The 71,609-nt window shown below is 25.3% G+C and overlaps 7 protein-coding genes across 14 annotated transcripts; 2 read left to right on the forward strand and 5 right to left on the reverse strand.

Moving 5' to 3' along the window:
• The first annotated feature begins 1,055 nt into the window (after positions 1-1,055).
• LOC113552777 (potential E3 ubiquitin-protein ligase ariadne-2) lies at positions 1,056-3,301 on the forward strand. Of its 2 annotated transcripts, none has more exons than XM_026955700.1 (2): positions 1,056-1,331; positions 1,733-3,301. In XM_026955700.1, the coding sequence occupies exon 2, from the start codon at positions 1,780-1,782 to the stop codon at positions 3,196-3,198; it is 1,419 nt and encodes a 472-aa protein (XP_026811501.1). In that variant the 5' UTR covers positions 1,056-1,331; positions 1,733-1,779; the 3' UTR covers positions 3,199-3,301. The 2 variants fall into 2 exon arrangements, with proteins under 2 accessions (XP_026811501.1, XP_026811502.1); XM_026955701.1 differs by having other exon boundaries at positions 1,056-1,212.
• Positions 3,302-3,521: 220 nt separating this feature from the next.
• On the reverse strand, positions 3,522-5,696 carry LOC113554414 (fibronectin type 3 and ankyrin repeat domains protein 1-like). Its single transcript, XM_026958243.1, is given in 7 exon segments — positions 3,522-3,686; positions 3,796-3,926; positions 4,014-4,096; positions 4,098-4,324; positions 4,568-4,704; positions 4,770-4,900; positions 5,635-5,696. Coding segments are annotated over 7 exon segments (867 nt in total). The 5' UTR covers positions 5,647-5,696; the 3' UTR covers positions 3,522-3,540.
• A 1,057-nt stretch (positions 5,697-6,753) lies between these two features.
• Positions 6,754-12,746, reverse strand: LOC113553274 (probable anion transporter 4, chloroplastic). The gene is made up of 9 exons (XM_026956517.1): positions 12,575-12,746; positions 12,325-12,516; positions 12,066-12,225; positions 11,882-11,994; positions 10,130-10,270; positions 9,289-9,484; positions 8,362-8,506; positions 8,173-8,287; positions 6,754-6,996 (listed from the first exon to the last, which is right to left on the reverse strand). Exons 2-9 carry the CDS (start codon positions 12,505-12,507, stop codon positions 6,841-6,843), a joined length of 1,209 nt encoding a protein of 402 aa, XP_026812318.1. The 5' UTR covers positions 12,508-12,516; positions 12,575-12,746; the 3' UTR covers positions 6,754-6,840.
• Positions 12,747-14,600: 1,854 nt separating this feature from the next.
• Positions 14,601-19,700, reverse strand: LOC113553200 (transmembrane protein 181). 4 transcript variants are annotated; one of them, XM_026956399.1, is made up of 13 exons: positions 19,543-19,700; positions 18,868-19,035; positions 18,390-18,493; positions 17,552-17,713; positions 16,382-16,481; positions 16,161-16,314; positions 15,975-16,055; positions 15,795-15,894; positions 15,584-15,711; positions 15,371-15,520; positions 15,207-15,309; positions 14,916-15,140; positions 14,601-14,842 (listed from the first exon to the last, which is right to left on the reverse strand). In XM_026956399.1, exons 2-13 carry the CDS (start codon positions 19,017-19,019, stop codon positions 14,718-14,720), a joined length of 1,584 nt encoding a protein of 527 aa, XP_026812200.1. In that variant the 5' UTR covers positions 19,020-19,035; positions 19,543-19,700; the 3' UTR covers positions 14,601-14,717. The 4 variants fall into 4 exon arrangements, with proteins under 4 accessions (XP_026812200.1, XP_026812201.1, XP_026812204.1 ...); XM_026956400.1 differs by lacking the exon at positions 19,543-19,700 and adding an exon at positions 19,386-19,530; XM_026956403.1 differs by lacking the exon at positions 19,543-19,700 and adding an exon at positions 19,382-19,526.
• A 990-nt stretch (positions 19,701-20,690) lies between these two features.
• On the reverse strand, positions 20,691-24,182 carry LOC113552456. The gene is made up of 3 exons (XM_026955335.1): positions 24,005-24,182; positions 22,857-23,087; positions 20,691-20,831 (listed from the first exon to the last, which is right to left on the reverse strand). The coding sequence occupies exons 1-3, from the start codon at positions 24,149-24,151 to the stop codon at positions 20,691-20,693; spliced, it is 519 nt and encodes a 172-aa protein (XP_026811136.1). The 5' UTR covers positions 24,152-24,182.
• Positions 24,183-29,726: 5,544 nt separating this feature from the next.
• On the forward strand, positions 29,727-45,117 carry LOC113553457 (PDZ domain-containing protein GIPC1). Its single transcript, XM_026956790.1, has 7 exons — positions 29,727-30,343; positions 43,580-43,676; positions 43,818-43,951; positions 44,283-44,421; positions 44,515-44,621; positions 44,696-44,774; positions 44,859-45,117. The coding sequence occupies exons 1-7, from the start codon at positions 30,128-30,130 to the stop codon at positions 45,017-45,019; spliced, it is 933 nt and encodes a 310-aa protein (XP_026812591.1). The 5' UTR covers positions 29,727-30,127; the 3' UTR covers positions 45,020-45,117.
• Positions 45,118-47,719: 2,602 nt separating this feature from the next.
• On the reverse strand, positions 47,720-59,551 carry LOC113555275 (ABC transporter G family member 23-like). Of its 4 annotated transcripts, none has more exons than XM_026959694.1 (15): positions 59,491-59,551; positions 54,126-54,300; positions 52,925-53,057; positions 52,520-52,674; positions 52,250-52,357; positions 52,059-52,152; positions 50,809-50,961; positions 50,216-50,343; positions 49,721-49,937; positions 49,440-49,617; positions 49,231-49,346; positions 49,092-49,162; positions 48,778-48,866; positions 48,497-48,673; positions 47,987-48,306 (listed from the first exon to the last, which is right to left on the reverse strand). In XM_026959694.1, exons 2-15 carry the CDS (start codon positions 54,266-54,268, stop codon positions 47,987-47,989), a joined length of 2,082 nt encoding a protein of 693 aa, XP_026815495.1. In that variant the 5' UTR covers positions 54,269-54,300; positions 59,491-59,551. The 4 variants fall into 4 exon arrangements, with proteins under 4 accessions (XP_026815496.1, XP_026815495.1, XP_026815493.1 ...); XM_026959692.1 differs by lacking the exon at positions 59,491-59,551 and adding an exon at positions 58,112-58,254; XM_026959693.1 differs by lacking the exon at positions 59,491-59,551 and adding an exon at positions 58,108-58,179.
• Positions 59,552-71,609: the final 12,058 nt, after the last annotated feature.

The raw sequence follows: 71,609 nt of genomic DNA on the forward strand, positions 1-71,609 counted from the left end.
GAAAATACCTAATATTATAATTTTTATTTTATTGTTTTACTTTGTTGATCTCCGATAAATTCTCAAGAGGATATCAGAGGATGTCAGTACACTGCAGTGTAAACATGTTTATTGTCTCTCTGGCCCATGTGCAACAGACAAAATGCATTTATGCAGAATCAATTTTTTTTTCTAGTACCTACCTAATCTTAGAGTAAAATCACCCATTGATTCATTACAAAAACGATAGAAAATAATATTTTGGAGGGTATAAAATATCGATTTGTCTAAATATTAAACATTACAACAATTAAATTGTTTTAACAATTTAAACATTATTGAAAATTTACATTTTTTTTTTTTTTTTTGAAAGTAATATAAAAATATAAAATCAAATAACAATAAAATATATAACCGATATCATTCCCTCATAAATATTATACTCTACAATTTTTGTAATAAGTGATTTAACTCTATTTGACTAAGACTACTCAAATCATAATTGTAACTTGTAAGCGAAAATGTTTATCTATGTTGCGGGTGGGTCTATAAGGGACCTTACACATGTGTAACATATCAAATTTTGCGTTCAGTAAATATTTCACGCTTTTATTTTTAAAATTGAAATAAATTTATCAATAATGTACATACAATTAGTATACAATTTTAAGGTAAGATTATTATCTAGAGCATTGTGGAGTGTTTTATTGATACTGAAGCAAGTTATGTTAATTTGAAAATCTACAAAAAGATTACAATTTTAAAATGGCTTAATTGTATAGATAGGTATACTCGTGACAAAATAGATTATTTTGATGACTATTTTGACTATTTTGTCATGAGTACACTCCAGTCACCTACAAGGTTTAAGGATAATAGGATAAATATATTTATATAATATATTAAACCTTAATCATGTTTCAGATATTATCATGGAGAATAAAAAAAAAGTTGACTCAATGCTCTTATCATATTCAGCGCTGATGAATGACCTATATATATATATATAGGTTATTTTTTGTTATGTTTTATTTTATTAAACCCTGAAGTTCATCTTATCACTTATTGTGTTTAGTAATTGTACACACTACGATGTACAAGTATACAATAGAATTGGATGTTGAAAGTTAAAACTCAATAGTCTCCCAAACTTTGTTTTTATTTTGTTACAATTTATATTAATAATTCATTATTATGAAACGTTGTGTATTTGAGAACATCATCAGGTTTCAGGTACAAATTAAAATTATGCATTTACAATTCTGATTATTGTTCTACTTTTAATCTTGGCCATTCTATGCATCATTGTTCAAACGTCATATAATTACTTAATTATATATGCCAAAATCATTGTAAGTATTATAAATTATAATTTGTTACCATGATATTGTACTATTCAGTAGTCAATAGAAAATAATGATAATTTATATTATATACGATTATATATTACAAAATTGTATAGATATATACATTTTTTTTTAAGAGAATTAAAAAAATATAGCCATTGCATTCAATTGCATTTTAAAAGGATTTCTCAATTTAAATGTTTCAGATAAATTATTTAGAGTAGGATCACTATTATACATTTGAAGAATTATTTTAAACCATTAATATTTTATCTCAACAATAACATTAATTAAAATGAAAATTATCATATTTAATTAATGTTAATTAGGTATTTAATAGCTGATCAAATTAATATTTAATAGTTTCCTATTATTATATCATGGATTTGATTTTCATTGTTTTATAGGTATTAAGTGGTATAAATATTTGGTACAACCATTTTTAGAGGAAACCATGTCTGAATATGATGATGAGGATATGGAATACTCAGATCAGGATGACTATGAAGATTATTACAATGCCGATCGTGATGTAATGAGTCCACCACACAATCCTGATGCTGAATATTTTCCTGTTCAATGCCTTTCAGTTGACGAGGTTGAAAAGTTTTTGAACGAACTTGTTGAACAATTATGTACTAGTATACATGTAACACCATCAATGTCAAAAGTTTTACTTTATGAAAACAAATGGGCTGTTCAAGAAGTATTATGGAAGTATAATGAAGATGCCGATAAGCTTTTTGTCGCATCTAGAATGAAAACATTACAGCCAGTATCAGTTAAAACAAAAAGAGATAAATTTATATGCCCAGTTTGTGTGGGGCCAGTAGCTGAAGAATTAGGAATTACTAGTTTAGCTTGTGGACATTGTTATTGTGATAACTGTTGGCGTTGTCATTTTGAAAATAAAATAAAACAAGGCGTAAGTACAGAACTTTCTTGTATGGCATTAAACTGTGAATTACTAGTACCAGAAGAAATAGTTTTATCAACAGTTAATAAACCAATTTTAAGGAAAAAATACCAACATTTTGCATTCCGTGAGTATATTAAATCTCATCCATTGTTACGCTTTTGTCCAGGAGCTAACTGCACTGCAGTCATCAAATCTAAAGAGTCTTTAGCTAAAAAAGCTATATGTACTCAGTGTGAAACTTCTTTTTGTTTCAAATGCGGAAATGACTATCATGCCCCAACAGATTGTGCCACCATTAAAAAATGGATTACTAAATGTGCCGATGATAGTGAAACATCAAATTACATTGCAGCTAACACTAAAGACTGTCCTAAATGTAATATTTTTATTGAAAAAAATGGTGGCTGCAATCATATGCAGTGTTTAAGTTGTAAATTTGATTTTTGCTGGATGTGTATGGGAGATTGGAAAGCACACGGCACTGAATATTATGATTGTTCTAAGTATAGAGAAAATCCTCAGAATGGTTCAGAATCTGCTAGAGCTCGTGAAGCATTGAAAAAATATCTCCATTACTATGAGCGTTGGGAAAACCATTCTAAAAGTTTGCAATTGGAAAAACAAACGCTTGATAAAATCAAAGAAAGAATAAATAGTAAAGTTATGACAAGTAAAGGTACATGGATTGACTGGCAGTATTTATTAGATTCTGCTGCTCTACTAGCCAAATGTCGGTATACTCTTCAGTATACTTATCCATACGCATATTACATGGATAATGGACCAAAAAAAGAATTATTTGAATATCAACAAGCTAAATTGGAAGCTGAAATTGAAAATTTATCATGGAAGATAGAAAGAGCAGAAACTACTGACAGAGGTGATTTAGAAAATCAGATGGATATTGCTGAGAAAAGAAGAGCTACTATGCTTCAAGATTTTTTCCACATTTAATTAAATTTTATATTTCTTTATTCAATTGTAAAATTATGCTGAATATATTTTTTTCTTATATATATATATAAATAATTACATTTTCTTTCATTATTTTAAGCGACTTCTGTAATATGTATATTAAGATACTTTTAATTAAACAATAACTTGGAAGTATTAAAATAATGTGTAAAATAAATTAATTTTTAAAATTTGGTAATTTAATTTATTATATTATACACTATTATTGTATGTTTACTAATAAGTTTTTCTTTAAATTATTTACATTGGATGTTAAAAATTATTAAGTAAAAGTAACATATTTTTTCATTCTTACAATAAAACGTGAGAAAACCTCATAATTTAATCTGGTAATATTTCTAAGGCTTTCCAATTATTTGATAAATGAGCCAACTGCCAAATATCTTGATTATTTTTATCTTTAATACTTAAATCTGAACCATATGAAATTAGGGTTTTGATCACATCCAAATTGGCAAACATCAATACTAAAAAACAAAAATACATTTATTTATACTAAATGTAACAAGTAATATGGACAATCGGCTTAAAATAACTTCGACTTTCAATTATTATTTTTATACTTAGTATACTTGCCTGCTCTCATTAATGGAGTCCAACCTTTAGAGTCTACTGAATTTACATCACCCCAATTTCCTTCCAGAAGCATCTTAACTGCATCATTATGAGATCCATCTACTGCATAATGAAGTGCTGTTTTTAAATTTCTAATTATAAGTAAATATAATATAAAAGATAATTTAACAAAAAAAAAAAAGAAAGAAAGTATTTTCATTAATATATGTCATACACACATATCTCTTAAACTAGAGTCGGCATCATTGCGAGCTAATATTCTTATTATATCGCTATGACCATGGTAAGCAGCGGTCATCAACTGGCGTAATTTTAGTGTACAAATTTGGTAAATTCACATCTGCTCCATGTTGTAACAGAGTAAGTACCATATCGTTATGGCCAGCTGCACATGCTTTGGACAAACCACATTCACCCAACTCGTTGTATATGTTTATATCATGAGCTCTTGTATCTAAGAACTCCTGAAAGAGCAATGGTAAATTTTGATAGGCACTATGATGAAATGCAGTGATACTTGGACAATCATCTAAATAACATGATTATAATACATGGAATTTATATTTATAGCACATATTTAATTTTTGGAAAGATTTAGTACTGGCCTTATGTAATAATACTTACATCTTGAATTTGAAATAAGTTATGAATTTGAATATTTGATTTAATTATAATTTATAGATAACTACTATTGTCTTTGCGAGAAGAAAGCCTACATCAACATCAGTGTCTTTAAATATAATTATAAAACCAAAATTAAATTATACTCTACTTTTTGTAGTACAACTGACTGTAGCTATCTCAAATATTGAATTCTCTGAACTTGGATTTTGTGACTCCATCTGCAGCTTAAATTTGTAATGATGGCCACCAGATAAATTTTTAACACAGAAATAATTATGAAATCCTCTAAATAACATTTATATCAATACCAATTAGATACTAGGTTTTTATAGTTAAATAATAATTTGTACCTATATATAACCATAGAATTTTGATTGTTATCATTCATAAGCAATTTGAACAGGGGCTTTAGAACATCTTCTGGCTTGTTCCATTCTAAATCAACAGATCGACGATCAACATTCAACAACTTCAAATTTAACTAGAAAATATTTTATCATATTATGGACATCGGCAGATGAAATTAATAAATTAATTTATCAATTAAATTGCATCTAATCAACACGAGCAAAAATATATCTACTTTTTTGATTAAACTCAAAAGTGATGTACCTAGTAGCGGATGAAAACAGACAAACCTTGTCAAAATTTTTAAAAACAGATATTAATTGAACACTCAATTTAAAGGGGAAATCATGTATATATATTATATAGGTTTCAAAAATATAGATACATAATTTTAATATCAATCGTAGGAATCAATCACATTTTTAGTCTGATATTGATTTTATAGAATTAATAATTTATAATATTCCTGAATTGTAGCCACTAGTTTGTTCAAAAATACACTTATGTATCATGGTATCATAATATTAATACTACCTGTATACCTATGAAAATTATATAAAAAAAAAAATTTTATTTTAAGTGACTCATAGAAGGTAAGTTAAATAAATAAGTAATAACTGTTAAATATGTAGTACTTACTACGTTAAAAATATAGTATGTTTCGAAAAATATTCTTGTTAGAATTTTAATACATGTAAATGTAAATTAAATTTAACAAGTAATTAATCACTCATAAATTTTTTAACAGTAGTAAAATATGGTTAAGAATATTTGTTTACAGGTCAAAGTGTACCGATTTATCTATTTATCCATGTATAGACATTAGTGTAAACATGTTTTTGGGAGCTTCCTTCATATTATATTTACCTTAAAGACCATATTAATTCTTTAAAAAATAAACTGAAAAATTAAAATTTTTAATGATAAACATTCATTTTTTAGTAAAATTAGTCAAACACTTACACAAATCTACAATAAAGAAACAATGATTTATAGATAGGTACTACTATACTATGTATGCTATTTGTTTGTTCCCTTAGTAACCACTATAATTTTAATAATAACTTAGGAAATCTTAAATATTTATGGTTTTGAGGATGTATTAATTTGTTTTTTATTAAAAATATGTTAAGGAAATTCAATACCAACTTTTTCTTCTTTTTATTTCTTCTTCTTTGACTTACAATGGTTTTTACAACGCAAAATTGACAATTTAATAACAACACAACCGAATGGGGTGGTTTGTTTGGCAATTTTTGCTTTTTTTTCTGATTTTCAATATTTTACTAATAAGTTGAATACATTAAAGGTTTATAGCCATGTTATGCATTTGAATCCAAAGATTTTTAAAGAAAAAACAGCAGATAATATAATAATACAAAAAAACATAGAATATCAATGTATATAAAACACTTAATATTTAATAATATTCACAGACATTTTGATGATAGAGAGCCCTATCATTTACTTCCATATTGGTATACTACCAAAAACAAAGTTATATTTATTGATGGGACTATTATGTCACCATTTTAGTTTCTATGTAATTTATCAGGGATGTCAAACCTTTTTGGGTCAATTGTCAAATTTTTCTAATTAAGGTTTTAAAAATGTTTCACGTACCCAAAGGAAATTATATTTTTTAAGGATAAGAATAAAGTGACAGATTTATTATATTATTAAGTAGGTATACATTTTTTTTGTAATTATAATTTTTAAAATGTTAATAATTTGTTTCTTTGAATTTCTTATTATCAAAATTATATAAATAGAATAATTTTTAATAATTTCAATCTTTATGCGTGTCATTGAAATTTAACCAATATGCCACCCTTGACATGCATGCCGTAGGTTTACCACTACTATCATGTATCATGAAAAACAGGTTTAGTAATAATTAATATTTGTAATGTAATCACAACATTATATTAATAAAAATAAACATTTATAATCTTAAATAATATTAATAATAATATGTAAACAATAAATATAGTTTATTTGATTGGTAACTCTAAAACGAATTAACAAAAATAATTACTCTGTATAAATTTTTTTTTTTTACAAATTTGTTAATTACAATACTTGAGATGTTGAACTTTGACTACAATAAATAATTGAGCCAGTAAAATTTAAAGCAGCCGCCAAAATGAAAACTGGAAACCAACGGCCGTGAGATGCAGTCACAAGTTCTGCTGTCAGAGGACCAGAGAGTATTCCTGGTATGGTAGCCTAAGATATTTTCAAAATAATCAAGTTAAATAAATTGATTTTGAAATACATCTAAATGCAAAGATTTGATTTGTTTTATTTTACATTAATTTAAAAACAACTATATTCAAAAGTTAATGATAAATATTAAAAAATTAACTAATAAATATGAGTCTCTTTTAAGAGGGTGTTAAATCATAAAATTAATAATTTATTAAGTAGCGCCGATCACTATGTATAAGTATTGTGAGATACAATATATATTTTAAGTGGGTGGTATTATGGGGACGATATAAATTTCAGAAATCTGTAGGATAATAGGTATACAAGTTATAGATATTTGAATATAAGTACATGAAATATGTTCTGTATTTTAGTGTAACAAATTCACTGTTTATTGGTTCCTTCTATTAGATTCTAAATGGAGTAATTTTTATTTTACAATGATGTAAAATGCTTTTTTTATTTTTGTGCCTGCCATTATGTTTTAGAGTAGTAATAATACTTTGATTTTTAACTTCAGCCCCTCTTTGAAAAGGAAAATGAATCTAGTTGGCATTAAAAGGGGTCAAAAGATGATTGTTTACCAAAGTGGCACGCCAAATAAAAAAGGTTGGGCATTACTGTTATAAGTTGAACTTATCATAGTAAAAAAAAAAATAAAAAAACGTTTTTGTTTAAAAGCATTTAAAGTTCGAATGTTTACAAAATATGTCAAAATCGCAAAAATTTGCAAGAAATGTTGAAGTTGAAAATTTAATAAAATTTTTGTGATTTACATCTAAGGTTAAAAAAACCCAATACAAGGTTTCTATAACATTTTTTTCAAATAACTGTAAAAAATACTCCAGCGTCAATATAGAAAAAATTTATGAACATATGAAATTTAATTGTATACAAAATCGTTTAAAATAACGATATATTACAATTTAAATATAGATAATAATATAATTTATCCTACTAATTACCCTAGACTAACAAATCATCTCCATTCAGAATCGTTTTTCATATACAATGATCCTGTCATTGCATTCAAATTTTACACATCCGTTATAGTGACCTACTCTCCATCTTTACTATACCACAGAGCGATACCCACTTGCCCATCCTATTTCGGATTTTATTATTATGTAACATCATTTAAGGCTAACATTGGCACCACTGTATTTATAAATACAATTTATTAATTATATTTACCAGTGTATTGGATACTGAGAACGTAATGCCAGCATGATTTGGAGCTACTTCAGAATGATTACTTAAATGCCCAGCTGAATTACAGGCACATAGTCCCATCGATATAGAAATAAATCTATCACATAAAATAATAAAATTTTTAAGCAATCATTTAATATAAAATATGTATAAATAATAAGTATGCCTTACATTATGGCTGCTGCTAAGCTATTTACTGTACAAAATAGAATTAGAAATATTGCTGGTCCCACTAAACCTATAGTAGTCATAAGTCGTCGAACAGTTAATACTGACCATCTACGATCAATTAGTTTATCTGCATAATTTCCTGCAACTAAATTTAAGATAATATTTACAAATTTAATTAAGAAATTATAATATTATACATGAAACTTAAAATTATCTAGAATTCAAGATTTAAAAATAGGACAAATTTAGGTTCTTGAATTTTTTGGTGTATCGAATCTGTTTAATTACTAATTCGTAATAATGTAAATTGTTGAACGCTAGTCAATTTCACTTTTTCTAGAACAATTGGATTAAACCAGTAATGAGATAATCGTGGTTTATAGTATAAAACCAAAATTGAATAACTATATAACAACAAATGTGAAACAAAATTATTAGGAATAATACAATTTTTCAGATATGCATCTCAATAATGTAATAAATAAAAAAAAAAGATTATCTATTGAATATTTTAAAATTATTAATTTTAACAATTGAGTATTTACAAGAATCACACATTTTTTTTTTTTGGCATATCGATTCTTTAAGATATTGTTAAATGGACTAAACGATTCAACATCATAAAAATGTAATGTACATTATGTTCATAATCTATAAGCATATATTATGAAAAATATTTTCTTGTAAAAATTTGAATAATTATTAACTATTAACAATAGTGTTTGATAGGTGTCAAAATATGTATAAATCAAATTATATGTGTAAATTTGTGACTTTATGAAGTTCATACTATGAACTAATGTGGGTTATTATTCAAAACTCACAAGTACTCAAAAGAAGTATTTATTAACTAACATTGAAATCTTTAAAATTATAGTTTATTTTATTTCCATTGATCTTGTATGTTTTTAAACAATTAAAACTTACCAATACCAAACACTGAGTTGAATATATATGGAACAGCTGTTAAGCTAATACTATGTGAATTAGCACCAAGATAACGCAAATAAGTAGGTAGCCAATGCATTATAATGTAGTTGGACCAATTCATTGTAAAGTGAGCTATATATATTGCCCATAAGGGCCAATATATAAAGAATTTCCTCCAGTGTATACTAGAATACTATATAAAAAATAATAGGTTTTATTATTTTAATGCAATAGTAAAATGAAGGGTAAAATGTATTATAAAATATAAATATTAATTGCATTATGATATAAAATAATGTTAAATAGTATTGTTAAGGAGATTGGGTACACATATTTGTTGTCTCGCTTTCACATTTGCAACACGGAAAAAAATTAAAAACTACCCATTTTGCATCCATAAATACTATCTATGTGTAGAAGCGATAAATATTATAAAAGCAGATTTGAATTTAGTGTTGAAAGTTTGTGTGATCAATAACTAATTACTTATGTTTAAATTTTTAAATCAAATTTATGGAAATTAATATAAAAAAATCTGTTTGATATCATGTATACTTTGTATGCATTAAATTAAAATCTGTTTTTATAAAATGTATGTCTTCACTATATCAATAGTAGGTATTGAAGGAAACAAAATTAGTTGTTTTTAATAAGTTTCAACTGTGAAAGACAGACAAGATATATTGATATCTATAGTGCAACCAAGTAAAGGCGATGACCAGGGACATAGGACAACTAGTTTATTATACCAAATAGGTCATCGTTTTAACTTTATTGCACTATAATATGGGTATATTTATGAGCATATTATAAGATAATGTGTAGGTATATATCATACTTGAGGAATAATAATTAATGGAAGCTCATCATTTTTTCCACAATCTTTTTCGGAATATAATGAAATCCATATAAGTGACCAAACCATACCAATTGAACCAAATAAATAAAAACTAGTTTGCCACATTAAATGTGGGCATATCTAGATAAAAAAAGTTATTTTTATTAATAAATATAAGTAACAGTTAATATTATTATAGATTCTTATATATAGCAACTGGTGAGTATAGAATGAAAAAAGGTAATATGAATACTTCCCATACCTTTTGAATAAAATAATATTATTTACAAAACATTTATTTTTTATAGTACCCAGGTTAGGTTAATACATTTTTTACTGCTGAGCAGATAAAATACTTTGTTATTATTTATTATAAAATAACAATAGCAAATAATAGTTTTTGATGACTAAGGAGCGGTTGTTTATGCTTTGAATTTATTAAAAATATGCATCAATAACATTTTTTATTTATTAAAAATTAAAAATAATAAATTATTAATCATTTCAAAAATATAATAAAATCTATTATTATTAAAATTAAAAAAGATGTTTGCAAACTGCTGTTGAATTCTTTTGTTAATCTGAAAATAATATACATAGGTATATATTAGAAACTAAGTACCAATGCGAGCGAAAATCGACTTTTCCCAGTTGCCGTGAATATTACATATAGGCCTACAGCCACGGCACATTTTGATCAATTAATATTAGTTGTGCCTATACCATTAATATAATACAAAAATCTCAAATATACACTAAAAGCATGATGAACATAGAAATATGATCAAACAAGTGAAAATCGAACAATAAAAAATTGTTAAATTTGAATTCTTTGAGTGATGAAACAAATTTCTATCTTATTCCGCATTAATTCAGATGTTATTAAAAAAATATGATAAATGCATAAACATCCGTTCATTATTGATAACACACATGAAATTATATTATTTTAAACATAATTAGTAAAAATTTATGATAAAAAGTTATTTCAGAAAGTTACTTCATAAAGATTATTTCAGATAAAAATTGTCATTAATTTATCTTTTTTATTAATTAATCCGCGGTAACAAAGGCCATTGGATGGTTTTATTCATTTGTAGGGGGGACGAACAGTAGTTGAAACACGTTTATTTTTTTGTATGTGTGGCAAGGATTTGTCACTAAAATCCCGGGTGGTCACCCATCCAGGACCTAGCAACGATACGTACACTCAGAGCGTTTCCGCAGTGGAGTGTACAATCGCACCACACCAAGCCAAAATTTAATTTAATTTAATTTATTAAACCAAGTTATCAAACATATAAACATAATATTTATTATTAAAATGAATAAATTTAAATTATTAGCTAATATTATTTGCTTATTTTTTCATTATATTTCATTGTAGGTACCTACTATTTTAATTACATGTTTAATAAATATTGTATTTAATCTATAGTTAATTATAAAAAATCTACCAAATATATTAGAAAAAAATGATTTGTTAAATATTATTTTTTTATCTATAGCTTTGAGAAGATAATGTACACATCACTAAGATAAGGTAAATATTGTCTTTTTTAATGAATATTGTACAATTTTGGTTTTTTAATTCAGAGATAATGTGCTAAAAATGAATAGTTTATACATTATCCTAATTATTTGAATATAACCAATGATATACAATATTTGAATATTCATAAATAATTTTACTTATATTCAATACATTAATTTAAATAAGTAAATATATTTAACATTAAGCAATAGACTTACCACAGTTGCAACTGTCTGGCCAATAGAACCTGCGGCTACTAAGTAACCAAATGCACTTGAACGATCAGTGATTGCTATATTATTAGCAAAAATATGAAATATTGTTGGTAATCCTAAATTTGATTAAAAATAAATTCAAGAATTTGTATTAGTATACAAATAAGCATATTTAAAATTGATTTACCTAATCCTTCACCAAATCCTGATATTACTCTGCATAAAATCAAAGCAAACGTGTTATGAGATACCCACGGTGTTGCAACAGTTGATATCGACCATAAAAAAACTGATAATAATAAAATTAATTTACCACCAAATTTCTTAGCAGCACAAGCTCCAATAACCTAAATAAATAAGTAATAAAAAAAAAGGATATTGCTTGTAATAAATACTTATAATTTATCATTGATTTTTTAAGGTTTATAATATGTATAATTAGTTACTTGACTACTTAAATAGCCGAAAGCAAACGCTGATAATATCCATCCTTGCCAATGCATTGTCCATTTGAAATAATTAGTCATTGGTATTATTGCTATTGGCATAATAACACGATCAGCCGCATTTATGAAATTTGCAATAGAACATAGTACCACAATATGAGTGTGACTCATTTTAGTAGACATGGCTTATGTCTAAAAACAGTATTAATTAATCGATAGAATGAATTTTATTAATATATTTGGATCGTACATTTTTTTCAATAAAACGATGAAAGCATTTTAGCTTTTTAAAAGCCACGTCTTCATATTTTTTAAACATAGTGAAGAGTTATTATTTTTACTGACATTTAAATTTAAAAATCATAGTTCTAAACTAATTGCCACGTAATATTAATATAATTTTTATACTTTTAATTAAGACAAAATAAAAAATGTTAATGATTTAAATAAAAAAAATTGTTTTAAACAGACTTTTAATAATAATAATATTATATTATATTATGAATTATAATACAGAATATTACACGATTATACTTGGACGATAAAAAATAAATACAAAATATATACAAAAGAAAATAATTAAATGATAAGCATTATCGTTATCTACTATCTATTCAAATATTTATATTTTGGTTAATCTCTTTTCTATTGGTTACGTGGTCATAAACATATGTAATTCTATTATGATAAGTCTATGCGAGTGTCAAAAATTATAATCCTGAAATCCAAAGTTGATAGAAAAAAGAAATTCACCATTTCGATTTGTACTGTGATATTATTTTAAATAGTGACCATAGTCTGACTAGTCGTGATCCATAATCCATTGGCTTTATGAAATCTTTTCTCTATTACACAAATAAACAGGGCACAAACTAACTATAAAACTATAAAAGATTTCTCGTCCGTGAACGAAAATGTTGTAGTATTTGAATAGGAAATCCTCTCCAGATAATTTTAAAAGAAGTAACCAAAAATTAATATTCTTATTCATCTTGAAATGTCTACTTGCCAGTCTGAGAATGCAGATGTTAGTAGTGACGATGAACAAGAAATAATGAGAAGAAATTGGAAAAAAAATATCTCTGCAATTGAAAAGGTACTTAAATAATAAATAATAATGTTTTTAAATTAAAATAGTCACTAACAAACCTAATTTTATAGACAGCATTTAGGGAGGGAGCTACTTCTACACAAACTGAATCTGATGTGATGTTTCAAATGGGATTTGATAATGGGTACAAAGATGGATTTAAAGATGGTTATAAAAATGGGTCCTATAAGAGTACTTTAATGTAAGTATGACTTTTCTTATTAGAAATATAAAATTTACCTGATTTCCTAGCTATTTTGCTTGTAATCATAATAGATTTAGTATTTATGCTACTTATAATATTTATTTCAAGGCTGTTAAATAAATTCAATTTTTCGGAAGACTGTGAAGAAAAATGAAATATACTACACCAATAATATGAATTTGATATTCATATTTGATGTACCTCAAATACTTCGTAAGAAAAAAACTGGAAAATATTATTTGATTTTATGATTTTGAGTTATAAGTTACTGAGATGACATACTATAGTCATTGAAAGAAATTGTCAATCAAAATACCCTTATTAATTTTTAAGTAAATAAAATAACTTGTATTTTATTTTTTTTTTGTTTTATTTAAATTAGTAAAAAATGTATGTACATATATTTATTTATTAATGCTTTTATAAAGACGTTCAAATATTAAATTAAGAATTATATATTTTTATTTATAACAATTTAAGTACAAAATCAATGAATAAAATATGTTGTACATAGTATTTAAGAACAAACTGAAATATTTTACAATCCAAGTATTTAAATTAAATTTATATTAAAAAATTTAATCTATAAATGATTTTATATAATATATATTATGTATCATTGTATCAAAGATAGTATGATGATATTGAGAACATTAAAATAATTAATAATAATACATTTTATCCAATAGTAATAATAGTATGTTACATTCAAGGTTGAATAATCCAACTATATTATTTTACTTACATTCAAATAAATGTATTTGGGAAAATCATGAGTAAAATGTTTTCGCAACAACTGGTCTAATATGGTATTTAGTATCCTTATTTTTTAATCAGTCATTAATAGGTAATTGATAATTTTAAAAATATTGTTTAATTAATATGGAATAAAATAAATATGTATGTTAAATATTTATTTATTTTGGTTTACCTCTTAATTTGGGGTTAATTAGTATAAATAAATTACAGCATAGTTTTCTAAACAAATATTTTAAATTATAATTATTTTGAAAAATTGCTTTTTTAATTAAATTGAACATGAAAAAGTTTATTTAAGACCAAATAGATTTTATGTACAAACAAACTATATGAAAACAATTAATCACTGTCATCATTTGGGGGGTTTAGTGGCTTGTGGCTCTCTTCATCTGAACCATATGGTATATCTTCTTCAGAATCATTAACCATTGAAAATGCAGGATTATCTTTTGTTATTGAAGATTCTAAAAATTATCAAATAGAAACCAATTAGTTTTAGCATATATTTTATTGAAATAATAAAATATAACAACTTACCAAATCCTGGTTTTTTTGTCGGGGAGTAAACAGCGGCCAAAGTAAACACATAGAAATTACATATACCATAAAAGGTCATAAATAATGCTGACGTCATATACTCCGTGTTTAAGTCAGCAGCAAATGAATCTTCAATCAATCCAAGTCCATATTGCATATGTGTTATGGTTGAACATATTACAAGTGATATGACCATTGAAATAGTTACAAATTTCAGTCTAGCATCTACAAAAATAATAATGTTAAATTATCTTGACTATACATTAATTTCTAAATTGTTTGAATACTAACCAAAATATGGCATTGAACGCAAATCACTGTATGCTCTCAAAATCAGGCATACTAAATATACTATGTATATGATTACAAAAATGCCTACACAGGTCTTGATATTCTATAACAAATAAAATAAATTAGTACATTACCAACTTCAATAATTATGTTTAATCCCTTACAGTGTACGCGCTAGAATCAATCTCATAACTAAATGCTGGATCATCAAATTCATTCATTCGACGATATTTGGCCATTATAACACCACATATCCAAAATGGGCCTACTAAAATTGCTTTTGGTAGATAAAATGTAATCGGTTTTCTTTCATTCTATTAAATTAATTCAACAATTATTATATATTTACTAATTTGTAAAAATATAAAATTCCATACTTGGCGTAGTCCATGATAAATGCAAAGCCAAAAAAATAAAATTGCACAGATAAATGTTATTTGGAAGACACCATCTAACATTCCAATTAATTGATTGCTTGTGAGAAGCGTCAAAGGAAAAATTGGATCTAAAAACATACATTATTACTGTAAATTCTACATTTAGATGTATTCATAAAATTGCATTTTAATTGTTTTTAATTGTATTTACCATTAAATAATATTAACAGTGGCAATAAAACAACAGTCCATTTTTGTTCGTATGACCAATCTACTACTGGAAATTTCCTTAATGAATTTGCAAAGCAACACTATAAGCAAGTTACATATTTTGTTAGAAAATTTTCTATAGAATATATTCATTAAGTAATTATTAAAACACTATACTTACAAGCACTCCAAAAGCGCTGAGTAAATAAATTAGTCTGAACCATATTTCCATTTGGGTGTAGCCCGGGTTATACGATTTGTACTGCACAACAATTTATCATAATTTAATATTATTTATCACCAATTTAAATTTTATCTATGCAAGAATATTATAATTTGAAAGCTTATACAAATATACACTACTTACATAAAACATGACTTCTTTTACTTGGTACTTTTGATGAAAAGTCTCTAGATTATAAAAATCTACCTCAAACATATAATGAGTATAGTGTATATAACCAATATGAGCAATAGGCACTTGGCTACATATCTGTTGTTTACAAAGTAAGTGTCTTGTCCTGTAAAATATTTAGTATTATATTTTACTGATATATGTAGAAATATTATTTTAATAATTTCTGTCACCTGTTGTTTTTAAATACTTTTACTATATCAGTGGTTTTATGCTGTGGAGTGATCCCCTTGATTGTCATGCTGATTTTGAAACTTTTATCATAAGTCTCATCTGTTAAAATTAAAACATAAATTGGAATAATTAAATTAATTTTTTTATCTTGTAATGTATAAAATACATTGAACATATTGGAATCAAAAAAGGTTTTAAGTTATAGAAGTAGATTTAATTTTTTTGTATTACCTTAAATTTATAGTTAAATATATTAATAATTTTGACATAAAAGATAAAACAGAAATTATTATATTATCTATAAAAACAAAAATAAAAAAAACAGAGTAATAAATGGATGTTTATTGTGAAATTTACCATAAACCTATAAAACCTAACTGTTACCCATTGTATAGGTAGGTATTAGGTACATTATAATATATTAATATTTTTCATATTTTAATATTACATAGTTGTTTATTCATATTATATATTTTATGTTATGTTGATTAATTTTATACTGTAACTTTGTTTTTATTATGTTCTAGTACATTAAAATAATATTAGTTATTTAATTATATTTGTTTATTATTTTTATAATTTACAATCTATAATTTTTTTTAAATCTCTAACTCCCTTACTCTCTAGCACCAACACATGGCTTAAAGGAAATACATAGGTATCTAATTGAAAATAATATCTTTAAAAACTATTAGGTATGTACATATTGTTTTGTCAATCAATAATAAAAAAATGTAAGTACCTAACATATGTATAAAATTTGATATTTAAAATACACAGATACATTTAAAAAATGAGCAGACCTAGATATTATAGAGAATTACCATTAGCTACCAACAATTAAACTAGGTAGGTACCTAGGTATATATTGTACGAAGTTATCAATGTAAATCTAGTTAGAATTTGTTGACCTTAAATATTAAGTGGACTTGAAAGGTTATTATTGCCCTTCAGACATACGAGTATATCAGTATACGACCAAATAAATAATTTATGCACACTGTATGCCGGGAAAAAATAAAATAACCCTTGTATAATTATACGATACATTTTTACAACTTGTAGATACAGTATGTCAACACTCGGTAGGATGTTACGCTGTTTGCCCAAGTTTTTCTAAATATTGTTTAATATTTCTTAGATATGTGCTATAGTATGATATAAGGTACCGTCTTTGTTGTCTGTCAGCACGACTGCGATTAACCATAATCGTTGATTGTACACCGACAGACTGGGAGTTTTCATGACGAATGGGCCCTGTGGCAACGATCCGTTTGTGTGCTTCAATACTTCGACTCCGCTTATCTTACTCGTCAGTGTGATTGGAGGTCCTGTAACGAATTTTTGTTTTTCAATAAAAATCCATAACGATTCTTAAACAATACAGGTAAGTAGATATATTTATCATTGATTTGCACTGATTTTGCAGGGTTCTTTGTCTGTATAGTAGGTAGGTAGGACACGTAGTCGATTATAATAATATACGTTGTACATATCGTTGACTAAGTATTCAAGAAGTGCATTGGTGCTTCCTTTGGATTCAAATATAATTAACATGTATAAATGTATAATCTCGTATCTATTTTAAAATTTTTTACCATTTTATCGATTCGTTCATGAAACCCTAAACTAACCTGCTAAATTTACCTACATAACATTTTAAATTTAGCTTTACCGAGAACGTGCGAAAACATTTAATTATAGGTATATTTTACTTCTACATATGTATTAATTTGTTAGTTTATGAAAATGAAACTAAGCATTTTGCGTACCTACAATTTAATCAGATACTATATTATTATTTATGTAAATTTTTTTTTTTTTTTGAAAAGGGAAAATACACATTTAAATTTGAATAAAAAAATACAGGTATTATACCTACTTATTAAATAATATATCATTATAAAACACAAATTTTAATATTTTATATCAATTGATAGAGATTGAGTTCCAAACTCGGGCTATTATAATAAATATTTAATTATACATAAATATAAGGCGTCTAACCCGTCAAACCGATGAATAACACTAGTCCCATGGCCGTCAACAGGACGATGAAAACCATTACGAATTCCCGTTTGTTCATTGAATACAAACGCATATGTACTGATCTAAAAATGTAAACATAATAGGTATATAGTAAATAGCAATAATAATAACTTTTATGATAATATGTTTATTACATTTTTGCAGTGTAAAACGTACATTTATATTATAAACATTATTATATGAATACATCAGGCACGGATCCAGAGCTAAAATCTGGAGGGGGAGGGCAACAATATTTTATAGCTACTTTTTTCATAATTTAAAAATGTAGATCTGTAGAATTATAAAAAAATTTGAGAAATAATATATCTAGGGGGGCTGGGCTCCTAGGCCCCCTGGATCCGTCCCTGGAAATATGTATTATAATTTATAAGTAGCTAAAGTTCATAAATCATACAGGTTATAGGTATCATTTATATCGCGATTTTTGGATTACCGTTCGCATCGGTCGTGGTGGTAGGCTGGAGAGATGTATCGATTGAAATCGCTGAACAGGTCGTTGAATTGAGATACTAAGTTTCTGATCATTGTTAAGCAACTGCCAGTCGGCAAGTTGTAGCTGGTCTCAGAGCCTTCGATGGAGTTCATGTTTTAACCGTCTAGCCTGTTATATATTACCATTAATTATTACAATAATAAAATTGGATCATAGCTGTGAATTCGATACACTATAAAACCTTCATGCGTTTAAAATCCCTAAAAATGCAATTAAAAAGGAAAACTGCAAATAACAAGTTATCAAAAACTAAAAAGTTAAAATAAATACAAAATTTAATTAGATGTTAAATCATTTAAAATTTCTGTTCAAAAATCTACATTTTACAATAAACTAAAAAAGTTATGCTTTGTTTCAAATTCACAGCCTTAAGAATAATAATATATATATATGTAAAACAATCATAGACAGAATCTTGATATACCTAGTATATGTATAGACGTATTGTATGTACCTACCTGCAGCTGTGTCTAAATATGTTCATTAAAATAAAATATAAAGTCATTATCAATAAAACATTTTTCCAAATGTGATATGTGATAAATGATATTACTGGACGAACACATACATACAAATACTTAATAGATACATAATATAAATATAATATAGCTGTACCCGGTGGTTCCGAGTAGATTTCCGATTTCAACAAGCTAACCCCGCAACACCATTCGTTTAATCTATTTTACTGATCTACACTGTTGTATATCTTGATTCCATGGGCATTTTTAATGTTTACTCCAAGCGTACGTTTACCGTATTACACATGCGTCCTAACTTCACGCGTAAATACAATATTCGCTCAAATGTCTTGTGTGTGTGACAACAGCTGTTATTGATCCAACCCTCCGTTTACAACCCTTCCCCTTTCCGCTGTTCGACGTCGTCCCCGTCATCGAGAATGTATTTATTGTGGAATAAATATTTATACGCAGAAAAAAGTCTACTTATAATGTGTATTACATTATAGCGTTTATATAAGTAGGTGGCATGGGTATGTCATATGATCAATCCCGGTGTAAAACGAATTACTAAAATATATTTTTACGAGTACATAGATTATGATTATTATATTTATTATTATACCTTTACCTATAGAAGTATGACTAATGATATTGTAATACACAATTTTTCTATTTATTAGAATAAAATTATAATAATAAAGAAAGTTTCCCCTCTAAAAAAAAAAAAAATAATAATAATAATAAAAATTATAAAGTGATACAAATATACAATATATAAGCAATGAGTAAAATAATAAATTAACTTAATTATAGAATTCTATAATATCATATTAAACATCATTTCGTTTGGTATTTAAAAAGATATATGACAAACTCATTAAAAACGGATACCAATTTAAAAAGAGAAATTGTTAGAAATATCAAATATAATTTCATTTGATTTATTTTGATTTTTGGTGAAACAATTTGTCTATGGTAATAAATAAATATGTTTTTAATTTTTCTTATAATGTATCTTAAATTAATAATATTAAAAATATTTCAATAGGTACCTACTGAACAATTTTAAATATATTCAAATATAATATAAAATAAATATTAAATATATTGAGTAGAACCTATAAAGTAATATAAATGCTCAAATAAAAAATAAACAGTACATTTTTAGGTAAAATTATATAGTTTTACTTAAAATATTACAATATTACGTACTTTACATGTGACGTTTAAATGTATATTTAATTATTCTTAAAATATTTGTCCTCTAATTCTGTATGTATATTACAAAATTTAGAGAGTAGACTATAATACGTATTGTTTTATCCACATAATAACCTCGTTAGTAATTTTGTGATAAAGTACAGCTCGCCCATCTTCTGGTCCGAATTCAGCAAAACTCATTAGATGATAGTTACACACAACCATAGCGGATATGCAATTTTTCTATAAAATATAAATAAATAACATTTCTTTAGATTCATTAGGTACAAGGTGATTTATTGCTCCATTGCTCTCACACCTCTTATATTTATTTAAATTGTGATTTTTGGAAAACTTTACTTCATATTATAATAAATAGGTCAATTTTTTCTTTTATAAGTAAACTTTTATGTGATTTAAGGAGTGTCATTATACAAACTTTATTTTTTCATACGAGTGCCGCTGTTTATTATTGTAAATTATTAAGAAATAAAGAGTTAACTCTTTGAAAATGTTGAAGAGCACAAATTAAAATTTAAGATGTATGCATTTTTATTTTTTAGCAAACAACACTTAAACTTACTTTTGTTCTCAATTTTTGACCTTCAAAACTTTTTATAGGTCTGCAATTGCTCATCACTTTTGTTATAATAAAATCGTACAGGACAATCGGTATTGTTTTAAAAATTATTAAAATAATATGTAATTAGGTATCTTAGTTTGACTAGATTCGTTATAATTGGTCATTATTATTATAAACAGTTATGGTGGATGGGGGAGGGGTTATTCTTGTACTAATAAACTTAATAATAATATATTGTTATGTCTTTTGTTGAACGTGTATCAGCTAGAGTGCAATGAGTGCACCCTTATCTAAACAAAAATATTCCAATTACACTCGATCTGATGCCAAACTTTCATATAACTTAAAAATATTCGCGAGTATTGAATTATTTGAACATTGGATTTTTTTTTAATTTACTTAGGGTAGTTAAGTACAGGTACCAGCTCAAGTAAATAGCTGTCTGTACTTAAGCGTGCTAAGAAGCTATTTTTAGTGGTTCCGAAAAGAGTCAATTTTTGTAGTAATCGAATCTATTGATCATTTGTGTCTATACTGCGTCAAAAAGCACTAGCTACGTTATGTTAGTGGCTTACAAGACAAATTAATGGAGAAGTCACTGGCTTGAGAATAAAGTTTGTCGTTTGCGTATTATTAGTTTCCATAGGTAAGAAAATGGTTAGTGTAATGCGTATACCATTACAATTCATAAATTGACTTGGCTCGTATCTAATCAAATGTTTCATGACAAATTAAAAGATAAATCAAAATCAATCAATAAGACATCAATAAATCATCAACAATGATACTGACATATAGTATATAGGATTCTAGTAAATATAATTTCAAGAAAATATACTATATTCCTGTATAATGCCATTCCTAAATTATATCATTAGGTATTTGAAAATAACAATTCTAATATTTTTTTTTGTAAAATATTTTCCTAATTTATGTAGTTCCTTAGAATATCCTAGGTAAATAGCTACCTTAAAACTCCTGTTTGTCACTACCACAACACCTAACAATAGCTTATATAAATGATATACCACTTCGGTAAGGATCAACAATTCTTTATTTGCTGACGCACCCTATTTTACACCTTAAGCAACTATAGTCTATAATATAGTGTAAATAATCAGAAAAACTTCACGAGACTATACCAGTAACTATATCTACTATGATCGGAAAATAATCGAAAACCTGTCAAAAACGTCTACAATTCTATTCTATCTACCTATACATATATTTTAAAATGTAAATATGTAATCAAAAATGAAAATATATGTCCTGGTTTTTTCAAATATACAATTTTGAAAATAACACCTATTACCTGTTCAAAAAGGGTATATTTCAACCACACTTTAGATAATTATTTGGTTATATTTCTACATTTATATGTTAGTCATATTTACTATTTACTTACTTAATTTAAGTGGGCTTTTATTTATACACCATCTTATATTCTACATATTATAAGGTTGGTATAGATAGCAAACTACCAAGTATAGTGGTTGAATAATCAACAGTAGTTTTTAGTTCATAATAATTAATATTACCTATGTACCGTAGCTATGTGATGAGTGATGACTGATGTATATGTACAATATGTGTAAATATGTTGGGAAAACATTCTCAAATTTATAGAACAAACACTTAGGTATATATTTATATATCATATTGTATAAATTATTAAATTTACGAACCTTTATAATTTTATTAATCGGACACGTCGTGGAGTTTGAATTGTGACAAAACACGTACGGACACGGGATCTGGTTCATTAACACATATTTGTAAAAAAAATTTCCTTCATACGTTGAGTGTTTGGTTAGAAACCAATACGATGATTCACAATTTTCGTCCATTGGTTCAATCGTGTTGTATTTTAACTGTCGATAGTCAATGAATAGCGTATTATGGAACTCTGGGATCACCTATCAGTACAACAACTACAATAATCTTTTATATAAGGTAAATTATTGTATAAAGTTTTTTATAGGTATTTATACTTATACGTAGTACGTATAATTAATGTGTAAACATAAATTATCATTCAATATGACTAGTGTAGATTGTAATCAAATAATTCATAAATATATATATATATATTATGTATATGTACATCATATTTGCCCCTCCTGCACCGCCTGGGAAAATACGAATTAAAATTAAAACGGACATTCCTTGCAAGCTGGGTTAGGCCACAGTTTTGGATAGAACTACAGTGTACGCACAGGGATGGGTATAATATTATTAACTGTACATAATACATATTACCTATATACGTATATATACAATTAATGACAGGACATCGATGTTGTTGCAGGATAATGATTATCCTATTGTTTCGCTTCATTCAACTTAGTACTATCTTGCAGCAATGTTGTAATATTATTTTGTAAAATTTATAATAATATAATATTATAACAAATATATTATTAAAATATTATACATTATACTCTGCTCGCAGTTCATTGAGCAATTTTCCGAATATATAATTTTTTGTCGAGAAAAGATTAAAAAAATATATATACACATATATACATCTACATAATACTTAAGAAATGTTATATATGTACGAATCGTACGATGTATCAATATTATTTTATAAATGTCAATGATAATACATATCATAGTTTTTCAGGGTAAAAGCTAAATTGTGACTCAGTCCATCTTAGAGCACATACCATAAAAATATATGAAGCTCTTTCAATGTAAATTAAATCTTGTTAATATTACCCCATATGTAGTATGTCTTTCAAAAACAAAAAAACATTTAAAACAAAGATTTCTATTCTCGTATTTACAGACTTATATGGTCACAAATAGATATTGCAGATATTATACTCACCTTGATTAACACAAATACAACCAAGGGATTTGGGTGGAATACTGCTTTTACTCCTAAACTTATTTGATGTTTAGATGAATCATGCAAATGACTTGTGCTGATATATCCTGCAATCACTTTGTATGGATTTTGAATTGATACATTCATAAAGCTTTATATAGTGTATACGGAAAATAATTGATTTTTAATCATAATATATTATGGTCCAATGTATGATAAATTATAATTATTATCAAAGTGATAGTTTTACATATATGTATATATATATATATTACTAGTGTGTAGTGATCGGTGTAGAATGAGTTAAACACCAACTTGCTGCCACTAAAACACAAGGACTATAATTCCATGGTACCATTAAAATACCCTGTAAATAAAACAAAACACTATTATCTAATACCATCATGTTAATTAATTATTATATTAACGTGTAAAAATAATAAAAATTAAATTTAAAATTATATTTAATCATACTATATATGGATGTTCTCCATTAAATGATGGGAAATCAAATATCTCTTTGTGGTTCATTATATTTATATAGTTCCTATTTTATTACTAAAGATATTATAATCTTGATTTATATATTTTTTAAATAATAGTATTATAATATTACAATATTATATTAACTTGAAATATCTAACTCAAAAGCATAGAGCTACCGTGTTTAGTAGTTTTAGTTCATAAAATGTTGCCTAGCAATAAAATTCACGTTTCAATTATACATAGGCACTATAGTTTTTTATTTTTCTGTAAGTGGTAATTATTTTAGAACTGGTTATGATTGATGGGTTTGTGGCTATACAATTATTATAGTAATAGGAATATTATTTTTATTTTTCCGATTAGTGATTTGTATTACATTTAAATTTATATAGTTATGTATTTACATTTAAATATTGACTATTGAGGTATAGGCCCATGTGCATATGTAATCCATGTTGTTAGGTTTTGAAATTTGAGATAGTATTAATAACAATAATTTTAAGTTAGTCAAACCATTTTGAAAATTGTACCATGTATAATATACAATGATTGATAATAATTGATCTTGTATTAAATTTTAAAGTTTTAAGTATAAATAGAATAATTTGTATGAGTTTCTAACTATAAAATAGTTTGTGATTTTCGAAATGTTGACGAATTTTGTCAAAATTCTAATTTTAAATGCTTAAAAACTATTGTGACAATAAATTTTAAAAATTTAAGTAAACACAATATATGAGGAGTTTTTATTAAATTTTCAAGCATATCTATTAAACAAATAATTTTTGATCAGTATTTATAAATAAATAACTAATAAAAAGATCAAAAATTTCAATTTCAAACAAATAGATCAAAAAGAGTCAAAGTATTTTGAAAATTTTACCATATAAATAAAATTATTATTTAAATCTGAGTCCCATACATTATTAGTTTATTCCACTACCTATAATTATTTAATTTTTGAGGAAACTACAAAATGTAATGATTGTATATTTAAATTAAAAGTGTGAAGACCCTAATATCTTTGATGAGTACCTTTATAATTTTAAGTATATAAAAAAATTATAGAGTATTGAACTCAATAAAGTTGCATGTATAATGTCATAACCACAACATATAATAACCTGTAATTTACACTTTCAATTTATTGATTGTATAATCTTTCCATTTCTGGTAATATTATATAGAATTACAATATTCTATATTTTTCTAAACAAGCTCTGTTTTACTTGATATTTATCTTTTACCTTAACTATTATATAAATCAAGGCCATAGCTAAAAAAAATGTTGAGGGGACTTCAACATTATTTTTTAAATAGATAGTTACATATTACCCTATTATTATAATTATATTCACCACTAAAATGTTTTTAATTTTTTTTTTTTGGGGGGGGGGCGGACCTTTGGACATCCAGTTACGACTTTGATAAAACTATTATAACTTATTCTCAGTTTTTACTTCTTCTATGCTTTGTCTATTCGTACTGTTCGTTATTTTTGATGGCTTATTTTTTTGATATTATTTTATACTCATAACTTATAAATATTACAAAAAATACATATATATTGAAAATCATTTTTGCGATTAAATAAATATTGTATTATTTGTAACGTAATAATTATTTACTTAATAAATAAAATAAAATAGGTTAGGTTGATTATTATTTATTATCAATCAATATCAAATTTAATAATTATTAACATGTATATTGTAAATGCATTAGATACACAATATACATTTTTAAAAGTATTACTGTACTTCTCTTAGTAGTATTTTGTGAAATTAAAAGAACATAGTCTCATACGAGTGGGTATATCGAGTCTATCCAGGGCCAGACTTCCGCCTAGGCAAACTAGGCAGCTGCCTAGGGGCCTCTGTCTTCCTGGGTCCCTTAGGTAAACACCAAAAGAAAAAAAGGTAGGTATCACACATAAATTGATTAGCACGGATAAATAGAAATAGAATATAAAAAACGAATGTTAGCATTTACAAGTTTATTTGTTATCCACAGAAGCTACAAGAGAAAAAAAATGTCATCACTGAAGCTATATAAATTTATCCTAGAAAACGGCTTTTTAGACATTTATCCAAATATAGGAATATCGCTTAGGATGTTGTTGAGCACCTCGCCTGTATCAAACTGCTCAGCAGAACGGTCATTTTTGGCTCTAAAATAAATTAAAAATTATTTAAGATCAAATATAGAAGGAAAAAGACTTAAGTACTTCACTCGCCATGTTATACATTGAGTCAGAAAATGCAAGGAATGGACTACAGTGTATTACAGTGAAGTGATAAACGTTCTTTCACAGAACAAAAAGCTCGTGTAAAAATGTGTTAATTATTTTTTTTATAAATCTGTTCTTTTATGTTTAATGTATATAGTATATACATACATTTACTTTATAGTTATGATAATTTTATATGTATAATATTTGTTTTATCTAAGTAGGTATGTTGAATATATACTAATTAAAAGCAGTTTTTATTAATATCTATTTAAAAAGGCCCTTCTTCACCAACTGTCTTGAGACCCTGAGATCCTTAAGTTCGGCCTTGACTCTATTATGTAGGTAATACGGTACTATATTCATAAAACTTATAGGTACCTAAATAGCTATACGTATTTAGTACTCCAGTCAAAATTTCATTGTTGTTAAACATAACCTTAATTCACTTGTATCATCGAATAAATCGTAAAATATCATTTATCAATAAAAATATTATTGGTTAACTATTATATACATGTAATAACTAATAATTAATCAGTGTATATAATATAATATACAATATACATTAATACAGCAATTCCCAACCCATGGGCCGCGTGCATCGTGATACTGGGCCGTGAACCATATAATATGAAATATATATATTTAAAATAATAGTATTACATATTTTTATTATATACCTAATATCTCCGGTTATAATAATATTTAATTCTTTTATTTCTAATAACTGCCGTATGTATATGTATAATATTTATGTGCTTACGTATATAGGACTCAAGGATTTTTTTACAAAATTGGTGGTCCGCACAACTAAAAAGGTTGAGAACCGCTGCATTAGTATATTTTAAATGCATATACAAAAATGATTGGGCTATGATAAACTATATTTTATAAAAAATTGATGACTAAATATTTATATTGTAGTAATTTGTCATTATGAAATTATAAAATATGATAGTATCCTATCGTATTATTCTTATTACTCATAAATTCATAACAATAATAACGATTAATAAACTGCTATTAAATTTGGGTAGATTTAAAACGGTCAATAATATAATGTGAAACATATAATAAAACATCAATTTATCGTAGCATAGTACATGTTGTCATGTTACAGTCAAACAAGATACAACCATTAGCCTATACCTATTAACCTATTTTTTTTTTAAAAATATTCTTGTATTATAAAATACACTTATAAATAATAACTAATAGTCCATAAAAGTATAAACTATTAAGTTGTATCTTATATGTATATTACAATAATTACAAAACAATTTATGCATTTTTGAAAATATGGTTCTAAAGTAGGTAAACTTAAAAATTTAAATTATTAGAATTTGAAAAAATTCATTATCAATTGGAAAAGTAGGAGGAAGAGGTATACTTGGTGAATCACCCTTTATAATATACTACTTCGCTACATCAATACATTTCAAAATTTGTGTTATTTGTTATCTTTCCACATGCATTAGTTACACTTACACATCGTGACTATAGTTGAATGTTGTTTCTGTCAATTATGCGTAGGGCTAAAGTCGTATACTTATTTGAAAGATCGTGTATATATATTTATAAAATACAGTACATCGTATACTAGACCAGTGTTTCTCAACTTCTTTTACTCGCGGAACCTTTGCAGGAGCTTGAACGTTTTGTGGAACCCCCGTGTAATTTTTGTAGCTTTTCTATGTTCAAATCATAATTCAAATCAAAGTTATTATTTATTAATATATATTTTCTCAAATTTCTCACGGAACCCTAAGGTTCCGTGGAATACCAGTTGAGAAACACTGTACTAGGACATATTATTATTTTAACGTATTATATAATACATATAAATTTAGGTATAAAAGATAAAAATAACATGCTAATTCGTAAAATATAGATAACGTAAGAATATGGGCGTGCACTGTTCGCGAGTACCTACATAATATCACATCGTACACTTGAGGAATTTGTATAGAATTAAATAGTAGGGTGAATCGGTGAATGTCCCAAAACTTTAAAATGTATGTGTTTCTGTATACTGTTCGATATAATACGTAGCTAACTAGTAACCTCGTTAAAATATACAACACGAAATCGTCAAAAATTAGCTATAAATAAAAAAGTATCATGTAAAATAATGATTATAGTATGCACTCTAATATATCAGCTATTTTAAAAAAAGGATGTAATTTGTAATACTTTTAAAAAAGGTATTTATATATATATAGACACAAACAAAATGTTATGTAAATTTTACGGTTACCGATTGAAAACCAAAAGTCGACGTTTACGTGAATTAACTCAGAAGGGACGACGAGCGAAAACTCTTCTCATATATAGTCATATATAATATCATCATACTTATATTTTTATACCTAAGACATGCTTGCTCTATATATAATGTATATATATCTTATGATGCATAGGTGCAACTAGAACCTATAACCTCTAAAACGTAGGGTGCTAAAACTGTTAACAGTTTACCAATTGATGGTATTTCACTTAAATAATAATTGTTAGGTATAAAAAACAAGGGATGCTAAATTTTAACTTGGGGGTGCTAAAGACTTTTTTGCACCCCCCCCCCCCAGATGCGCCACTGATCTTATATGTAGTGGAGTAATGCAGTTTCTATATTTCCGTTGTACGACTCCGTCATAATAGTATGCATTTTTTATTTAAACATTTAAAATACTTTAAATCGTTCGAATTTGTAGATATAACGAGGAATCGGTGGATTCGTGTTGAATCAATTGTTTTTTTTCTCGATTAATTTTTCCCAAGGTATATTATATCATATATTGCATGTATAAACCACGAAACTATACAGATATATTATTATAATAATAATATATACAAGGTAATAGGTAAAATATTATAGACATATGGGACATAGATACCAAGTATAATATAAATACGCGCACGCACCTGGAGATAGATTAATATACCTAGATACCTGCAATATATACATTGTTCTGAGCGTTCCACACGGTTCAACACCTGCCGCGCGTATGGTGGTACCTAGGCAGCTATCGTCCGACGGACTGTAGCCGACTGTAGAAATAATAATAATATACCTAGCTAGTCGCAGTCGCGCGGTAGACCGTCTGTACGGCGTACGCGTGTTCGCAGTCACTAAAATACTGCCTTCGTTGTCGTAATAATAATAATAATTTTGAAAAAATTATCAATTATTGTGTCGTACCTAAATATGATTTACGATTAACTATAACACGTCGTGTTCGATACGAAATTTATAGTTATTATGACTTGACGCGAATGTAGAGTGTCTGTTCGCGTGAGTGTGTGTGTTTTATTTTTTTGACGTGCGCGCGGGGCCATCATTGCAGCCGCGCCTCTATACCGTTTTGATATTATCATAATATTCGGGTACCTATATTGTATATAATATGCCTTTGTTCAACCGGAAAACCGTGCAAAAGATCAAGGACGAACCGGCCACGGTGCAGAACAAGCACAACGAACACGACGATCAAATGAAACAAAACTTGGTATTCCACTGCCAACAAGCCCAAGGAAGTCCGACGGGACTGGTGTCAAATTTCTCCAACGTCCGTGAATTGTACCAGAGGGTGGCCGACTGTTATGACTTTCCTTCGGACGAAGTAAGTTCAATATACAGACCTATCCATTCATCCCGTCAATTAATACGTTAATTATTGTATACGTGCGCATCTTCATTAAGTTGTAATTTTTTAATCATCGGTCGGGAATGACATTGTTATTATTTTGATTTTGTCGTCTCGTTGGCGTACATACCACGTATTCAGCATAGCTCTTTACACGTAGTACGTATATGTATGTAATTTTTTTTTGAAAAATTGGCGTTTATGAGTTTCCGGACCGGAAGACAGCTATATGCGCTATGCTTCCAACGCGATGGTGGAGAGAACAAATACCGTTCCGGTTAAAGGGACACCGGAATCATTGGCCATAACGTGTAATCCCCCAGCTACGCACTATAGCAGTATAAACACTAACAATAAATAGTGAACGCAATTTTCGCCGATTGGAAAACGTTGGGAGATTTAAGAATTTAAAATAGCTTTTCGTCACACTTTTATCATTTTTATGCGTCATCTACAGCACAATATAATATATACACTCAATGACTGACTCACTGACTGACTTAACTTACGTTTGCACAAATTTGTTTCAAAATTAGCTATTATGGTGTATTATGCTATAAATGTGTAAGTATATCGTATTTAATCTAATATAATATTCGTATATTTCGTAAAAAATAGTATTTTATTACTAAATAATATCGAATATATGACGCAAGACTGCGCGAGATTAAGGTAGTTTTTAATTTTTTTTTTTCATGATTTTGAAAGACTAAATTTTATTGTTCTATACTTGAAACGTTTTTAAAAAATAAACAATAATGTTTGACCTAACCTAACCGCTTGAGTTCTATAGAATTTCGAAAACTTGAAAGTGTATTATAATATTGAACGACATTGTACTTGCGGAGCTTCGCGTTACGATTTAAATTAAATGTATTTTGATATTTTAAATAAAAGTCGATACTAAAATTATAAGCTGTAATATTACTTATTGTTAGGATTCAGATTTAAATGCTTTAGAAACTATCAAAAATTTCTCTAAAATGAATCGATTATTCCCTTAACCAAAAGTTTTGTATAGACACACAACTATTCAACCTAACGATGGTTTACGGCATTTTAAACACTTTTTTATCTTAACAATAACATATAGACACGTAAAATAAATAAACATTATACAGTAGGTATTTATCCTGTAAATAAATGTGATCATGATGTATCTTCAACTTTCCAATTAGCTGTTTTCGTTATTTGTTAAATCCCGGTGAGTTACTGTTACTACATACATGATAATTGATATTATTCCAATAATATATAGAAGAATTGAGATCGATATTTAAAATGGATGAAAAAAACCAAAAACCAATTAAAGCAAATATATTTTGAAAACAATATATCTTTACATAATATTTTGAATTTCCTAATTTATTCTAAAAGATTGTGTAATGTATATGCACTAAAAATTTATAAAATAATAAATAATATATTAAAATTAGAAAAATATCTAAAAAGTAAAAAAAAATGCTGAAGAAAAGTTTCACTTTTGAAATAGGTATTTGTTACATAAAATTAATTATGTACTTATAGAAGACTCAAAAAATAATTCACTTTAAAATCCAGGTCCTACTTATTATTATTTTTATTTTAACTATTGTTTAGATTTCATAGAAATTAGCCTATTCGTTTCTAAACAAGTATATAATAATATTAATAATACTTGTCTAGAAATCGAGTTCTAAAATAATAATTAACAAAGATAGTTTATATTAATATATTCTAAAAGTTGTGTGACTGCGTACCTTATTTGTAAAAGTCAATATAAATCTTCACATTTCTTTTTGTGGCTATACCTGTAATATTTTTTTTGCTTTGCTGTTTGATCTCTTCACTATAAACATTCTCTCCGTATTAATGATGCTACTGTCAAACAAGATAAGGTGTTGTTGAATTCTAGGTCGAGTCTGTAGATATTTTCAAGGCGTAGAAAGTTGTAAAAAATTTGTTATTGTTGAATATATGTTGATTTATGCAGTATTTATTGCTGCATAAATATAATTGTTTAAAGATTACGTAACATAAAGCTCATGACTTTATTAAGACATAATAAATTAAGAAAAATATTTTTATAATAGTACAGTATTTTATTGACTGTAATTAAAATTAATTTATATGGGTAGTATCTAAATATACATTCAATATTCATTGAAGTACAAACTATTTGTTTTAATCTTAGAAACAAAACGTGTGCACTCAATAACAAATAAATAATGAAGCATATTCGCGTTTAAAGATGTACAAAACACAAAAACTGTATTTCAGTATAATTTAATTAATACTATAAACACACGGATACACAGAATATCAAAATGTATATGATCATGAGTAACGAGTGTATATTGATAATAAGTACATTACAATTTACAGCAGTATCAATAATTTATATTTACGAATTTTTAGTTGTATAAAAATGAGACTGAATAACTGTTATGAATTATTTTGTTTATCATGAATTACTCATGAAAACTAAACTTAAATGTTTTTAGTCACCTACCTACAAGTTATAACGTGATTTTTTCTCATATTTTTCTTAACAATTCATTTGAGTTGTCATAAATAATCATTTTTAATTTTGTCAATAACCCGTCTAACCTAGTTATACTGTAGACAAGTTTTTAATCTTACTATACACAGCATTTATAGTAAATGTACATATTTTTTTCATATAATTTATCAACAAGCCAATACCTAGGTATTTAGCCATATGTTTAAAATTAAGTATATAGTAATCAACTTCTATTTAATCAGACTTTATTTAAACTGCAACGAAGTATTTTATTTATAATTTGAGTTTGGACTAAGAAGTAAAATAAATAATTGATAAATCGATAAAAATATTACATAAGTATATTGTATATAACAGATTATTACATATTTACATGATAAATGATGTATGTAAAATATATAGCTATGATGTTAAGCCACTAATGCATAAATAACTATAGATAAAAATAAAACATTTTTTACATGACAAAACATTTTGTTATTGTAAAATAACAATAAAAATTCTCATCAGACGTTGACCGATGCGACATATTTTGGAATTTTAATAGGTTCTATTACATAAGTTCTCAAAATTGTATTCCATAGTTAATACATTAAACATTTGTTGGATGAAAGGTTATATTAGGTTTGATGAACCTAACCTAACCTATATTATATAATTTATGTTTTGTTTTAGATAGCCAACTTTTTTTTCATAACTCAATTACTTTTTTTTTACTTAGTTTAATTAGATTTAATTTATTACAACACTTAGCACTTTATTTTAAATTATTTTAAGTAATTTACGTTAGTCAAATATGAATTAATAATATTAATAATAACGATAAAATCTGTTTGGTTTTTGTTTTATTATTTAGGTATGCTTAACATTTTTATAAATTTAATAAGTAAGTAAAAATTTAATAACTTAAAATGCATAATAAACAAATGAGTAGCATACATGAGTAATAAAAACAAACAAATAACAATTATAGTAGTTCAAGACTAAGATTTTCCAACACATGATAATCACTAAGGTTTAAGGCTAAAAATCTAAGAGATTATGTTCTAAATTAATAAAAAATATTATTCTTTGAATAGGATCATTATATAAGTAATTAGTTAGTGGTATACTGCGGAACACGAAATGTGACTTTATTTAATTGACGAATTGCATTTATCTTATTTTAACTAAATTATTAATCAACCTTATGTTTAATATTTACCTAATTCCTTCTAACATAATAACATATATGCTTTATTAGTTGTAAAATTAAATTTTCATACACCGGTTTCTTTTAGTCATGTATGAAGTGTTTGTTTTTAAAATCATAACCAACAAAAGAGGAAAACCGTTTTTGGACATTTTAAATTTGTTTAATATTTTTTTGAGTACAATAGTATGAATAATATGCATATTACTAATAGGATATAGATATACAATGCTAAAAAGCAAAGAGCTTGATCAAAGTTCGATGTTCTATGATGGATAAAACCTAAAGTGTGTAATGCTGATAATATTTAATTTATACTTACCAACTAATTAAATAATAAATTGCATTTCAAAATGCAATTAAAATATTAATAATATACCTACCAATAGTAAATATACTTACTAAGTTACTCTAGTATTGTATTAAACACAAAATGAAAAACAAAACTATTAGTTTTATAAAATAAAAACAAATATGCAAAAAAATAAATAAAAATATTTACACATAAATAATAATAAGTAAGTTGATGTATTTAAAAATTAGTATCAAAAGAATAAGTAACTACTCCCTACCTTTAGTAAACACCATTACTATTATAGGAATGACCTTTAATTCTTAAGAAAAATCAAAATAAACATTTGCTTTTTAAAAATAATTCCAACTTAAAACGATATTACAAATATATTTTATAATTTAAAAGGTCACATAAACAAAAAAAACTTATTAAAGAATAAATTAAAATTTGTAATATAATAAGACAACAGCTAAAATATATTCTGTAAATTAAAATTACTATGGTTCAAGTAAAATAATATGATGGTTAGGTAGGTATATACATAATAAAAGTAGGTACTATAACATAATTATGACAACGATTTTATTTAAATAATTCAAATTGATTTGCTAACAATAAAATCTATTGTAATCTGATTTACTAGACACACTATTTATCAAAATTAAAAATAATAAAGACATGTCACCTTGGGACAGCAGACATAAAAACGTTAATATTATTTAAAACTAAATTTTCAAACAAAATGGTTTGAGAATTTGACATTAATTAAAAAAGAAGACCAAGTGTACATTCCATAGAGTTTGAGTTTTTAAATGAATAGATTATAACTCACTCTGAAAAAGGCTTTTATAAGTTGTGGTAAATTAGTTTGGATTTCGTCTTTAAATGGGTTTTACATATTATGACTATTCATAAATACTTTATACTAATACATTAGTAATATTTTAGAATGTATTGTTTGAAAACCAGGTTGTTAAATGTTGTCATTTCATCAAGCCATAATTTATTTTTTATTAGCTTTAAGTGTAATATTCGAATAACATTATATTCTCGAATCAATACATTTAATTTATTAAAATATATATAAACTAATACTAATATTATATCATAAAGGATCATCAATATCTCGTTTAAATTAAACATTATAAAAATATAATTTTAATAAATTAACATTAGATGTCGTTAAACTCAATATTTAGCCGCATGTATCAATTAGGTATTCCGCACGAAGAACTATACACTACCTACCAAATTGATTGTTGAGTTTTTCAAAAAGACTCAAGATTTGCTCAGAGATATGTTTATATCTTTATCGCTTCAGATTAAAAAATCGGCCTTCATCATTACTTATAATCAAAGGTTATAATATTGTCATTACATAAAATGTATTACATATAGTATGTTAAAATTATAATTTTTTAGATAGATAGATTGATACTTATAAGATTTTTCTGTTATCTATAATACATTTTATAACAATCCAAAATTCACCACCCCAACAATTTATTTTACTACCTGGATTTAAATGCTCATCTTAGACTCATTTAGTGAAATAATTGTATGTCGTGCTTTGAGATCATCAAGTGATGCAATAGTTTAATCATATTTTTCCTGTGTTCGCAGAACAACAGATAAGACCATTGTAAACTGACATACATCACACTTGCAAACTGCACGTTACTGTAACGTTTATCTATTTCTACAGATCCTCACTATTGGGTAATAAATATTCACCAAATTAAATGAAAATTTAAAAACAAAAATTATTTATCATTTATAACCTATACTCTGAAATAACTAAACATTAAAAAAAAATAATAATAATCCATAATCCAAATACATGTGCTCACATTACTATTCCCAACAATATGTATATTTTACGTATATTCATTATTCAATATTCATAGGTACATTATTATTATTAGTATACCTAATTATTATTTTTTAAATTCAATGTTACTACATATTAGATTTTAATTATAGTTTCACCTGTGTAAAAAGTAAATATTTTAATTATTTGTATGATATGAAAATAATTGTAAAATGGGGGTGGATTCTATAGCACATTAAACATTTAGACATTTTATTAAGCAATTACTCAGATAAATATAACAAAGCTAATATAATAATATTAATATTTTAATGGCTATAAAAATTATATTAAAAAAAAGTACAATTAAACATGAAAAATAAGATCTTTATAATTTATTTTCGAGATTATTGCTGACATTTTTCCGTCGTAGAACCAATTTATTAATTTATATAATCACCTATTGATCTTTTATACCTTGAATGGAGGTCAGACTAATGTTCAATGTTTTTTAGTGATATTATAAGCATACTATTAAGTATAATAAACAAGTATATTATAAGAAAAAATATTAAATAATATTTAAAAATTCATGCAGCTACTTTTTTTTTTTAATTTTAAGAAATTGTACGATTTATTCAATTTTGTAGGGTTTTCCAGAATTGCTATCCTGTTGTTATATCTTTATAAAATATTTTCGATTCTTCATGCTCAAATTTAAGTTTAAGACAATAAGAATATCATTAAACACTCAGAGATATGAATTAGAAAATCTGCGTAAGACCGTGCTATGAAAAGTTAGAATTGTATTTAAATATAATTTTTTTGTATTACCTTAAATTTAAAGTCCGTAAGACTAGACACGTGACTTCGTTTGATTTATTTTAAGTAAATGTATCAATATATTTGTGATACAGTTTATAATCAATTTATCTATACACTGTCTACAAGTTTAAACGTATGTGACATGTAGCGTAAATAATAACTGTACCATACTCTGAATAGTCTGAATTTGTATTTTTAATTTTAACTTTAGAAATTATTTGCTATTACCCATTTAAGTTTTAGGTAGATATTAGTAAATAAAGTAATTATAAGATTTCTTTAAAATGATTTTATAAAAATATTCACTTTATAATTTAAATATTTTTTATTTCACATAAAAATTAAAACTCATTTTTAATAAATGTATGCTAATATTAATATACAGGTACTACATTTAATATGAATATAAAGACAAAAAAACTTAAATTAAAACTAATATAACGTGTATGTATTGTATATTATATTTTTAATTCTTATCAAATTTAATTGAGGAATAAAAAGAAAATATTACACAATCTTTAGTCTTTAGTAATAATAAAAAAAAATTATTTTTGGAGGTTTTCTTTGTTAATAAACATTTTATTCGTGTCGAAACATAATATTACAATTCTGTAAAGAAAGAATAATATTATTATATTCCAAAGAGTAGTCTTTGATGAGGTATTTAATGTAAAATGATTAATGTAGTGAAACCATTCTGACAATAACATTATAATAATGTAATGCTTAACTTCTGTTTTATATATTATTATAATCTAAACTTAAAAAAATGTTTATACAGCTATAAAATTAATAAACTAAAAATCTTTTTTATACTTATTCGCAAGATTATTGTTATTATTATATTATAAATTATAATGATAATCGGTTATGAAATGCATTATAAAAAATGTATTCAAACTTAAAGAGTTTATAAATAAGCCCATATATTTCCTTATATTATTACTACTAGTATAATTATTATGCCCTAAAAAGTGCACTAATTTAATTTTAATTAAAATTGCAATATATTGTAATTTTTAACTTTCTCTAAAATATGTTGCCTAGTATAATTTATTAATATTATTTTATTAGATACAGTTTAATGACTATTATGTCTTATCATTATTATTAATTATTAAAATTATTTATTTGATTATCAAGCTTCAAATTTAAATATAATTTTAAGCAACTGCAACGGTTTATACTGTTATTTTTTATTTTTTTTTAGTGTTCAAATTAGAGTTTATTTATCTTAGACTTTTATAATAGGTATATAACATGTATACTTATAGAGTTATAGTTTATAAAAATGATCAATTAAACAATTTTCTCAGTAGATGCTTATTATTATTTTGTCAAATAGTCTAAAATAGTTATTTGAACTATTAATCAGTTAGAATATGTTTAGTGTTCGTGCATCATCATTATCAGAAAAAAATGTTTTTCGGAATATCAAACAAAAATGATAGTTAACACGCAAAATACAATTATTGCACTATCTGCAGCTAAAAAATAAAAAATAATAATTAGATGTCTTAGAAAATACTAAATACAATATAGGTTTCTAAATTAGGTTAGGAATCTATTAGAGTATTACTTCAAAAGTTCAAGTTGCAACTAAATGCTTACCTAGTAAATAAATATAACTACATTAGCTGACAGAATATGTATAGCTTATTAAATATATCACGTGATATGCACGGAATGTTTCTCATAAGGACATAAGGAATTTATTTTTCTAGGAATATAAATTTTATTACTCATCACAACCGACTACACTCTGTACCTATTATACAATGTATGCAAACGCAGGTACCTATAATATATTGTGTCATGATGTGTACTCACTGACATTAATTATGGTCGATAAACGCTATGATAAAGAAGTGTATAGAAATTAACGAATATTATTAGACTTTAAGAAAATAGTAGGTAGTACCTAGTTTAAAAGCCTATAGCATGAAAATTCGATGTATTAATTAGGTAATCAGTTTAATATGATAATTAATAGAGTTAATGTTATTAATTATTAAGTATAAAACACATAAGCAAAAATGAATTAATTACGATGTATCTAATTGATATGAAAAAAAAAAAATTGATAAAAATTTCGTAATTATACACTTACATTAGGAATAATATATATAATATATTATATTGTGTGTATACCGATCTACGTTCTAACGTACCAGCCAAGACATTAATCTGAGAGCATGATAATACGTAATTTAACATTATATTATGTGTAATTATATTTATTATAGTTTTATTTTACGGTTATTTCGACATTTAATGCATGGGCCATGGGATATTATTATAGTTATCTTTTTATTGAAATTTAATTGAAATATGATTATTATAAATTATACCTTTATTAAAATGTTTATATTTATTATTTACCAACGAAACTATGTATACAATTAGCTTTACAAATGAACTATTGTGTTTTATACTATAAAGTTGTCTATAAGAGTTTCAAATTAATTATGTGATACAATTTAATATTTATTTTTACTATTTAGTATCGCTTTTGTAATTGTGTATGGTAACTGGTAATAACTAATAAGTAGACAAGTAGGTGTGTTTATAGGATACAACTCGTATAGTTGTATATTATAAATTATTGGAATATAAAATGTGTTAATTTCAAAACATAAATTTGGTTAAAAATGTACTTATCTTTAAAAAAGATAACTACACTTCAATGTAAAGGCATATCATATATACTATGAATACATTGGACACTCATAAAAAAAATGAGATTAAAAATAAATTTGTATAATGATGTCGTGTTTTGAATACAGGCAATATAGCCACACAATGTATAGACTACGGTGCACGGTTAGTGATTTTTAGAACTAGACCGATCATTATCAACATGTGCCGGATACTTTTGTACTGGTTAGGACCAGTAATAGTTAATTACCGCGTATATTAATTCTCATTGCAAAAATAATTCGACGTTGTATTATAAAACAGGACGGATCAGAGGATGCCAATTGCCAATGGAAACCAAAGTGTGTTCTTATTTAGTGCCTCTAAACATATATTGTGACCTAATTGTTAGTGTATAATATAAATAATAATGTACTTTTAGATAATATACAGTACATACCAAACAATGATTTTGTTGCAAAAAAAAAAATCAATATAATAAAACATTGTTTTATGAAATTAGTATAGAATATATATATATATACCTATAAACAGGGTGATTTTTATAACAGTTATTAACAATCACTACAATTATCTCGAAAAATATAAAGTTTTTGAAATTATTTTTCTATATAATTTGTACCTAAGTAAATCAGTATTTTTTTTTTTATATTATGAAAATCAACACGTTAAATAAAAATGAATAAATAATATTTATTGTTATTAAATTAGCAAAAAATGATCTAAGTTTTAAAATCTAGTTCGACTTTACAAATTAAATTGATATGGACTTGTATATGTATAGATTATAGTTATATTATTATAATATAATATATACTCCATTTTATTTTACAAAATATACTTAATGGATTTATTTCGTGTAATATAATAACTTAATACCGTTGATGAAAAAATATTAATCTATCGTAAAATTCACTTAAAGGATAATTCGAAGATTAGGTAGATCTTTTTTTTTCAGTTTTGAATTAACGGCGCCACGACAACAGCTTTTGCGTTACTTTCGCGACGCCGCATCGTTTATTTATTAAATGATAAATGTCAGATTTTATTAAGTTTTACATATCCAAATATATACCTGTATATAAACTCAATAATATAATATTCACCACCTACTCATACACATTAGACATATTTTATTATATACTATATAATAAAACTTAGATGACTCATAAAATTATCGAGGATTAAATCCAATTGTCAGTTTTAAAATGACTTAAAAATTACCATTATTACAAGAAAAATCCTAAGTATATTGAGTACTATATAATTATATAACTACACCTATTTTATAAATACATTTTACTTTATTTGGAAATGATTTTTTTTTCATTACTTGATAGTTATAATAATATACATATTAATGTTTAAAAGTGGGTAGGTACACGTCATCTTCAAAGACGATGCAAAGAAATCTTAACGATATACTCTGTAGGGCATGCTTTTGTAGAATAAAACTATCATTTGTAATGAGAACAAGTAACACATTGTATTATATTCATACCTAATGAAATAGCTATTCTAATAAAATTATACAATTCCTACAGACTGATATTTCACATGAAAAACTCATATTTTCCTTCTCATTTTTATCAAATAACGCGCGGAACACATTCATAACATAAATTATTATTGTTATTGTTTTGTAAATATTATAGGGATTCACATAAATAGCGTAAAATACGGTTTCTTCGAATCTTTAAAAATAATTTATGTGTTGAATTTATTTGCAAATTATAAACGTTATACTAAAATTTTAACAGCTAACGTGCGTATCTTTATCATAAGGTGCCTGTGTGCCTGTAAAATAATTATTATACGCACCAAATCATATGTTTGTTTATGACTTATAAAGTATAATACAAATCTTTGACGAAATGGTTCGTATGTGTATACAATATCATAAGGAAAATTACGTTCTCTTTATAGTTTACAAAGAAATACTTAAATATGGACATACCGTATATCTATAGATATAATATATTATAGTTATAGATTACCAAAGAATTACTTAACATCAGTTACACTATAAAATCTTATATTTATGATATTTTTTAATATTTAAAAAGCCGAAGGGCACTTCAATTGATTTCAAGGTTATGAAAAAATGAATTGAATGCTAATTTAAAAACAAATAGTTACAAATCGTTGAAGATATTTTAGCATTTCTTCAGAATAAAATAAATTTAATATAATAATAATAATTATAGTACTACCACTCATCATCTAAGTATATGAGTAATAAAAATTAAATATTAATGTGTAATGTGTATTAATTATAACTATTAAATCATATTTTTTAATTAAGTAATAATCCAATCATTAAAATTGTTCACTACAAAAAATTTTTTAAATTTTTAATCTTATATACAAGAATAATGTATAAGTACGTATTTATTTTTTCCATACACAATTAAATTAATTAAAAATGTTTTGATTTTTTTTCAAAAATGAGATAAACAATATTTTCATGTCGAGTACTACTATAAAAATTAGGTATATTTATACATATAAATAGTATATAAATTGTATTTTTCCAAGGTGAAACGGGACAATATTTTTAAATAGGTAACTGATGAGTGATTACATATTTAACGTTAAAAAAACTTCACGTTTACGAGTATATTCTAATACAAGGAAAAACTTTTAATAAATACAATTTTTTTACTGTATACAAATAAATACCTAACTACGAAATATAATAATAATATGAAGAAGCGTAATATACTTAACTAAATTATAGGTATCACAATTCATAAGTATTGATAAATAAGTATTTTATTGATAGGTATATCATTATTATATAAATATTAATTAGATATGCAGTTTCTTTTAGAACAATTATCACACAAACTGGATAGCGAGATGTGCCGAGCATTAAATTATGAAAATCAGATATTGGTTACTGGTCAAGAAGACAAGAAATATTATATATACGTCTATACTCTATAGCGAACTGCACCGATAGCGAGCATAATACATTATTTAATTTATATAATATATCGGTCCGGTCACTAAAATGTAAACGACACCGCGTGATTATTTTACCATTGAGTAATTTCCGGGTTTTATAGTGATAGTTATTTATGTATTATACATTTATACGTTATACATCGTCATGTGTATTATACTTTATAACAGTTATTAAATCAATATATTTTACAGTTTCAATCTGGTCCATTAGTTTTTAGTATCTTAATCCGACCGCTTATTATTATTATACATACATATATGTATATATATATATATTATAGTTAAAAGAATCCATTATACAATAATATTAATATCTGCAGTGTAAACATTACTTTGGAGGCTGTAGATTTGTGGTTGATCATTATTTATTACGTAGAATACTGTTAAGTAGTTGTAGCGTTAAGTCATCGACAATTATTTTTATTATAAGATGCAACCAACGGAACAGTATTTAACTGCTAATACTATGTATTTTCTTTGGAACTGTTCCATCAATATTCAATTCATTATTGTGGTGTAATGAAATACTTTTAATCATCCGTGACTGACTACAACCATCGCAAATGAATCGAAACCGCAATACTCATAAGCACATATTTTCAAGAACTATTATTCTGGAGTAGGTAGTGATTTTATAATGGTAAAAATAAACAATCACATAAAATACGGAATTATAAAAAATAAAATAACTATTATTATTAATTATCATTTAAGTTTTTTAAAGTATATTTTATATACTAAATTAATAAGCACTAATGTATCACATAAGTTTGTAATTGCAGGTTAGATTTATACACCTAATATTTAACAGGAGTCTAGTAACGATAATACGTGGTTATCAATTCACTTACATTTTTAAGAAATGTACGATGTACTTATTATTTAATATTTTAATACATATAACTGATATAGATATTTGTATAAAACAACATACTAAGATATTTAATCTTCTGTTATAGATTCTGTTTTGCACATTAAATACTCACAAAATGGACATGACAAAACTTTTGGGTAGTCAAATCGGTCTGGATGATTTTATTTTTGTACATCGTAAAGGTAATTTAAAAACCGATCACTTTACTGACAGAATATAGAGGTTATATATTATATATTATAAATATATAATTATAGAGATGATTAAACAATATTTAATATAATATTAAATATTTACTATTTATATTGTTTTTTGTTTATAAGGACGACCAAAAGAAATCGAAATTGCTAAGACGAACGAAGCACTTGGTCTGACAATCACAGATAATGGATCTGGATATTGTTTTATAAAACGTATTAAAGAAAATAGCATCATTGATAAAATTTCCTACATAAGTGTGAGTTTTTTTTATAGAATAAATTATTTTAAATAATGTAAATGTACATTTTTTTTATTATACATTTCATGTAACTGCACATGACGTATTCTTTACTAACTATAAACGTATGATAATTTAGATTAAATTTAATTACTATTCTTTTTAAACTTATTATATAAAAAAAACCTGTCATTTGTATTAAACTTAAATTTTAATTATAACTGTGATAAAAATACGTTGATATATAAAAAATTATTCATATACCCCTAACTGTTTTAGAAAGGCTTATAAATAATATGTATAATTTGATTGGTATAAGGTTACCAATATAATATATATTATTTTACAGGTAGGTGATCATATTGAAAAAATAGACAATGAAACAATGGTAGGCAGAAGACACTATGAAGTTGCCAAGATGTTAAAAGACATTCCAAAAGGAACTGTATTCACGTTACGATTAATAGAGCCAATTAAAGCGGGATTTTGTATGTTACTTTTAACAATTAGATTTAATACGATTATCAAAATTAAATATTAAATTTATTAATTTATTACGTATTTGCGTAATACGTAAACAGCGAATATCGAGCCAAGGGGTTCCAGACGAGGGAAGAATGCTTCGTATGGAAATGGGAAAGATACGTTACGGTTCAAAGCCAACGGTGCAGCTCAAATTCAAAAAGAGGTAATACAATATTTCACATGTAATTATTTAAATGAAGACTTGATCATTAACAAAATAGATTTATTTGTATATAGACTGATGAGTCCAAAAAGGGTATTGATAAAATCAATCAACTTCTGGAAAACTTGTTGGGAATTAGCGACTTTGAACTTGGTAATTTTTAATCGTAAATTATGATTATATATTATTACTAAGCATGTATTGAATTATTTTTACTATTGTTTTTCTTACTTATAGCCACACAAATTTGGGAAAAAGGCGAAGATAAGCTGAACAGTATGGACTTTGCAGAAGCTATCGATAACTCTGACTTAGATGAATTAGGATTCACAGACGATTTCATCATTGAACTATGGGGTGTCATAACAGATGCTAGGGCTGGACGCTTGAAAAATTAACTAGAAATAATGTATTTAATCGCCTTCTAATGTGTTTTAATTTTATTTTGTAAATTTATACTGATTATATATTCGAATAAAAATGTATTTATGAATGATTTCAACAATTAGTGAATATACCTACTTATGTATTTTAGTGAAACTAAATTTTGATGCTTATACTAAAATGTTAAATGATTAACATTATATTTGTTTTAATGTAAATATTTACATTATAGACACTTATAATTTATAAGCCCTTCATAACATTTTTCAATATTTTAATTTTGAATCTACTACAGACTAAGATCGAACACAGATACAGGCCATCGTGTTATATTTTAATATAAATTAGAGCGTGAACAAATAAAAATGGAATCTATAGTAACTGTAGTAGCTACGTTATGGACACGATTTGATTACACAATTTATACATAAAATACAATAAATAATTAGGAACTGGAGTACTGCACACATTTTAGTCAAACTATTTTATAAATATAATCATTTATTTCAATAATAAATTGTATTATTATAATTTAAATTATAATCATTTCCCATTTATAATAAACGACATTATCGTTGAAATACAATTTGTTACGATCGTTAAAGAATTGTATGATAATATTTATTGCTAAGCTAACTTGAGTTATACAAGAAAAAAGAATTGATTAAAACTCATTTAAAAAAAAAGTGGTTAAAGGTCTGCTTCAAACCTTTTCCCGTTTTTGTTGGTATCTTGCCAACGGGTACATAAAAAAAGTAATAAAAATGAAAAAATAATTAATGAACATCATATGAAATACATAAGGTAAGTATTTAATATAACATCAGTTTAATTTGATTTTTAACTATATTAAAGTTATTATAATGAATGACTTATAATAAAAGATGTATAATACGGTATAAAAAATAACATAACATAATAACCTATAAAATATTCATAATTATACATTTGAATGGCTAATAAACTAAAAGATACAAAAAAATTAACATCAAGGGATATAGGTAACATAAAATTATTATAATAATTACACTTTAAAATTTAGACTTTTTAATTTAATTAAAAACAGAACATATAATTTTAGACTCAATTCAGAAATTATCTCACTCCCAAAGAACTCAAAAAAGTAAAAATTTAATAAAGTATGAAAATGTTTGACATTTTTACAAATTTATATCAGTTAACTGAACAGCCATTAAAACCAAAAACTTTGCTAGCATTCCTAATAAAATTTATAAAATAGTATAGCTATATTATTTTTTTTTTTAAATTTCTCAAAAATATGAATGTGAATATTTCATAGAATTAACATAAATATTGATAACTTCTAATCCAACTATCAGTCAGGTAAGCACTTATCAATACTGAGTATTAAATATAATATTTTATTTTATTCTAATATTAATAAAATAAAATCTAGTACATCGCAGAGAATAAAAACACCATATTCAACATAATATCCAAAGAAGGAAAATTCCACAAATATTTTTTCTTCTTTACACAAAAAAAGATGTTTCACATAACGAATAAAGTTTTAAAAAAAATATGTACAATATCATCAAAATAAATTTCATTAAATAAAATTGTAATGGAATTATTATATCAACAACTATAGAGCCGTTCTTCGAGTAACCCACCTTGTTTTTATTGTTTCTATATGTGTTTTAAGTTTTAACACAGCAAAGTTTATATTTTTAATCTTATTTTTGATACAAATACTGTAATATTTAAAAATAATAGGTTATTTGAAGATCCCTAGTAGTCTGAACATTAAAGATTCAAAATAGATAAAATACAATAAATAAATTGTTGAAATGTTATATTACCACCTATATGACATAATATCATTCTCCTGTCGTACGCCTGGCATGACAAAAAATAAAAATTACGACAGTAATGTACCTTAAAAAGTCTATCCGCAACTCCGAGGGATCATATAAAGTACTCGTACAATATTATTATAATGCATTTACATTATTTTAATAACACACATAACTACATAAGATAGTAGATACCTAAAAACAGATTAAACGGCAACGGTTGAGTAATGCTTTACTTTTCCAATATTAGCGTGCTGCTTACTTTTTAGGGTTTAGATGCATAATGATTATAGGTAAGTAAATATAATTTTAACGATTAATTTGAAATATAATATAATTAAAAATGAGGTGATAAATAAATAGATAAGTAAATTCTGTAAACACAATTATAAAATATAAATAAATAAAAAAACGAATTCAAGTTTCCATTTGTAATAAATTGATTATTAAATTATTTTCAATTTTGTGTTTAATAATTAATTTGTACCTATATAAATGTGATACAGAAATTTCAATATTTTCGATTAATTAATATATTTAAAATCTGCAATTTATTTTTATTAATCTATGACTTAAAATAAAAAATAACTAATTTAAAAACAGAAGGTTCCCTAGTTTGAAAATTTATAAACATCATGTTTATTGTTTATCATTATATACATAAGATGTATATAATAGTATATACTATAGATACATATACTGAAGATGGTGCAGCGATAGCCAACGGGATTGAATTAGGAGTAAAACAGAGGGACAGCGATTCCTGGATGATGTTATATTCGTAACAACTAAAAACTACAATATCACATAGACTAATAAAATAACTGTCAGCAATAAGATTCAAATATTATACATGATACACAAATAACGTTAAAATAATAATCAATTTTCATTAATAAAGTTATATAATTTGTTCAAAACTATTATAATTGTCGGTAATTCTATAACATTATATAATAATATAATATATATATAACACATATAGGCTTTAATTTGTTATAATTATCTAATAACCAAGAAATTAATAAAAAAAAAAAAGTTGAAAACCTAATTTTAAGCAGTATAAAACACAATCTGCATCATTTTGACACAATATAATAAACGGACGTAATCTTAACTTGTACATGACTTATAATACATTTATTTACATTTTATTTATAAATATTATTTGGTAACATTTCGTAAACCGTTGTTTTTCTTCACCACAATTATGGTAACCAACATAAATACACCAATCCATCCAGATGCGGACAAAAATCCTTTATAAACCGTTGGATGCGTAATCGACCAATCCCTGGCAGACAGAGCCCTGAACGACTCCGTTGACAACGTGATCGGCAAAATCCATCCAACCGATCTCAGTATCCAATGCATGCCTTCCAGCGGCCAAATCATTCCACTGAGCATAGCTAAAGGGAAGAAACTGCCCAAGCCCATGAACGTGGCAGACGTATCAGTGTTACAGAACACAGAGACCATAAATCCTTTATTAAAAAAAAAAAAAAATGTTCATATTTAGGATTATATAACTACGAGTCGACGACATTTGAACGTATAGAATGCAGCTACATAGGTAAGTTTCTAAATTCTGTTCCTATAGTTCCGTACTGGTGCTCTAGCTGCTATATTATGTATACTTTTTATACACCTATATAGTATATAGTGTTCACTTACCGTAACACATGCCACTGGTCCCCGTCAAGAATAGCAAAGACAGAGACCACACCAGACTGCCCACCATGGGATTATCGAAGAATACAAACAACACCAACATCATCAACGCCGTTTGAACGCTCAAAACGATGTACTGTACCACGATGTGAGACAATATTACTTCCGTCACAGTGACACCTTGTCAAAAAGAAAGATTCGATAAGTCGTATTAAATGCACGGGATAGTATTCGGACCGCTTAAAATTTAAATATAATTTAATTGTATTTTAAATAATTTATACCGGCAACGAGACTCCTCTCCAACAATCCTCCCATTTTTTCCATCAGTATCGCTCCCACAGTAAATACCATCGGAAGATAGAACTCAAATCTGTGAATCAAATTTTTTCATATTAAAGAGGTTATTATACACACCGTTATTAATTTATTATGATAAGCGTAAAATTGTATCGTTTGTGTAGTGTTGAACACCAAATAGTGTACATAAATACATTATTATCTATATTTCTATATATTATATATATATCGTAAGAACATATTTTTCAGTGCACGTTTCTGTTTAATTATTTATTATTTAATATGAAAATAAACCAACAATGATATTATGGCCGGAGCTGTGAAATGTCCGAAACTTGGGTTATTATCTCCATAAATCGCATCTTCCAACTAAACAAGTTCAATGAAGAAACATATTATTATACTATAATGACCAACAATTATTTCTAAATTATTACCTTGATCGGTATATCGGCCAACGCAATGGGCCAATTGCAGTCCCTGAATACACTTTCTAAAAACATCACATACCTTGAAAGCATATCCCTTCGTAATAGGTTACTCACGTATTGGTCTGTAATAACAATGAAGAAAGACTTTTAACATTAAAACGAATAACAATACCATAAAATAAAAATTTTTTTTGAAAAATAATATATGTACTTACTGGACATGTCTTGCCATATATTGACATCGCTGATGTTTAAAACTCTATCAGTTATATTTTCGGGCATTTTGATACGTGCACCGAGCGATTCTGAATAACCTTCTTCGAAATATAACACTCCCCAAACCTTATTCTTCTTAACGGCGAATTTCGCTTCGTCCAGAGAATCGTACTCTATCTGTTTTTTTTTTTAATCGTAGGAGTTGTGATTTAATTTTTATCGACAATCGAACAAGTTAACTAATAAGTATACTGTATAACTATAATAGTTTAATACTAACCAATTTGTAACTCTTGTCCTTTAAGTTTTGTAAATACCGACAACTTAGCGGTACACTGAAATTGCATCCACTCGACGGATAATTACTGCAACTTGACATACCATTTTTAAGTTCTTCGTTGACTACTCCTAATTTCAATCCTTGAGGATCACGACCAATACAAGTGCAAAATAAGTAACATTGCACAACAGGCAAGATCATTAGGAAACACATAATCCTACACAGAACATTTGTAAAATTAATATACAATGGCATTAATATTACTAAGTTTTAATACTTTTCAAATGCAATAATAAATTGTATAATTTATATGCCGAACACTGCGACCTGTATTGTAGAATAAAATAGTAATTTATGAATATGATCGGTCAAAAAATAATAGATTTTTTTTATGGTTTACTATAACAATTTCAATTATTGAACTATAATTTAGATTCTGTGGCGAGTGACAAAATATAATGACAAAATGTATTTATTCTGATATTTAGTACTTACGGTATATTTCTTTTCATCCAGTAAAAGTTTTTCAATAATTGTGCTACAATTCTCGATTTTGAACAAATATTATCCGGTTTCAGTGGTGCCAATGGTTTTCTACTTGGGACGGGATATGTTTCAATATTCTGAAAATATACATTGATTATTTATAATTGTTTAGAGTTAATTCCATAATAAATTAGTAAAAAATATTTATCTCATTTAGAACTATTTCTATTGGATTTTTACAATTGGCACGTTAAACTATTAAATTAAAATTAAAATTAAAATTATATACTCAATAGTTATCATACAAAAAAAAATACCAATACATTTGGTTTAAAAAATATTTAAGAATAAAAAAAAGCAATTAAGTAATTACTATTCTAAAATAATTTAATTTTAATTTTAATATGTTTTTTCTCAGAATTGTTAACATCAATTTATTTAAAAAAATATTTGAAATGGTTTTAATCCAAAATAGTTGTATAACAAAACTTTCCTAAGGATTTACAACCAATATTATGAAAAATAAGAATAATTATTATAATAAGTATTTTAAATAAAATCTACAAGCATAATTAAACATAATTCTGGTAATTCAGACATACACAATTTTCATCTTCTTTATCCATAATACTACTTCTTGTTTGGCGTTTGCTAAGTTCTAGGAAAGCTTGTTCTAAAGTTGAGCAATTGTGTTTTAAAAGAAGTTGGCTTGGAGATTCTTCAGCTAATAATGTACCATCTCGCATTAATCCAATCTGTAAATATATAATAAAATAAATTAAACAATGTGTAAAATATCTTTATATCGCTTATTAAAAAAGGTAACATAAACGAAAAATACTCTTCGAAAAATAAATTATGAAAAATCTTTTTTCATCCCTGCCTTTTGGATTTAAATTACCACGAATTTAAAATAGTGGCTCTGACATTAGTCATTATCTAAATATCCTTTATTTGTTATTCTGTCCTCATTACGTGTATTAGCTCTCAGTATATTTTATACTTTTCCCAATTATTCAATAGACGCAACTGAAATTCTCTCCTGTGTCAATCAAACTCATTTTTACATTCCTACATCCACAATGATTTCATGCACAGAATACTACGGTCAGCCAATCAAGTTTTACTTCAATCTAATTAAATGCTTTTATTTAATTCAATTCAAATATCATTCAATATTATTTTGTATCTTACCTAATTATAGCATACACTGTTGGGAGGATGTATATGATATATAGTATAATATTTTATGCACTACTTATAAATTCACACTTAAATATACATATTATTAATTTCTTAATTGTATAATAGCCGATTTACATTTATTCTAATGTAGTATATAAAAAAAATTAAGTATAATAATTTATTAAATTATAAAATTTGACTACCTATTATAGTATTATGTAAATATATAGATATGATAAATGGGCCATCATAAAGTTCTTTACCTAAACTCAAACCAAAATTGTAATAATAATAATATCTTAACTAGTTAAAAATGATTGTCAAATTGAATAAAACTCGATTTACCCAGAAATATAACTTCAATATTTTCATAAAAAATTAATACCTAAGGTACTTGCTCATATTTCTATATAATTTAACATCAGTTTCTTCAAAAAAGCTTTTCGAAAATAATTACAATAAAATATTTCATTTTGTAGTTATATATTGTTATAATCATCAAAATACTTTAAATTTAAAATTAGATTAAATATATATACAATTAATATATTTATATATTAATTTATATTTATTATAACCAGCCATTATATCTTGTATTATTTCATAATGTAATATATTATGCACTGTTGTTCTCGTATAAATGTTTATTTAATTAATAATTACTAACCGTATGTGCTTGTCTGGCTTCTTCAATATAATGTGTAGTAATCACAACTGTTTTATTTCCATTAGCTGTCATGTCTAGAAGATGTTGCCAAATGCTACACAATACAGTCATTTATTACCAAATAAATAAATAAGACAAACAAAAAAAATTGGTTATAAATTATAATTAACATTATATATATATGTACTTACCTAGCACTCAATACAGGATCTACCCCTACGGTAGGTTCGTCTAAAATAAGAAGTTGAGGATCGTGAAGCAATGCAACTGCAAAAGACACTCTTCTTTCTTGACCACCACTATAAAATAATATTACTATAAATGTTAAAGTCATAAATACTTTTATACTTAAATAAATGTTTATATTGTCAATCTTAAATAAATTTAAAATTATAAATTATTTGAATATGTTGTGAGTTAATGACTAGCAATATACATAAACAATAAACGTTTAAATTTACCTCAGTCGACTAACAATATTATTTTCATTTGGCAGTTCTAAAAATTTTAACAGTTCATACGTTCTGGTTTCTATTTGTTTATGACTCATACCAAATAAACGGCCATAATAGGTCATTGTTTCTTTAATACTAAATTCTTGGTACAGAGCGAGTTCCTGAAAAAAATGTATGTAATACTATTAATACTTAAATAAACTTATTTATCAATGTATCTACACTAGGGGCGAATTTACGCATAGGCAACCTAGGCACGGGCCTAGGGCGCAGTATCTTTCGGAGGCGCCTGTAATTTTTCAGGTTATTTCTACTTTTATTTATATAATATAATAGTGTTTTAATGCCGTGGGGCAAAAAAATGGTAAATCAGTCCCTGATCTACGCCTAAAATATTTTAACAATAATTACTTGAGGCATATATCCGATGTTAGACTTCGTCCTTGCTTTGACTTGTATATCCCCAGCATCGAGCTGACACCGTCCAACCATACAGCTGAGTAAAGTAGTTTTACCACAACCACTGGGACCGAGAAGACCATATCTATGAACCCAAATAATTCAATAAATTATACAGATATATTATAACATTAATTGTAATATTATACTTTTAAGCTAATATAGGTTACGTCATTTACAAAGATTTTCTTATAAAATTTAATAGAGCAATAATATGATTATTTGTAGGTATATTGTATGGTTATTTAAGTCTAATAGCTTGCCATAAACAGTTAGGTATCTTTTACTTTCCAAATTGTAATTATATTTATTTTTTAAATATGTTATAAGAGGTTGGTTTTGCATACAAAATTGCGGCAGCTTTTTTGGCCAGCGCATGAATTCAACAAACCTATATTGACTTTATATAGTATATACAAATTAAAAATCATAACATATTACCTAATATTATTATCAAGTCTTAATATTTCAATCAATCGTTATAATTTAATTGTTACATTTAAAAAATATTATGATTATATGTGTTATTTAAAATGTTTATTATTTCATATCATTGAGTAGTATGTGATTATTTTCAACTTTTTAAAAATAACAATCCCTTTGTGTCAATTTTATTAAATACTACCTATTTTTTTGTTTTTATTGTATAGGTAGGTATATAAAATATAACTGATATAGAAAGTTTACATAATTAGTAAAGACATAATGATGTACAACATATTTATATTATGCCATTGCATCAATGACCCTGATGTATCGTTAATTGTAATCGCCTTTCTCCAGCTATGATATAATAGATATATATATATGTTCGATACAACACACAAATTGTTGATTAGTATAGGTACTTGTTACTTATATATTAAGATAGGTAAAAATATTTTTTTCCAAATCATTTATTACCGTTCTGTCTTACCTACTAATTATTACTATAAAAGTAAGAGTAAAGATACTTTTTTAAAATAGCAATAATGTATTTTTTCGATTTCATGTGGATAGTATTATACACTCAGGTTTTAAACCTCAGGATAGTTTTTTCATCTAGAATTTTAACTATGGGTTTATATTATGACTATATAATAAATTATTAAAATATTTAAATTTTGAACTATTTTCCAATAGGAATAATAATATTTAATATTAATTTTCTTACATAGTTCCTTCGGGTACAGTCATGTTGAGACCTCTCAAAACGACACTGTAAGGATTGTATCTCTTGTATGCGCCTCTGACCATAATGGCTGGAGGATTATCACCCCCATACTTATCACTAAGAGCCATTCCGGGTGATTCCATTTTTAAATAATTCTATACTATCAACTCATCACCTGAAATAAAATCAATCATAAAGGTATACATTGTGGAAAGGGTTAAACACATTATTATTATTATACAAACAAATATACACAATATTATTTTCGTATTATTACAATATACTTTAGGTGACTTTTCTAACTCTTAATATTTTCATCTTTATTATTATTATTAATTTAAAATGCTTGTTACATTATTACATTAATGCTTAATTCGAAGTTTTTTGTTTCGTTAATGTTACCTAGGTACTATTTAGTATTTAGAACTGAAAATGTTCTATTATTTCACTAATTATTTATCAATTAATATTATTTAAGAATCAATCAAGCATATATATATATATATATATATAGGAGCAGTAAAAATGTCATATTTATTTTACATTATAATCCTCGTCTATAGATATTAAATTATTATACTTAACTTTTTATAATTTATTTAACATGTCTTTTATTAGTTATAATATACGCACCCAGAGGCCAACTCTCAATGAAAATTTTCTAAAAGTTCTTAATGCGTATCCCTATATACATTTTCACAATAATCTAATTCTTTAATAATATTCTTGAAATTTTCTTTGATATTTCAAACCAAATCACTGAGAAATTATGTGAGCATTATAATTTATATAGTTATCATAGTTACGCAAACTCCACCGGAGGTGCGCATTATGCACAGATAATCACTAAGATTAATTCAATTGAAATTTCTTAAACACATCCAAGGCTATATAATCAAAAACAACCCACATAAAAATTTGTAATATTTATGTTTGTTACCTATTACATCTTTTTATAAAAAATAAATTTGTTATACATTTAAAATATAGCTACCTGAAAATACATATATAAAAAAATAATGCCTACATAATAATACTTTTAATACTTTAAATTTATATTACTAACTAGTTAACTAACCCAGATTCGTCGTGGAAAAAATAAAAATATATAAATTATTCAAAAGCTTCGTCGGAATTAGATGAGCATTTTTTAAATATATATGATTGATAAAAGTATACGATGAAAATAAAAATTCTATTGTATTGCTATAAAATAATACTTAATTGCAATTGAATAAAAATATTAAGTACTCACTCAATATTGAAAATATAGTTTATATTTTAAAACGTTAAACTAATCAAATAATTAAAGATTTTCTAAATTGAATTAAAAATTATCATAATTTTTATTATGTAAAATAAAATATTATTGTGTTAGATAAATACGTTACAAACATTTATTACGTTACCTAAATTTGAATCCAAAAATTATATATTATAATTCATATAATCTAAATTAATAATTGATCTGTATATAATCAAATATTGATATCTGTACAACTTTATTAATCTACTAAAAGATATATTAACTATTAAACATGTTATTAATAAGTAATAACAACAAAATGTTTTGTCCATCCTCTCTTATAGTATTCATTAAGTAGGTACTAAAATAATTAAAATAATTACCTTTACTCAACTAATATTTTTTTAGTTTTACTTTTTATAAGTTATTACAGATAATAAAATCTATAGAGATATAATAAATATCTTTATTACTTATGATTCAATTTTAGTTAAATATTTTCTAAACAAATTAGAAAATGTATAATTAGCAATAGTATAGATACATACTATGTGTGTATATTTAAATATTAAACAATATATAATATAAATTTTCCAAAAAAACTACATTCTTCCTGTTCTGTGACGTGTTACCGTGTAAACCACTCTGCACAGCCCCCAAAACCCCTCCCTCTAGAGCTCCTATGGATCCTAATCTACCCGTTGCGTTAAATATTTATAGGTATCGCCTTCCCATCCTCGTTGTGAGTTTAATAATGACATAGGTACATCAACCTATATTAAATATCAATTGTATATTAATATATAAATTTGATGTCGTATAATAAGGTAATAAAGTTAACAAAAAATTTACTTTTAAATTAATTTATGAATGTTTTTATGTATTTCATTGTATTGATTATTACGCTTTATGACTCAATGAGAACAAAAACTTACAGTTTTGTGATTTTACCAAATGCAAAATAATATTCGTTGAATAGGTTGTCGATTTTCACATTGATATTTATAATATTTATGCATGTCACATGTGTAATACGTGTATGACGTCATAAAGCATTGTATACATATTTCGTTAATCGAACTCGAAGTCAGTTTGAATGTACAAATATTATTATTATTTTGTTTTGTATTTCACATAAGTATTCTATGCAATATTTTTTTGCCTTGTATTGAAGTTCTCAATATATATTTCGAGGACTTAAATGAAAGAATTTTAAATCTATTGCTATATAAAAATTTAGGTATTTTATTATTTATCATTTTCACCTTATTCGAGTTGATTGGTTCATATAGAATACAAGCATGCAGTACATTAATAAAAATATTTTAAAATTATAGTACATACAAATCGTTATTGAATACTAAATAATAATAAACTCTATACAACATTTATTCGCATTGATATTAAATCAAACACGTTGATGAATGTTGATGTATTTACAACTATTGAACTAAGATTATGAAAACGTGTATATCTAAATAAACAGAAATAAAATAAAATGAGACATAACTGAATAAAAACTAGTATTTTCTATCTCGTTTTATTATTATAAGTGTATATTATATACACATGCGTTGGTATTTTTTGTATTATTATTATTATTATTATATATCCTGGTATACGGAATGATTTCTGAGTGAAAGTGGTCAGCGCGTAAGAAACCAGTTGGGTGCTCATAACAACCACGTCTGTTACATAATTGTGTACAAAATATCCAGAGAGCAAGTGACCTAATATTATCGAACTCGAACGGGTTATTGAACACAGTTCCGACTTTTAATGATGAGAATTTCCGGTATCTAACCATAATTATAATATACGATATTAATATTATAACATTGTGTACATATATAAAATATAATAAATATATTAAATATAATGTGACCACATTATATCTATAATAATATAATATTATAATTCTATGCGTGTATATTTTAGTAGAATATTGTGTCATACTCTTAAAATTTAAATTCAGCCCTATTGCGGAATGTATGTGCTGTAGACTTAACACACAAATACTCGATCAATTTAGAAAACTTTGGAATATTTATTCAATCTACCTTAGTGGTACCTATCTATCTGCTTAACAATAATATCATGTCAACATTATTATTATTATTATGAATGTGAGCTAGGTGTTTTATTCTAATTTAACACATGACATTTATCTTCAATATATTATATTCTTTTGAGTTTAGGGCGACTTTACGATTTAGAATACGTGCATGGAGGTACAATTTGAACCATGATAGTGACATCTAGTAAAAATTGCACATATAATTATAATATTAACTATACAGTACCTATATTATATTCATATTGTCTACAAATACTCGCCATTCATAATTTTTTACAATAACCATCATAATTGTTATATATTTTTAGAATAAAATAATTGTATATTATCTATTAATATATATTATAATAAATGTATCTATGAATTAATAATTAATAATTACTGATTATATTAATATTCAAATTACTAGAAAATTATTAAAATGCTTTGCTTATTTTTATAAACTATTCATAGATTTTCCAAATGCAAAAAACAAATTCAATATATTCAAAATAAAAACACTATATTTACTTCTCAAAAGTACAATTAATACAACAGTAGGTACAATATTAATTAAATTGCTTCTTAATGTTCATTAATGTAAAATAAAAAAACAGCCTGCATAATATAATTAGACTACAATTTTGACGTTTAAAATGTTAATTAAAATTATTACTTACGTACCATTAAAGAGTGAAACAAGTAAGAAAGATCGTACGGATTACACGTGTGTCTTACAAGACTAGAATACGTATACTGTGGTACATGTGACGGGATAACCAATTGTTGATGGTAGCTCAGAATAATGACGTAACCCTTTTACCGAGTCCTTCTTAAGATAGTTCTGTTATAAACATAAGGAAGGGATATGGTAGTAAGTATCGCTCGTCTTAACATCAAAGGTGCAATATTTACAATTTGGACATTAGAAACAAAACGATAACATTATGAATAATAATTAAAAAATGGATGGTAAGGTACGGATTGAATTTTATCGAATTATTATACTGATCAATTATCTTATTATTTTTAATGTTGTAACATGGAAATAGAATATACTCTTATGTGAATATTTTTATTTAGGTAATAATAAAAATACTAATTATTTTTTATATAAGTATAAAGATCAATATATTTATACATATTATACGCAAGTGCAAAATGTATATCTGTATGTGCTTAGATGAAGTATGGGGGGGGGTTTGGATGTGTTTAAAATTTAGCTCCCTCATATTTTATGTCATTTTTGACTAATTAATTTTATATTAATAATAATATTGTTGAAGAAGTTATTAAATATGTGATTATTTAATTAGAGTATGCATAGGCGTAAATATGGGGATACTTTGTGAGTCTTATCTCCCTTAAATAAGCCATAACCCTACAAAAATTCAGAACTTAAATTTTAAAACAATTTTCAGGAATATGTTTAATTCCTTAGTGAAATAATATAGTTTAAAATTAAAAAAATCAGTTTTTGAATAGCTGTATTATTTTAAAAAAAAATGAAGTGAACATATACTTAGTACATTACTATATATTTTTAAAAAAAAATAAATATCTGAAATCTTTCAGTGGGTTGACATAAAAATTTAAAAATTATTTTTTGATTATTATTTATTATTATACAATTTCACGTTGCTTACCATTTTCACGTCCTAAAAAATAATTTTTACCGTCACTTATCAGCACTTCTCAAATGATAATCAGGATCCAAAAAATAATAGAAAGTTATGGATTTAAAAAAAAATGAATTTATATTTTAAATTATAAAATAGCTTTTTAATATATGACAATAGACAATCATCTTAATACTATACGTCATATTTATAATCATTTGTGAGTTATGCAATCCTTTAAATACCAATGTGATACAGTATAATTACATTTTTATCATTTAACTATGTGTTAAATACATCGATTAATAAGAAATAATAATAAAAGGTATGGCTGCAATATGATGACTGGCAAGACGCTTTAAACTTAAAAACACTTGATAGTAAATTAATCACATCATATTCAAATATTAATATTCAGTATAGTATATAGTTATTATATGTTACCCAAAAATGCCAAATGGTCGAAATGATGAAAGGAGCGATACTCGCTATATATATATATCTTCACTGTTTATTGTCGTATTTTTGGAGAGCCACTACAAAGAACTTTGAAAATTAAAGATTTAAAATGTAAAATAGCATATTAATGATCACAGTATAAATCATATGGCCGATACCTACAACTGTTTTATTTAAGCTTTATGCACTAAAGATAGCAAGATAGCTACATCTGATTGTTTTCACCAGTTTCTTTAGACGATTTATAATGTTATAATTTCCGTCAGTGCTTAAACATTTACCTTTATAAAAAGTTAAGTATGAAACTATTCAAAATGTATATAAGACACAACACCGTACCATATCTACTGAAATACTGCACTAACTACACACGCAACAAAGCCTAAAAAGTTTTTAGATAAGTATAATTTAAAATGTCTATTCGTAAGATAACAAATAATGAAATAATCAATGAAACATATATAATGTGTTTCCTATTAAAATTAATGATTATATCAATACAAGAATTAATTAAATGTTTATTAGTTATATAAAATCACATATTGCATACAGTTATACCATACCGATATTATAATTTATATAATGTACATATAAAAAGTTTAAAATTAAAAAGTTGATATTATATTGTATTATAAATACTTGTAGGACATAGATCTTAATAGTAAAGATCATATTATATAAGTACTTAATTATTTGTTTATATTATTGGTTGAATAGAAAATTTACTATCCATATAAATGATACAAAAGCCACTAAACAGGAGAGGAGAAAATTCCAAACCTACATATTATATCGAAATATTATATAAAATATTAAAATAGACGATATTCATTCATATCATGGTATAGCTCGTACAATATTAACTATGTAGGTTTAAATGTTCGATATTTGATTTCGATTTTCGGTAGCATAAAATATGATAAGGGGTGAGTACATAAAATATATTAATGGACAAAAATTGTTAATACCTAACTATAAGGCTTTAAATGTAGTGACAATTTTAAAAATGACCCCTAAAAAGTATTTGTGTCGAATTTCCAATTTAAACTGAACCGTTCAACTGTAAAGAACTCTTGGAGCATTACTATCCAAAAATTATACACTGAATACTGACGTATTAAAATAATAAACTTAGCTTCTAATCTAAAAATACGATAAAATAGATAATTAAAGTACATATGTATTTAGAAATGTATTTAAATATATTTTGTAATATAGAAATAATTGTACTTATACATTGCGTTTTTTTAGATTGGACATCTAAATACCAACTATCATATTACCTGTAATTCTTAAAAAATTGAGTTTAGAACCTAAACCTTGGGTAAAAAAAAATATTAATTTTTCATATCGCATAAATATATGTAAAAATATTAGGCCGTTCTAACTTCTAAGCCACTCAGTTATCCTTGAAACAAACAGAACCATTTAAATGTATTGGAGACTGGAGTATATGAATAAATACTTTTAGAAAGTTTATCCTTGAGTTTTATAAGATAGGTACGTACCCAAAATAATCGTTGATAAACTTCCTATATTAAAAATATTAAGGAACGAATTGGTGTATCGCATGGTCATAATAAATAATAATATAAAATACGCAACGTTAAGGTTACAATACGTATATTGTTGTTTACGATTACGATTGCTACGTATATATAAATAAATAACTGAAGACCAAATGACCTATACCTAGTGTACCCATAGTGTGTCTAAACGACTAAATCTATAAACCTAATATACATATATATGTATTCTATATACATACCATTCATTGTATATTTGTATAGTTTACATGTTTATTTTAGTGAATCTATTTATTAATATCTATACAAAAGTTACTGACCACAGTTAACAAAATAATAAACAGATAATTAAATACGTCATTCGATGTTAGTAGTAGATGTAATAATTTAAATAAAATTTAAAAAATACCTGAAGATTGTAGTACAACTTTTCGGGAATTATAATTTTCATTTTAATAATAAAACTGTGTTAAAATTAACCTTTTCAACAATAGCATATTATAATTTAAAAGTACAGTTAATAAATTATCATTATATGTTAAAATGAAAACAATTTCACAACCTCATACTGCTTGTGTTGCTAACCGATCTATAAATACAAGTATGTATAAGCAATAAATTATAGTATTTTTTCAATAATAGTAATAATAAAATAGGTGTATAATGTATAATAATAATAGTTTAAATAAGTTAAAGTTGATCATAAACGAATAGCAGTAGATACTTGAAATTTTCACCAAATAATTATGTTAAAATTTTTTAATCACGTATAATTTTAAATATATTTTGACTCTTTTTGAGCTACATAGTCATTTGAAATTTTCCATTTTTCTTAATTCTTTTTTATACATAAATGGCAATAAAAAATTTTTCGCTGAATCAAAATGCTTGAAAATGTTATATATAATTCTTTATACATTTTTCATTTACTAATTCAAAAATATCCAAAATAATTACAATATCTTTTATAAGAATTTAACAGTAGAATTTTTACAAAATTCGTAAAATTTCAAATATTTTTTAATTACTTTGTACTTTTTCTTTTATGAGGACGCATATTATGTTGTATTCATCTTATAAATGTAAAATATAGAAAATTTGCGTTAACGGAATCAATTTTATGCTGTCAGTTTTCATATTGAGTCAATTGTCATATAATGAATGGCTTTTCATAGGATTTTATTAATATTTTAATTTATAAGTAAGTTACGATTATTTTAAAGTTTTAATATTTTACATAACTATAACTTACTTTAAATTAAAATATCAATAAAAACTTATGAGATTCCCTAGATAATATTATAACCTTTAAGTTTGATGATAAGTAAATGTACTCTAATATTAAAACTAACAGCATAAAACTGATAATAATAATAATAATAATACAAAAATTACAATAAATCACATTAAGTATTTCAATATAACAATAAGTCAATCTTAATTCATATATTCAATAGTAAGGATTAAATTGATTAGATTAAAGTAGTACCAATTTTAACATCTGCAATTTAAATAAATGAAATTTAACTATTTAACTATTACGTATATAATATTTTATTATGTAATGCCATCTATTAAATTAGGATAGTACTAACCACTAGTATGTGTATTACATGATCATAAGGGTTTGAATTATGGACGTTTCTAATCAAATTTATTTCATGGACTGTCTTATTTTTTAGGATATGGATTTAAGGCTTAAAATTTAAAGTATACTTTGTTATTAGTGCATATAATTTGCATATTTTATAGACTCTTAGTAAATAAATGAACTATTTCCTCCTTTTGTATCTAAGTAATATAATAATTTACGTACCTATAACCTAAACTTCAATATAAATATTCAGTCTTCAAGTAAAATCTATACTAATTCGGCAATTATATTGATAATAAAATATAAAACAAAACCAAGGAAATTTTCGCCTTGTTAACTAAACAGCTAATAAAGTTGTGGATCGCCGTTACAAAAAGGTTGGGAAACACTGCTCTTTGCTGTTCCGAACTAGCTAGTATAAATATTAAGATATTTTATGAACATAATTCGAACAGAACGTAATATTCGAGTACATATTATATAATTATGTAGGTAATTACCTACAGTACGGTTTTACGATTTAACCGTTTATCGTTGGCATATATTTGTATTTTTTAAAATCATTGAAATCGTTAATCTTCTCTGACGTTTGAAATTAGCCAAAGATAATAGATATTATAAATCACATGTTCATTTATAGAATTCTTACAACTAATTAGTCTAATCGTCTGATTTCCTATATCAGCTGATTGTCGCATGCCAAACTAAACCATCCAAAATAATCCATACGCTTGTAAAATAGCTGCAAGACCTACAATTTGTTAACCAAGTATGTTTAATTAATAATTATTATTAAATATTTATTAAAATAATTAACATTGGGCGCACATGATATAACATAGTATAATTTTACTATTACGAAGTTAGATTTAACTATAGTGTATTCTTTGCTAATTACTGTAGTACTGTCTGTAGTTGTATGTATGTCTAAAAAAAAATTAAATCCAACCAAAAGAACAATCCACTTCTCGAATCTCGATGTTATACATTATTAATTAACAGTTAACGCCACGCGTAATGACAGTTCTGTAGCATTTTCAAATATTAAATTTAATGAATTAATTAATATTTATTACTTATTCAGTTATAGTGTTAGGTGTATAGTATATTATACCACAGAATAGAACAATAATTTACTGATAGCTAGGTGTAATTATAAGCTATATAAATTCTATTTTATAAAATATCTTAAAAATAAAGGATGACATACTACGATAATATATTCGTCATAACAATGCTAAAGTAATTATAAGACAAAGATTAATTGATATATTTAAAAATTTTAAATACTAGTTAATGGTTTCCATGACAGCAATATTTTTATTTTATTATTTTTTATTAAAAATAAATTTCAATTTCAATTTAAAAAATAAACTCTGCCAAGGAATTAAAAACCAGGTAGATTGTATAACGTAAATATACAACCGTAGAAAGTAAATAGGTAGATTGATTTTAGATTATAAAAATTGTTATAAAACTTAATATTTTTACCTACCTAACTATACATGAATAGAGATAATAAAATGTAGAACATTTTTTTTTTTAATGTGGAAAGTATCGTAATAATATAACCTCACTGCCTATACGTATTAATATCGATTGTACCCCATCATTGAGAATTGGGGTAAGTCACTAAAATTTATTTATTAAATTTGAATTCAATGATAAATTGTTGTCTATAAGAACAATTATAAACCAAGGCGATCTGTAGTCAGCCTATATTTTATAATATTAAAGTAATTTATATTTTACTATTATATGTAGTAATATAATAGGTTGAGCCGTTGAATTAATTATAAACAAATAAAGCTCGCCGTTTTTTTCTCACAGAATAATTTGTAAAAATGTAATAATTTGCAATAAATAATATTATTATTGTAGAGGTACATAGTACATTATTTAATTTAACCTAAAAATATGTATTTCTTTTACAAATTTATGCTTTATGAATTTAAAAAATGTACCCTCTCTGAATAACAGACACCTCCGAATAGCAGACAAAATTTTGGTGACCAATAGAGTCCGTTATTAAAAGGTTTCACTGTATTTGGTGAAAATTTCTAGTTTATATATTATTTATTAATTTTGAGAAATTACCTATTTTTTCCAAACGTGTTTTCTATCTTACCCAATTATTTTTAACATTAAAGATAAACCTACTTAAATAGTCTTACATTTTACCACCCAAAATTCCTAGAATGAATTTGCAACTAGAAACCACTTTTACAGTATTATCAAAGAATTTTTGATCCAAAATGTGATGACAGATAAATAACAATAAAAACTCGCATCATTATAAATTCAATACAATATCACTCCGCCCAAATTCTAAAATGTATGTAGCCATTCAATTGAGTACCAAACTTAAAATATCATAAGCATAAATAGATTTTTCATTTTTTATTTTGGTAATAATAATTTAATCAAACCTATTTACTTATTATTTATTTTTATGTTTCTATATACAAAATTAAACTATATTCATAATTTATGTTTATGTTCTAAATAATGTTATGAATGCTGTAAGTATTATATTACTATATGTACTGGTAATGTTTATTCATTTTTAAATTGTATGATAAAAGAATAAGTCTGTTTGTATAAAATAAATAAAACAATTTAATTAAATAAATAATAAAATCGTACATTTTTTGTAAAATAGTATTTATTTTTTTAAGTAACTTAATAGTTAATATTACTTGTGTAAATTTAATAATAAGTATCTCACGTAATTATGTTAAAAGCATTATTCGGCAGTATATTATAAAGATGCATCAGCTGCACATTACCTATATTATTGTAATATACATAAGAATATAAATTATTTACTATAAAGTCGTCGACCATTTAAAAATTCCAAATATTATATTATGATTTATAATGTATATAAATATAATATTATATAGACTATATTATTATAGTCGTCAGCTATACCTACCAATAAAATTAATAATATAAATAATTACATATTTTACATTTGTCTCTGCTATTACTATATACCTTGTATGAATCCATAGCTAATAACTTATAATTACAACAAAAATAACTACGATGATATTACTGTCAAAACTGCAAACGCAGGTGGTTTATAAAACGGTCATGTCGAAAACTTCCTGTATATTATATTATTATTATCATTATTATATAGATATAGATACAAGTAACACGCCGACAGCTGCTGTTATAGGTACCTATACCGCGACTGCCACCGCTTGTGTAATGCATGCAAGTACGATACGTTCAGTATAAATGTGTATATTGCTATTATACTATATAGGTAGGTGCAGGTATTTATATATATGGTGTGTATATACATGCACGTAGATTTCTCCGTCTATAAAAACACTTTCCTCCGTTTCCGCACACCTTAAGGTCAATACAGGTACGGCCTTCTTTTTATTCGGTAACCGTTGCGATGATGATGATGATGATTACAACGCATTACACAATATATAATACATAGAGGTATAAATACCATCTGATCGTATATTTTGTTTATTTATGTATTATATATATATATAGGTAAGTACTATAGATACATTTACCCTGCACATTAAGAACTTATAATAATACATTTTATAATAAAACTATAACGAGTCGTTCTTATATCACAAAACAATAAAATGTTTATTTTAGTTATATTCAACTGTGTACCTGTGAATAATATACTCGCACCAGATCGACAGACATTATTTGTTTTAAAAAACAGAAATAGGCACTGATGAAATATTTTGACGGAGTGGTCGTTCATTGCTGCAATAAACATTGTTTTTGTTGTATAAATGTATAAAATAATAGTCATATAGACATACGTATTATAATATGCATAAATTTATAATAGATTTCATCAATTTTAATATTGATAATTTTAAAAATATGGATACTAAAACAGTTAGAAACGACCATATATAATATAAAATCTTTGATAAATAGGTACTTTTTAACGCAAAATTATTATTACTCTGAATCTACGTTGAAAAATTTTTCATAATTATTAGATATAATACCCAAATATTACCTAACCCGTTACAGCAACACAGGCCACAGCGTTATAATATTCTTTAATTCGTCCAGACAAAGATTTTGGCTTTTAGAAGGTAAACACAAAGTCATAGAGGTCAGATTAGTGTTTATCAAACAACCAATAATATTGGTTGAGTTAATATACTCTATAAAAATTCCGCACATGCCAAAAAATGTCAAATTAAGTTATTTATTTTGTAATTTACTCTACTTAAATTAATTTATATGACAAAAATAAGTTTTTATCACATTTCAAAATTCCATATTAAATCTATGCATAATCTATTATAATTTATAATCTAGGGTTAAAATGTTTAAAACATTTTATATTAAATCTGCTATTTTTTTAAAAAGAAAAAATGCAGTTCGGCCAATTTGTATTAGCTATTTCAAGTTAAAGCTTACATATTTTTTATTATATAATTATTCATTTGAAATTCAGTCTAAAATTTTTATATTCCTATAATTAAATTAGATAATAATTTTAATAATCCAATTTATTGATACTATTAAATAAATAATATTTACTAATAAGTTCCATCTCTTCTGGTGAAGTTATTATATATAATGTTTTATATACAATTAAAAAATTACAATCGATTAGTGTATACAGTTTAATCATATGAATAAAGAAAAAATAATACAAAACTTAAATTCAGAACAAGTTTACAAATTAAATTTCAATACATCTTAAAAGTATAAATAATCTAATTAATTATACTTCTTTAAGCTCATATAATAAGTTTACATTATTTTTTTTTTTGGTACCAACAACTATACCAATATTTTAAATTCAATTAAATCATGTTTTAAACATGTTATTTAAAACCATTTTAAAAAACCAATTGAAAAATACATGATTTTTTATTTTTAGTCTTACATAAAAAACATGTTTTTATCAACTCTGTAATAAACAATTATACATAAACATAATACAGTTATATATACCTATACGGTAAGCAGTCACTTTGTACTATTATATGCATAAAGTATATATTAATGTATATAGTAATATACCCAAGTGTAATGTGTAGGTATATAATTTAAATTATTAAAATGTAAAAATTAAATATAAAAAAAGTAAATTTATTAAAAATGTTATAAAATATAGTATATTACTATTGGTCAAAATAATCAGTTTAAATCAATTAAAAATGTGTACAATATAAATATATGTCAAAAACGAGAAATAATGTTAAAACCGACATATTATATAATATGAGGAATTCAAAATTATGTCTTTGTTTTGGTACTATACGGGCTATAGGTGCCATTACCTACCTTCGTACCTATACTATAATTTATAAATATCTACAATATTTTTTTAAGAATCTGTGACCATAAAATATTTTATTTTCATTTAAAATACGTTTATTTCAAATACAATTTTTTTTCAAAAGTGAAGTTTTCGCTTATTTCAGCCTAAAAGCTTGCGATAGCGCAGGTTCACTGCATCAATTACAATTACCTAACATTTAATTTCTAATACTTCCATGTGCGATAAAAATATATATATATTGAATGTGTGTGTGCGCGCGGGCGCGCGCAAGTGCGGGAACGTGTGGTGTGCACAATATAATACCTAATATAGTAAAATAGATGGGTACTTAAATAGTTATATATGAACACGAAAATGGAAAGCTAAGTACATTTATAAGTTAAAAAAAAAAAAATAACTAAATTATTATAACATCATAAAAGTTATATGTTATATATATTAATATTTTATTTAGGAACTAAATACTTAAGGAACGACCTGCGTAATATAAGTTCATTTTTTCTTTATTTTAAAACAACATGAATGATTGTGATTTATTTTGAGAATAATAGCGATGATAATATATTAATAACTAATGTTGTGTTATTTTAATTTAATCAAATAATCGTCTATTTTATTGAATAATCCAGTTTTAGTTATATCCCTAGATCTAGATTATATGATTATTAATTTAATAATCGATGCATTATTGGAAATGAGTTTTCATATGATGTCTGAAAAGTGCAAACGAGTCAATTATATATTATGACGATTGCCGATTGGTGACGTCTGACTGTCTGACGGATTCCGAATGCATCATAGTATAGTATACACGCATTTATGATTGTATCATTAACGTAGCGAAGTGCGATGTAGATAAGAAGTGTAGTAAGTAGTAATATAATTCTCCCTCCACGATCGTATTGATTTATTACAAGTAGATATAGAATAAAATAATGAAAAATATATTGTATTACAATATATACAATCATCATTTAATCTCTACTATCCCTTCCTTATTGTCCCTAATCCCTATCCATATTATTACAAATGGGAAAGTAACTCTTATCTGTCTGTTACGCTTTCACGCCAAAACCACTGGACCGATTTTGATGTAATTTCCTACAGAGATAGTTTAGACCTCGGAGAAGAACATAGGCAATCTTTTGGCGAAAAAGCTTCAAGGAGGTTGGTGATGAAAGTTCGTAGTCACGCGTTGTACACTTTACAACAGTCCTAATATGTAGTATAGCCCGTATAGGTACCGCAATGGCGCAATATGGTCCAATTTTTATAGACTATTGCCAACTCGTCTCTTGATAATTTAAACCTTTAGTAATTTGAAACTTTCTGAAATTTAAAGTAAAATATACTAGTTCCCCCATATTTTGCATATATATGTACAGGCTAGAGGCAAAATCTCGCATAGTACTCACTGTTGAGAAAAACAAACGAATACAAGTATTAAATAATAAAAATACTTACCGTAAACGTAAAATATATTTATATTCTTACCCATTTAATCTATTCATCAACGTAATTTTGACTAATTAATAATCGACTAATCTAAAATTGAATAAACGTAATTGTGTAATAACTGTAACAAAAAATATATGACTATGAATATACTTATACACAGAGCCGTACCGTTAAGATTTGGCGCACAGGGCAAAATTAAAAATATTCGCCCCCTATTTTATTTATTATTGTGCATTTCAATTTTTTTGGCGCCTCTTTAAACCATGCGCCCAGAGAAATTATTGGGAGGCTAAGCATTATATCTCTAAGTACTACTATACTAGAGCCACTCACAATTATTTATTTCAACAATACAATTTTACCATAATAAAGTAGAATAACAATTAGGTGCATTATCCTAAACATTTTAAACATAAATTATTAAGTTACTAAATTAATTAAATTATAACCAGTTTGTCCAATTTAATATACAAACAAAAATATTACATTAATATTATGATTGTTCCAAGTTATTATTAAGAGTGTAAAATCGTACGAATTTAATTTAATTTTTAACATAGAATCATAGGCGAACATTTGGTTGAAAATGGCAGTGACCATTTGTCACCCTAACACACTAACACACTGTGTAATGTGTAGAATGTAGAAAACATCAACTGTCTGTAGCATATAGGTAGGTACGTCATACGACCCGTTCAACGGTCCAACCAACAATACATCTAATCCCCATAAAACATAAGTTACTAACCATATAAGTAGTATTAAAAAATAATACGATTTAAACCCATGCTAAAAAGTAAAGACTTAAAATATTAATAAAAATACTTTATTAAATCCCATTTGCATCAAAACTTTGAAGTTAGATGAATTCTGAATAGTAGTAAGTAACGATAGATTATCGAACGATTGGTCACAAAACTCTACTTAAAAACTATGTGATGAACTGATGACTGTTTTAATTATATAGGTAGGTAATCGATAAAATAGTGATGATTGGTAAAGGAAAATCTTTTTTCATTATTTTACATAGTCCATTGACGCAACTAAGTCTAAAATATTAGGCGGTTGCGGCCCACAAATAAATACTTAATTTAATTTACTTATTTTCATGCTTTTCAAAAAACTAGGAGGATCGTCTGGATTATTTTCATATCAATAGTAACAACTATATAAATATGGATAATTTTATTGGTATATTAAAAATACTAAATAAGTATTTTTGTTCATTTTTAATCACCAAAAATTAAAATATTGTACAGTGACCTCCACAATGCTGTTGGTCGATATGCCCGCATAATATTTATTAGATAAAAATATTTTTATTAAATTATAATATTATTTTATATTTATACAATTTATTTTTGAATAATTCTCTATGTCATATTGCATATAGGATGTATCTCACATTCTCACTGTTTTGTTTAAATTATTATTTAATCTTCAATAAAAAAAAAATGGGGGTGAGCTAAAATATATTTTGAGGGGGATAAGCCCACTAATTGCGCTAATGACATAGCCCCAGATAAAGGTGACATTTTTAAAAATATTAAGAAGCCAGAAAGGAATTTTTCACGCCGACAAATGGTTTACTGTTCAAAAATATAGGTAGGTTAAAAAATAATTCTAGAGCCTTTGGCAATTGGGTAGCTGGGTAAGTCAGAGTGGCACTGCATAATATAAAATACCCACATAATATTTGTATATGTGTATGCATTGTTTTTTGTAAAAATTTTTTCAATATATCACACTATTAATTGATTAATATTCTACTCATTGCCAAATAAAAAAATTATAAATATCCTTAGAAAAGAGACTTACACACCGAATTAGTTTTTTTAAGTAATGATTTATCATTGAACTAATTAATTCAAATTTAACAGAACATCAAAGAATAATTTTTTCCAAATAATATAAAAATATTATATATTATAGAAACGCTTATAGATTAAACAAAGGAAAAAGATTCAATAAACACTGAAAGACAGCTTGTGAAGTATCTTACATAAAAAAATAGCATTTATTAAAAACATTAATAATAATATATTTATGAACTGTAAGAAATGTTTATGGAATAAAATGTGTAATTGAAATCATTCTATATATTAATAAGGGATAATAAAATTTATCTTGTTAAAATATATGTTTAAAATGGTCACAAGACGTAATATTTTGATTAACAGTGCTACATTTGAACACAGTTATTTTTTTTATCTAAATTCATTGA

This window comes from Rhopalosiphum maidis, chromosome 2 (assembly GCF_003676215.2).
Source record: "Rhopalosiphum maidis isolate BTI-1 chromosome 2, ASM367621v3, whole genome shotgun sequence".
In the NCBI taxonomy this organism is placed as follows: Eukaryota; Metazoa; Arthropoda; class Insecta; order Hemiptera; family Aphididae; genus Rhopalosiphum; species Rhopalosiphum maidis.

Coding starts and splice junctions, on each gene's coding strand:
- LOC113552777 (XM_026955700.1), top strand. CDS start 1,780: ATGTCTGAATATGATGATGAGGATATGGAATACTCAGATCAGGATGAC.
- LOC113552456 (XM_026955335.1), bottom strand. CDS start 24,151: ATGAATGTATCAATTCAAAATCCATACAAAGTGATTGCAGGATATATC. Junction 23,088..24,004: donor TTGTATTTGTGTTAATCAAG/GTGAGTATAATA, acceptor TTGTACTGATAG/GTGATCCCAGAGTTCCATAA. Junction 20,832..22,856: donor CGATTAATAAAATTATAAAG/GTTCGTAAATTT, acceptor TATATTTTATAG/AAAAATTGCATATCCGCTAT.
- LOC113555275 (XM_026959695.1), bottom strand. CDS start 54,268: ATGGAATCACCCGGAATGGCTCTTAGTGATAAGTATGGGGGTGATAAT. Junction 49,938..50,215: donor TGGATGAAAAGAAATATACC/GTAAGTACTAAA, acceptor TGTTCTGTGTAG/GATTATGTGTTTCCTAATGA. Junction 49,347..49,439: donor TATATGGCAAGACATGTCCA/GTAAGTACATAT, acceptor TTGTTATTACAG/ACCAATACGTGAGTAACCTA.
- LOC113553274 (XM_026956517.1), bottom strand. CDS start 12,507: ATGTCTACTAAAATGAGTCACACTCATATTGTGGTACTATGTTCTATT. Junction 12,226..12,324: donor TCGGCTATTTAAGTAGTCAA/GTAACTAATTAT, acceptor TTATTTATTTAG/GTTATTGGAGCTTGTGCTGC. Junction 10,271..11,881: donor GCCAGACAGTTGCAACTGTG/GTAAGTCTATTG, acceptor TTTTTTATCTAG/ATATGCCCACATTTAATGTG.
- LOC113553457 (XM_026956790.1), top strand. CDS start 30,128: ATGCCTTTGTTCAACCGGAAAACCGTGCAAAAGATCAAGGACGAACCG. Junction 30,344..43,579: donor ATGACTTTCCTTCGGACGAA/GTAAGTTCAATA, acceptor CTTCTGTTATAG/ATTCTGTTTTGCACATTAAA. Junction 44,622..44,695: donor CAGCTCAAATTCAAAAAGAG/GTAATACAATAT, acceptor ATTTGTATATAG/ACTGATGAGTCCAAAAAGGG.
- LOC113553200 (XM_026956399.1), bottom strand. CDS start 19,019: ATGAACTCCATCGAAGGCTCTGAGACCAGCTACAACTTGCCGACTGGC. Junction 17,714..18,389: donor GTTATTCATCGGTTTGACGG/GTTAGACGCCTT, acceptor AATTCGTTACAG/GACCTCCAATCACACTGACG. Junction 15,712..15,794: donor ACTGTTAATATTATTTAATG/GTAAATACAATT, acceptor GTATGTTTTTAG/ATCCAATTTTTCCTTTGACG.